The sequence below is a fragment of the Muntiacus reevesi genome, chromosome 21, assembly GCF_963930625.1.
Source record: "Muntiacus reevesi chromosome 21, mMunRee1.1, whole genome shotgun sequence".
Taxonomy (NCBI): domain Eukaryota; kingdom Metazoa; phylum Chordata; class Mammalia; order Artiodactyla; family Cervidae; genus Muntiacus; species Muntiacus reevesi.
The window spans coordinates 9,135,977-9,208,065 of NC_089269.1; the positions used below are offsets into that span (position 1 = coordinate 9,135,977).

General features: G+C 38.4%; 1 protein-coding gene across 1 annotated transcript; it reads right to left on the reverse strand.

Moving 5' to 3' along the window:
- Positions 1–11,858: 11,858 nt before the first annotated feature.
- ZPLD1 (zona pellucida like domain containing 1) lies at positions 11,859–56,738 on the reverse strand. The gene is made up of 10 exons (XM_065913806.1): positions 56,633–56,738; positions 39,489–39,709; positions 34,306–34,487; positions 32,023–32,095; positions 27,422–27,519; positions 25,167–25,247; positions 21,255–21,426; positions 19,241–19,349; positions 12,677–12,706; positions 11,859–12,034 (listed from the first exon to the last, which is right to left on the reverse strand). The coding sequence occupies exons 1-10, from the start codon at positions 56,736–56,738 to the stop codon at positions 11,859–11,861; spliced, it is 1,248 nt and encodes a 415-aa protein (XP_065769878.1).
- Between the last annotated feature and the right edge of the window lie 15,351 nt (positions 56,739–72,089).

The following is a 72,089-nucleotide window of genomic DNA, read 5'->3' on the forward strand; positions in this document are numbered from 1 at the left end:
TTCTTAACAGAGGTGTCAAGAGCCCCACACGCTAGGTAGTGTGGCTCCTTCCTTCTGTTTGGGGGTACACAGATGATGCCGTATATCCACCGTCATCTCTTTTCAGCTTTCTGGGATTGCCTTCAAGCTTATTTCCAAGCAGTGGTTCTCAAACTTTAGAAAGCAACAAAACCAACTGGCAGCTTGATAAATAGAAAATAAGGGGCTCCACCTCCGGAGTTTCTGACTGAATAGATCTGAACTGGATTCTGAGAAATTCCATTTCTGACAAGTGAGGGTCAGGGGATCATACATCCAGGACTAGCATTCTAGGGTTATTGTAAGTTTCCAGTTTATTTCTCCTTATTCCAGACCAATGTTGGCCATGATGTGATATCAGCTCTCAGGAATGAGCAACCTGTTTTACAAGCAAGGTGCTCAATCTCTTGACTTCAAGTAAGGCCCCCAGGAAGCTCTAAGTACTGATTTGCAGAGCTTCTGCATTTCATAGTCAATTCTACATTTTCCCTGAGAATAGAAAGCACAGATAAAGATGATATCTAAGGTAAAAGTTAAAAACAATAAAGCCTGTGTCTTTGCAATTTATGCATAGGTCCTCAAAACTCAATTTTGCCCTACATGGTTTAGATTCCTTGAGCTAGCCCTGCATAATCAATATAATCTAGAAAGCTTCACCTAATCAATATTGTAGAACTTGCTCATTTTTCTGCCAATATCAGATAGAAATAAGGTTTTGCTCATGTTTTGCAAATGAGTTTTTTTTAAAAATTATTTTCATAGCTTCACTGTAAGCCTTAGACTTTTATGGATGTCAGAGCTCAGCTAGGAAAGCTATAACTGACTGTTTCATTTGACAGTTCCTTTGGAACAATTATTTAATGTGAGCATTATTTAAATGTGAGAGGGGAATGAATATATCTTGGTGTGGTTTTAAAATTTAGCCTCAACATCTTAGCTTCCATCTACATTTAAAGCAGCACGTTATTCTTTGCTTCTCGCCTTCCATTTAGAGTTAGCACAGAGTTCAGATATTGGGGCAAGTCATTTAAACTGAAGAGCAAAAGATACACATTTTTCTTTCTTCTGATGGGGTTAAGAGAATAATCCTTTTTTTTTTTTTTTTTTTGACACCCACATTTCTTTTATGCACACGGTGGGGTGGGGGGTGGGATTGGCTCGGAGCGTGGGTGTTGGTAGGTGGAAGGAGTGGTGAGGGAAGGGTCTCCCACTGCACAGTTTGTTCCTTGGCGCTGCTTCCTGAGTGATCACTTCCGCAACTCAGGCGAGCTGGAGAAGGGCTGCATGCACAGGGCCTCAAATGCTCCATCTGCCCGGAAGGCTGGTCCCACAGAGGCCGGCCTGAGAGCCACACTCACAGGCGTCCAGAAGCTGGCGCAGCTCGTCTGGCAGCGTCTTGAGGATGCCCTTCAAGATGCTGTGCGGCTTCTGTATGACGGCGAACTCCTTGCCGTCTGTAGAGATGGCAGTCTTGTAACGCCACACGACAAAGAACGTGTCCCTCGAGCCGGCTGCCTGCCCCCCTCGATGCACGGCGCAGCTGCGCTCTCCCCTCTTGCCAGCAGCTCTCCTGCCCGTCCCCCGCAGGCCCGGGGCCCAGCAGCTTGGCCCCGCCCCGCCCCGCGCCCCTGCGTCTCCAAAATTCTCTGAATCCCATTCCAAGAAAAGAAAAAAATGATAATTTTTAGCTGAGGCAAGATGTGATCCCATTGAACTCCGCATTTACCAATGTAGGAAAAACCATGTAGTATTCAAGGCATTAGTTCAAACCCTCTGGGTATATATGAAGATACTGTCACTGGTTGACATTTTAAGAAAAGAGCTCTCTTTTAAAAAATTTAGCTCAAAGAGTTAATGAGTTAATGCAGGAAAGCTGCTACAGCCTTTTCCCTAAAAGGTGCAGGAATTCAGACCTTACTGCTATTTTTTTTTTAGTCTTTTTTTTTTTTTTTTTCATTTATCTTTATTAGTTGGAGGCTAATTACTTTACAATATTGTAGTGGTTTCTGTCATACATTGACATGAATCAGCCATGGATTAACATGAATTCCCCATCCCGATCCCCCCTCCCACCTCCCTCTCTACCTGATCCCTCTGGGTCCTCCCAGTGCACCAGGCCCAAGCACTCGTCTCTTGCATCCAACCGGGGCTGGTGATCTGTTTCACACTCCTGGCCACTCTATCCAAACGATACTGACTAGGGCATGGAGGGAATATAAACAAAGATGGGCACAATATAGGACAGAAAGGGTAACTAACAGAAGGACCTAACGGTAGAAGAAGAGGTTAAGAAGAGGTGGCAAGAATACACAGAGGAACTATACAAAAAAGATCTTAACAACCTGGATAGCCAGGATGGTGTAGTCACTCCCCTAGAGCCAGACCTCCCGTAGTATGAAGTCAAGTGAGCGATTGGGAAGAATTACTGGGAACAAAGCTACTGAAAGGTGAAGAAATTCCAGCTGAGCTATTTCTAACCTAAAAGATGATGCTGTTAAAGTGCTGCATCCATTATGCCAGCAAATTTGGAAAATCAGCAGTGTCCACAGATCTGGAAAATGTCAGTTTTCATTCAAATCCCAAAGAAAGGCAACACCAAAGAATCTTCAAACTACTGTACAATTGCACTTCACATACTAGCAATGTAATGCTCAAAACCCTTCAAGCTAGGCTTCAGCAGCCTGTGAACCAAGAACGTCCAGATGTGCAAGCTAGATATAGAAAAGGCAGAGGAACCAGAGATCAAATTGCCAACATCCCTTGGATCATACATAGAAAAGGCAAGAGAATTAAAAAAAAAAAAAAAAAACTACTTCTACTTCATTGACTACACTAAATCCTTTGACTGTGTGGGTCAAAACAAACTGGAAAATTCTTCAAGAGATGAGGATACCAGACCACCTTACCTGTCTCCTGAGAAATCTGTATGCAGGTCAAGAGGCAACAGTTAGACTCGGACATGGAACAATGGACTGATTCAAAACTGGGAAAGGAGTACATCAAGGCTGTATATTATCACCCTGCTTATTTGTGCAGAGTACAGCATGTTAAATGCTGGCTAGATGAAGCTCAAGCTGGAATCAAGATTGCCAGGAGAAACATCCACAACTGCAGATATGCTGATGAGACCACTCTCCTCTCAAAAAGTGAAGAGGAACTAAAGGGCATCTTGATGAGGGTGAGAGGGGAGAGTGAAAAAGCTGGCTTAAAACTCAACTTTCAAAAAACTAAGATCATGGCATCCAGTCCCATCATTTTATGTCAATAGATGGGGAAAAAGTGGAAACAGTAACAGATTTTATTTTCTTGAGCTCCAAAATCACTGCAAATGGTGACTGCAGCCATGAAATTAAAAGATGCTTGCTCCTTGGAAGGAAAGCTATGACAAACCTAGACAGTGTGTTAAAAATCAGGGACATTACTTTGCCAACAAGGGCCTGTGTAGTCAAAGTTCTGGTTTTTCCAGTAGTCATGTATGGATGTGAGAGTTGGACCATAAAGAAGGCTGAGCACCAAAGAATTGATGCTTTCAAACTGTTGTGCTGGGAAGACTCTTGACAGTGCCTTGAACTGCAAGGAGATCAAACCAGTCAATCTTAAAGGAAATCAACTCTGAATATTCACTGGAAGGATTGATGCGGAAGCTGAAGTTCCAGTGCTTTGGCCACTTGATGGGAAGAGCTGACTCATTGGAAAAGACTCTGATGCTGGGAAAGACTGAATTCAAAAGGAGAAGATGGCGACAGAGGATGAGATGGTTGGATAGTATCACTGACTCAATGGACATGAATTTGAGCAAACTCTGAGAGATAGTGAAGGACAGGGAAGCCTAACATGTTGCAGTCCAGGAGGTCCCAAAGAGAGGCACACGGCTTAGTGACTGAACAACAGCAAAGCAATTTTCAGGGTTCTGATGAGGTGACAGTTTAAGGCAAAAACGCACAGAAAATGGTTATTTGTTCATTACACTATATGAGTAGTGTTCAGCTAAAGGGGATAGTGTTTCATAAGCTGTTTCTCTCAAAAATAGACAGGATGTGGCATTATACTTATTCTGGAAATTGCCTTTATGTACAAATATTACATGCAGCTTTTCTCAGTTCTAAAGGGCAAAGGGGAAACAGATTATTAGTAAAAATAATAATAATAATAATAATGTCGGTAGGTATATTTTTCCCCCAGAGTGAAAGGGAAAATGCCTGCATGTTGTTTTCAGACATTTCAGCCACCAGCTCCAGAGAACATGGACAAACATAATTTTCACTGTTGACATAATGAAGATGGTGCTTTCCAGCATTTCCCAGAGCATAAATGCAGTTTCATTGTGAGCCTGGCTGTGTGACCATAATGAATACTAGTGATATGGGAAAAACAAATGCACAAATGAAAAACAAGTCAGACAGCTCATTTATTGTTGTCAATGGAATCCCGAGTTCCCCAAATTTCCTTAGTGTCTTCCACTGTATAATCTTAAGTACTTTGCAGACCATTTGCATGTTGAGTAAAATGTTAGAATTGCTTTAGAATAAATAGAGTAGTTGCATTTCCATTGTCTCTCAGAAAGGCTTGTTTTCTTCCTATATGTTCATTAGATTACAAATACAAAGAATTTTTTTTTAGTAGATGAAATAAAGTCAATTATCTCAATAATATAGACAAAACATTTTCTTCAGCTTCCAAATTACCAGACCACTGAAACTACCTTCTGGTAGTTTAAATTATCTGGATATTTTCTAAAAAAAAAAAAAAGAAAAGAAAAAAGAAAAAAAGAAAGCATGCTAGATAGTAGTAGTATAGGAAGGCTAATATCAAAACCAACTGCTTTCCTGGACTGACCATAGTTAGCCTCTCTATCAGTTTCCTTCCTGTCTTTTTTCCGTGTGAGCTCATATTATATATGTTGCTATGGTTCAGTCACTAAATTGTGTCCCAATGACTACAGCACATAAGGCTTCCCTGTCCTTCACTGTCTCCCAGAGTTTGCTCAGATTCATGTCCACTGAGTTGGAAATGTTTTCTTACCATCTCATCATCTGCTGCCCTCTTCTCCTTTTGCCTTCCATCTTTCCCAGCATCAGAGTCTTTTCCAATGAGTCGGGTCTTTGCATCAGGTGGATGAAGTATTGGAGTTCCAGCTTCAACATCAATCCTTCCAGTGAATATTCGGGACTGATTTCCTTTAAGACTGACTGGTTTGATCTCCTTGCTGTCCATGGGACTCTCAAGAGTCTTCTCCAGCACCACAATTTGAAAGCATTATTTCTTTGGTGCTCAGCCTTCTTTATGGTCCAACTCTCACATCCACACATGACTACTGGAAAAACCAGAACTTTGACTACACAGGCCCTTGTTGGCAAAGCAATGTCCCTGATTTTTAATACACTGTCTAGGTTTGTCATAGCTTTCCTTCCAAAGAGCAAGCATCTTTTAATTTCATGGCTGCAGTCGCCATCAGCGGTGATTTTGGAGCCCAAGAAAATAAAGTCTGTTACTTCTTCCACTTCTTCCCCTTCTACTCGATTCTGCTACTTTTCATGTTATATCATATATGCATTTACTATTCGGGTAAAGATTTTTTCCTGGAAAGGAAATGGCAGCCCCCTCCAGTATTTTTCCCTGGAAGTCCCATGGACAGAGGAGCCTAGTGGGCTGCACACTCCATGGTGTCACAAAAAGTCAGACACAACTGGGTGACTGAGCACACAAAGGATTTTTATAACTGATTTTAGTGCTTACATATCATTAAATCACAGCAAAGTGCCATAACACATCTAAGAATTCTGTATTTAGAAATGTCTGTGGCATCTAATATTTTTATTAAAAATGATGGTAATAAAAGTCTTTGTACATACATCAATATATTTAATGTTTTAAAGCTGTGAGTAAATAATGACACTATTTTAGTAACGTAGGTTTAAGTCAGATCCTCGCTTGACAGCTGGGCCCATGAGCACCCGCAGTACATTTCCGGGACACCCGTGTTGGTAGTGTGACCATGTGACTGAGTTCCAACCAGTGAAGCAATGAAATTGTCCTGTGACAGCTTTCATGAAATTTCCTTAAAGTATTTACGATGTGTGTATGCCTTTTATCTCTATTTTTGGACCTTTTTTCCATTTTGGATCATAGGATAAAGCTACAGACCAGGGGTTATGGAGTGTGAAATAAGAGGAATTCTCATTATGGATCTGTTGACAAACTGGAAAAAAACGCAGTATCAAAACTAAAATATTGAAAAATCTTTTAATGAGAGATAATGAATAAACTATGTTCCATATTGCATTTTGAGAGTGAGAGTGATGCAAAAACAAACTGTGACTTACCTTTAGAGACTTTAAGAGATAAAACTTGTTCAGTTCTCTCTCAGTGGGCACTCTGCCTTATTCTCTGCCATCTCAGTTTATGAACAACAAAATATATATTAGCAAATCAATAGCTTAATAAAGTTAGAAAACTAAGTACTAAGGGAAAAATAGCTTCTGGACCTTTATAAGAGTTGCATAAAACTGTCAAACCCAAACTCTCCCAGCGTTAATTGATTAGTCAAACCAGCAGGATTATTTAGTAATGGATTCCACTTTGGGCGTTGCTAAATAAGTTATCAGTTCAGTCACTCAGTCCTGTCTGACTCTTTGTGGCCCCATGGACTGTAGCCGAAAGCTCTTCTGTCCATGGAATTCTCTGGACAAGAATACTGGAGTGGGTAGCCGTTCTTTTCTCCGGGGGATCTTCCCAACCCAGGGATCAAACCTGGGTCTCTTGCATTGCAGGTGGATTCTTTACCATCTGAGCCATCAGGAAAGCCCAAAACAGCTAAGCTCCTGATGAAAACTAACCTCAACATTTGGGCCCAGTTGCCTTTGACTAAACTTCCATATAATGATGTCACTTCTCTTTTCAACATGGAAAATGGAAGAGAAAATTGAGGTAATTATGTTGGCAATTTAAGTAAAACAAAAAATAGCCAGATACTCAGGTCAAAAGGGAACTGGAGGTTTGAACTGTGCAGAAAACAATCTGAGTTCTCAATTTCACTTCTCCAAGAATACAAAACACTTTTTAAGTGAAGTGTATTGAACAGAGATTTCCAAATATTATGTCTAGAACCCAAAACAAATTCTCTCTTTTCTATCTAAGGAAAAAGTGGTATTAATCAAGGCTATCTTAGTTCTCCTGTGTTATCCAAATTTGTAGAGACTAGTGCTTTTTATAAGCTATCAGGCAAGATATTCTCAGAAACATGAAAGTATAATTTCTACAAGTTTCTACTTCCTTTGAGCCTCTGGAGGAGACAAGTCACTATCATGAGGAACATGGGTAACAATTCCCGGAGATTTGGTTTTTGTCTTCTACCAGCAAACTCATGGGCTTCCCTAGTGGCTCAGATGGTAAAGAATCTGCCTGCAATGCAGGAGATCCAGGTTCAGTCCCTGGGTCAGGAAGATCCCCTGGAGAAGGGAATGGCCACCCACTCCAGTATTCTTGCCTGGAGAAGTCCATGGACAGAGGAGCCTGGTGGGCTACAGTTTATGGGTCCCAAAAAGTGGACACGACTGAGCAACTAACATTTTCACTTTGAGTGAACTCATACCCTCTGAGAAGCTCCTCTCTTCCCAGGTTTCACCGATTTCCTTGTTTCACTTGCTCCTATTATCTCTGCTTTGCTGTTTTATATTGTATAGTGCTTCTGGCCTGTTGTCACTGATGAATTCACTCAATCAACTCCTTGGCTACCAGCACCCTCAATACCAAGCCTGCAGGGTATAGATCCAATCAGTACTTTGATGCCAAGTCTTCTTCTGCTGTTTCACCTGATAAGGGTGGGGGGAGATAATTCAGCATAATTTTCAAGCACTGCCCACCAACTCATGGCCCTGTTTTTTCTCTATTTGATCCATATTTTTAGCTAAGGTGAAAGAGGACCCCCTGCTCACAAGCCCCTACCTCAAGACATTAAATATTTCAAAATAACTGTGGAGATTATCAAATTGTGTGATATTTGTATTTATTCATTTCCTTAGTTCTCCCTGAAAAGAGAACATTAGGACGTGTTCTCTTTTAGTGGTGTGACACATATTGATGGTGTGTTTGCAACCTTACCAGCTGTGATGGTTCATTTTCTATCAATTTGACTGGGCTACAGCTTGCCCAGACATTTGGTCAAACATTACCCTGGGTGTGTCTGTAGGATGTTTCTGGATGAGACCTAATATTTGAATACACAAGTAAAGCAGACTGCCCTCCCTAATGTGAGTTGGACCCCATCTATTCAGTTGAAAATCACTACAGTGATTTTCTATTCAGCTGAAAACCAGTATAGAACAAAAAGTCTTATCTCTCCCATGACTAGGAGAAATTCCTCCCTGAAAGGCCCAGGAATGCCTGATGGCCTTTCTCACTGGGACATTGGTTTAGTCCTTCCTTTAGAACTGAAACAAGAGCTCCTCTGGGGGCTTAAGCCTGTTGCCCTTCAGACTGGAAACACATCAGTTCGCCTGGGTCTCCATCCCGCCCTTGGTAATCTTGGAACTTATCAGCCTCCATAATAATGGAAGCCAATTCCTTAAAAGAAATCTCTCTATATACATACATCCTATTAGTGCTTTTCCTCTAGAGAACCCTAAAACACCCACTAACCCTGGTATTTGTTTTGTTTATTACCCAAGTATATATTTTTTTAAATTACAGATTTGGATTGTTTTGTATTAAATGCCTCCCCACTCATAAATAATTGAGGAACTTCATTTTCTAAAGCAATTGATCTATGGTCAGCTAGCTATTTCCCTTATAAATATAAAATGAAAGCAAATGTGTGCTAGCCTAATAGCCCCATTGCCCTGACAGAAGGCTCTCCACCCTGTTACCGCCCTCTCCTGCCAAGTGCTCCGAGGATCCTTCAGATTACGCCTCCTGTGTGTCTGCAAACGAATGTCTCCCATATACTTCTCTCCTGCTCTTTTCCAGCTTCTAGAAATTCTCTGCCTCACATTCTCCAGAGGGAATAATGCTCCTTCATGGACCATGATGTCTGTGCTGCTCCCAAAGCGAACTGCCAATGCTTGAGGACCCAGAGAAACTCACTTCTGTAAGACTGGATTCTCCCTAAGTGAGGAAAAGGATTTCTCCTCCGCGCCATGTCATATTCCAAAACAAGGACTGACAGCCAGACCCTGACAGAGCTGTCACGAGAGACTATGCAACTCGGCTGAAGCTGAGTTCCTGTCTTTCCAGTTTTTACTTTCCCCTCAGAATCTCAAAAAAAATCATAGGCTCAGTTTTAATCAGAGCTCAAACTCAAGGTAAAGCACTTCTTTACCCTCGGCTGATCTCATGAATATGCTCCCAGCACAGGGCTGCTGAAACCGGGTGGAGAGGCAGGCTTCATCTCGCCTGGCGCTACTGCCCTTCCCTGCTGCATTAGGCAGCTTATTTCAAGTTCCATCTTTCTTAAAGTTTGTAAAAGTAGGACTAGAATGTTGAGAGTAGGACACAATATATTTCCATTATAACTTAAAAACAACGTAAGAAGTATATCTTAAAAAAAAAAAGAAAAGCAACAGAAGAGTCACTTTTTAAAAGATATCCATTTACAATTATTTTATTAAACAATCATCTTATAAATGTCATCACACCTTACCCCTGAAGTGCAAAAAACAGTTTGAGGTATTAAAACTGAAGGAATATTTGCACATATTTTGTAAGGTTTTCACACTATAATAACTGGAATATTCAGTATAACTAAATGCTACATATAACTGCAGGTTTATAAGAATAAAGCTATTTAAAGCAAACTGGTTTGTCTCATTATAGCTTTGGACCGCACATTCATAACATTAAAGGTGGAAAAAATAATATGTAATTTAAGTTGCTTGCAAATTGATATGCCCATTATTCTGTTTTAGGGAACAGTCTAGAATTTAAAAGGTTAACCACTGAAATGGTAGTGATCCCCAAAGCACAAAAACCAAACTGACAAACCAGTTTCAATGATATAATGTCCTACTCACGGGATTTAATACTTAGATCAACGGCAAGTCACTTACAGTATCTGAAACAGATTTACCAGAATATTCCAATGCTATCCATGTACATGGAGGGTCATATAAATAGCATGGCTCATGCTTTTTTGTAAGATTTTTCCCTTTATGTTAGTAAATAAATTGCTAATACAGACAAAGTTCAGAATGGTTACTTCAATCATTTTGAAGTTATTTTGAAGTAACATGAGGAAGAGGAGATTGGCTTTTTAAGTCTTAGACTTTGTTATATTGAAGAAATTACTCAGAGACTTTATAGATCCCACTTCCCTCTGATTGTGTCTATTCCTTGAGAGAGAAAGTTGAGGCAGTTATTACTCTACAGCTAATTAGGGTAATACAAATACTTTTTTCTGAACAGTTCAGGAAAATTGGAGAAAAAGTGTTGTTTTTTTTTAATTTGATAACTGATTTAACTAATAACTTCAGCACACAGGCACTTCATTTGAAACAGATCTAACCTTGCATAGTGTTTTGCATCACAAACTTGTTTGGTAAAATTGAGTCCTGAATAATGGCTCACGGATATTAAATAGCAACTAGTCTCTACAGCAGTTTTTACAGTTATAAACAGCACTTTTAGTAGCTGCAGATGCTAGGTTTTGCTGTTTATCATTGAGCTGTTTTATTTGCTCCGCTGCATGAATAAATTAGACAAAGGAAAGGTTGATTTTTTTTTTTCTGTAAGAATATAGGTTTAAAATTTGGTTTTTTAAAACTTTTCCAAAACTGATAAAAAGTAAAATGCTTCTTGTAGTTTACTATTAGAGGAAAACACTATTTCTGAAAAAGTAGGCCTCCTCCAGACTAGAAAAGAAACATTTTTTCCCCCATGAAGATCCCAACAAAGATCTGCAAAACACATTGAACCTGTTTCCTCTTTGTTCTAGGGAAAGAAAGGAACCTAGGTGGTTAAAAACCTGCCTAGGAACACTGTGCTTGTGTGTGGGCACAATGTCCTCTCCCACAATGACTGTTTGTTTTCCCACATGATGGTCCCTGAATTAAGAACAACCTGCAGTTGTTGCAGAGCTGCAGAAGCAGCTGAGGGGTTTACCTGGGAGCAGAGTGAGCACGTGCTGAGGTTCTCGCTTGAACCAGGAGAAAACTGATCGCACCTTCTTCCACCAGATGAATGATGATCAAGTGTCACTTAGTATCCTTTAGAGGCTAACAACCACTTTTACTGTTTGCTGCACAAATGGATGCTCCCTCCAGGTTAGGATATATTACCCAAGTTTTTATTTTTTGGTTTTTTCATGTATGTTTTCAGACATGGAAATCACCCAAAAACGTAGGTCATAGAATGAGAAATTAAATCTCAGGTGTCCAAATTGGCTAATCCAATTAAAACCTATCCCCAAGCTGCAGTTATCTGAATAAAACAAAAAACAACTTTCATTTCAGGACTATATATGCAAATCTAAGTGCCATCACAATGGTTTTTAATACTTAGGGGGTAAAATGCAACAATTTTTTTTTTCCTATGGACACCTTTTCCCTCCAAAACTGATAGTGAAAAGAAAATTGAAATGAACTGAAATAATGGCAGATCTTGTAAGATCTAAATCCTGAATGTTGATTGCTTATTGTCAGTATACCCAGAGGTGCCATACAAATAGGGTTGACCACAAACATAAGTGACAAAAGCAATATTACCAAAATTCTCTCACTATTGTTAATGCTAACAAGCTACACTGAAGCCTATCCAGCCTGCAAATACCAAGTGCTGGCTGCCATTCACTGCAGTCACACACTGTAGCGTCAGCGAAGCCCTCCCTCGAGAGCAGGGGCCTGGAAGAGTCAGTCAAAGACTGGGTTTCGTATGCCATTCAACACCAAGCTGGCAGGCGCCCTCCTATGTAACAGGGCCAGTGAGCACAGAAGCAGGGAAAAGCTCATGACTCCCAGAATGACCACTCCTGATATCAGGGCACTGGTGACAGCGTTCAGTTGAAAATGAGGTTCATTCGCAGAACCTGCAAGTAATAAACACACTCAGTGGGAAGATCCAACATCAGATTCATCTTAACTTATCCCAGTTTTTGCCTGCAAAGCATCTGTCAGCAGTATCTTGTAGAATAATAGCATCAGACTATGCTCCAATAATAGCATCAGATTATGCTATAATTCATTTGACTTCAATTCATTACCCAAAACTGTCAGTCATTCAGTCATGTCCTACTCTTTGCGACTCCATGGCCTGTAGGCCGGCCAGGCTTCTCTGTCCATGGAATGCTCCAGGTAAGAATAATGGATTGGGTAGCCATTCCCTTCTCCAGGGGATCTTCCTGACCTAGGAATTGAACCTGGTCTCCTGCACTGCAGGCAGATTCTTTACAATCTGAGCTACCAGGGAAGCCCAAAGCATTGTACAATTTAAGAGGCCTGGTATCCCCTGAGTAGCCAAAAATTTCATTTATAATATGCTATAAAAATTGACCAACAGATTGCATATGAGTTCAGAAATTCTCAGTGAACTGTTATTTAAAATGCAATAAACTTGTAAAACCAGAGCTCATTATATTTAGTTGATGTCAGTTTTGCAACTAATTACCAAAAAATACTTAACATTTTTTAAAAATCATACTTTCACTTTCAACATATGTTAATTATCTTACCAAGCTGTGAATTGTTGGTTGGCGTCTCATCTGAGGGGAAGAAAAGAGAAACAAAAGTAATATTGTGTCTCCAAATATTTGCCGATGTCTAATTCTGTAATTGCTTTTGACCTATATGTCCCCTCGCCTTCATCCACAAGCTCCTTGGGAAAGGCAATAATGAAAGTCTCCTAGACTGTCTGCTTTCTCACTTCCTGTCCCACATGTCCAAGATTTCTTCATCTATCCATTCCTCCATATCTACACTCTGACACTGCTCTGGGTGTACAAATAAAATCGTAAAGCATACTACACTATATTCTTTCCTGCTGACTTCACTTTATCATTATATCTCCAGTCAGGTTAGTGGGGGCAGTAGTTGTTAATAGCTACTATTAATACATTTTTTAGAGCTGTATAACCTGCTATTTATTATTCTTTTATAGAGAAATATTCACTATTTAGTGCCACTCTATTTTAAGTGATGCCAATTTTTCCATCATATTCTGCAAAAAGCATCAAGTTCCAAGAAGATAAATTCATACTTAATAACTAAATGGGAGGAAAACATGACTCTTGAGCTTGAGTTGTAATTATTTGCATTTGTTAAGTAAGAGACTGAAGCTGTTGGTTCTTTACTTTTCCCTGACAAACATAACAGATGCAGTGAACACATTCATTTGGTTTCCCAGTTTTGGCTACCCACTTTTTAATCATATAGCTATTAACCCTTGAACTTATACAACAAGTGGATTTTATATTTGTGTTTAAACACATGGGTGTATATGTGTGTCTGTACTATTTGAACCACAAAATGTGTGCAGTTGGCTATTGCTTCTGGAATATAAATATTATTGCAATTAATATGTGTGTAATGCCACACAGTATACAAAATGCCATCTCATATGTTATCACATTTAATTTTCATAATTGCCATATGGTTTAGATATTATTGCTACTCCCATTTTACAGATGAAGAAACTTCCATCTGTCACAGCCTTTATAATAAACTAAACATATGCTTAAATAAAAGCTCAGTTTCAGAGTCCTTTTCCTAAAATAATATAAACTAGCAAGTGTGAAAAATGTTTTTAGTAAAAAAAGAAGATAAATATCTCAAGCGACAAAACTCCAGGATTAACATTTGAAACAATTGATGGGAGAAGCTTATGAGATGTTTATAAAACAGATGATGGCATTTCTTTTCAAACATATGAGTGTTGGCAGAAATGATGGTTCTGCTGTTTGATCCTGAAGTACAATGTCCAAAATAAATAGAGCATTCATTCATACTATTCTTTAGAATGGTGTAGTGCATTGCTATGGGACAAAAAGAAAAAAATTACCAGTTTTCATTATGAGACATGTTTAGCAAAATCCTAACCTCCAACTAACACTGTCCTACAAAGACAACTGCTTCTCATGGAAACAGATAGGATGTGCACACTGTGATTAATTGATCCAAAAGATCTGTGTGCCCCTTTCCCAAAACAAGATGCCTCACCAGGATATGGAAGAGAATATCTAATGCTCTAAAATTCCTTTCTAAAAGTTATTCTTTGTTTAGGAATTACATTTATTTACTCTTTAAAAAAAGGTTTCTATTAAAGAGTAAAAAGCTTCCTCCTATATATCTCAAATTAAGCGCAAGCTCCATGAATGTAATGACCTATTTTCTGCACTTTCAGATTAACAGAAGAAATCAGAATATCCCCTCCTCTTTTACGTTACTACCAGCACTTTTGTAAGAACAACATTCCAGCTGTCACCCACAAGGACTTGGATGTGGACAAAATCTCCATGTGGGGACAAAAGTGCCAAATGAGCTACATCAGCTGCAGGTTCCAGGACTCTGAAAATCTGAAAGCATCCTACCTTTGGCAGATGGCTAAAATCAGAATGTGTAATATTTGGATATTGTTTGCAATCGTACTTGGTAACTAAATAAGGTTAGAGAGAATAAGGTTATCTGTTATCTGCTGTTTCCTGGCGTCCTGCAATGTTAGGATCATTGCAATTAAAAGAAAAATCAAAGCTCTGTCTAGAAAGAGGTGGTAGTGATTTTCCAGGAACTTTCTATCACCACACACTTCAGTTTTTTTCTCACACCAACTTGGTCTTGCACACATCTACACTAAAAGTCATCTTATGAAATTTGACCAGATTGGAAGTCTAAACCTGGTGAGATCTTCAAAAAGCATATAGCTAGCTGAGGACTCATAGCAGGAAAGTGGTAGCGGCAATACCACAGCTGCTTAAAAGCCAGATGTGGCAGATAAATTGTCATTCTCTGCTTCTCTCTCAGATAAGTAGCTGAAATAAACGGAAAACGTGAACGTCCGCACAAAGATATAACAGAATGAATATTCTCCTTTCTTAGCATAAGCAAACTATTTTTTTTAAAGTCTTCGATTACCTATGTGATAAAATGAACCACATATTTCAAGTTGAGAACCTTGGAAGTTTTTACTCTCCACTGTGTCATGGAGTAGCCATTTCACCTCTACCTTTGAATTCTAAGATCCCCGAGGGCAAAGACTGGGACCTCTTCTCTGCTTTATTTCCAGTTCCTAGAAGAGTTGCTGTCCATTCAGGGACTAAATAAATAGGCTAGAGTGAATTATTCCCTATCAGTGAAATTCAACGACACTAGTTTAACAAGAGTTTGGCTTGGACTTCTCCACAGGAATCTATATTTTTAAGAAAATTAGGTACTATTGCTTTTCAGTAATTGTACCTTTAAATTTCCAGAATTGTACCCCATGATAAGCGTTTCCCTACCAAATAATTATAGCCTTCCAGAACCTAAAATAAGAATATTTCATGAGCTTTGAGGATTCTGAATTCTGAGGATGTATATATTTTTCTAAATCAGCTAACAAAAGATAAACAATATTGGGTAAAAAATAACCAGAATGGACTTGATTTCATTAAAATAAAAACAAGATGGAAGTACTGAGGTTTAACAACTTTTTAAACTTGACCCAAGCCAGATGTCTATGGGAAGGAGTGGTTCAGTGAGTAAACAGAGCAAAAATTCCAAGTATCAGAGAACTCTGAAGAGAGGAAATCATGCCTGAAATTAGACTTGCTTTTGAAAATCAGCCACAGGATCTGCAGAGAGAAATTCTAGCTGAACTAAGGTAAAAATAAAGTGAAACTAAGGGAATAAGGTAGCCCTGGTCATTAAACTGGACATTTAATTTATATAGAATTTGCCTGTGAATGGATATGGCTTGATTTCTGAGTCGTGTTTGTTGTTTAGTTGCTAAGTCATGTCTGACTCTTTTGCAACCTCATGTGCCGTAGCCCACCAGGCTCCTCTATCCATAGGATTTTCCAGGCAAGAATACTAGAGTAGGTTGCCATTTCCTTTCCAGAGTTGTGTTTACATGGAGTTTTTTACATGTGTTTACATGTGTTTTTTAATTGTAAGGATACTATAGTATTATAGCGAAAACATTATCACACATGGTCCTCTAGGTAGTGAGGCCACCGTGATATCCAAATAAAGACCACCCTACTGTTATTTATCAAAATCATGAGAAATAAATCCACAGAGAGTGAGAGAGAAATGAAGTTTAGACATGATCCTGTGGGGCTGTACCAGTGGAGAGACCAAGGTGACTAAGAGACAACCTTAGTGCTTTGGGAAATAAATGTCATCTTTGAGGTGGAAACAAGTCTCAACTGGAAAGGAAGAAATTCAGGCATGACATCAGAGGTACTGTTATCAAAAGCATTAGTTCTTTGAGGTTTTAACATAGATATTTTGGATGACTAGACGTGATATGGATAAAACTTATAAGCCTGGATAGCTGGTTAGCTACAGCAGGAATAGAAACTGCTACTGGGATTTGGATATCTTAATAATTTTGGTCTGTTTTTAAAATCATATTATACTGAAAGTGAAAGTGTTAGTCACTTAGTCATGTCCAACTCTTTGAGACCCTATGGACTATAGTCTGCCAGGCTTCTCTGTCCATGGGATTCTCCAGTCAAGAATACTGAAATGGGTTGACATTTCTTCCTCCAACCCAGGGACTGAAACTGGGTCTCCTGCATTGCAGGAGGATTTTTTACCAGTGAGCCACCAGAGAAGCCCTATATTATAATTGCAAATTATTTAAAATTTGTTATAGGTAGTTTGATTTGATCCATGTACGAAAGAAACAAGGAGGTTAATAGGGAAAGTCATCCACTTTCCTACATCTCAACATGCACAGAGAGATGTGACTTTCAAGGTTCTTTTCTTACAAGAAACTGAAATGCTCTATGGAAGTAAGAATATTTTTCATTGTGCCTACTCAAAAGCATTCATAATTATTGGCAATAAGAACTGAGTTTCCATGCAGTATAATTCTATGAGCTATTTCTGACAGCTAGAGATAAGAATTGGGCCTCTGACAAACTACAAACCAGTCATTTTCAAAGCATTCAAAATATTCCAAATTATCAAGGAGGATGAACTAAGTTTGAAATTTTATATCTAATAAATTTATGCATTTTAAATGGCCTATTAGTTTTTTTTTTGATTACTAATATGTCTACAAAAACACAAAGAAGTAAATAATGAAAGCAATTATCTGGATTTTTCAGAACCAAATGACTTTTTGCCTAATTATCTCTTTCAGATGAAACTTTCTTTTCACTGTGGGATAGGAGGTATGGGAGAAAAGGTAAAGATAATATAATTGAAACATAATAATAGCCTATGCCTAATATAAAATAGGGAAAAGTGATTACCATATAATCCAAATCAGAACTCCATTTTTGTTTTTAGACAAATTTAGAACAATAGTGTTAGACAGAATCTGAAAATCTACTTTTTCAAACCTTTTACATTAAAAATAAAGAAATAAAGAAACATTTGCCCAGAGAAGTGAAGTAAAATGCCAAGTCCCACATCTTATTAGGACATAAGTTGAACTAGAACCAGTCGTTCAGAAGTCAGCATGTGTTGTTTATAATGCATGTCTGTTTTAGCCAACTTAGCAGTCCCCAGACTTTTGGCACCAAGGACCAGTTTCGTTGAAGACAGTTTTTCCATGGACCATGGTTGGGGTAGGAGCATGGTTTCTGCATGAGTCAAGAGAAATACATTTATTGTGTACTTAATTTTTATTATTATTCTATCAGCTTTACCTCAGATCTACATCAGGCATTAGATCCCAGAGGTTGGGGACTCCTGATCCAACTAATTCTGGATGTCTCTGGGTTCACACTGATAAAAGCAGTATCCCTTTGGAGAGTGTGTGTAAGTGGATGTGTATGTGTATGGACACGCATGACAGATATTTGTGTATATGAGAATGTGTTGTATGAACAACTGTGGCCATTAGAGAAAGGAGCACAGATGTGTGTACTGGTACCGGTATTGACAAACTATTACTATTCAGGATCCTGGAAGGAAGCAATTAGTATCCAAACTGGTAATTTAAGGAGATTTAATAGGACGGTTTATAAAGATGGGGGCTTCCCTGATCGCTCAGTTGGTAAAGAATCCACCCGCAATGCGGCAGACTCTGGTTTGACTCCTGGGTTGGGAAGACCCCCTGGAGAAGGGATAGGCTACCCACTCCAGTGTTCTTGGGCTTCCCTCAAGGCTCAGCTGGTAAAAAATCCGCCTGCAATGTGGGAGACCTGGGTTTGATCCCTAGGTTGGGAAGATCCCCTGGAGAAGGGAAAGACTACCCACTCCAGTGTTCTTGGGCTTCCCCCAAGGCTCAGCTGGTAAAAAATCTGCCTGCAATGTGGGAGACCTGCGTTCGATCCCTAGGTTGGGAAGATCCCCTGGAGAAGGGAAAGACTACCCACTCCAGTGTTCTTGGGCTTCCCTCAAGGCTCAGCTGGTAAAAAATCTGCCTGCAATGTGGGAGACCTGTGTTCGATCCCTAGGTTGGGAAGATCCCCTGGAGAAGGGAAAGGCTACCCACTCCAGTCTTCTGACCCAGAAAATTCCATGGACAGTCAAGGGGTCGCGAAGAGTAGGACACGACTGAGCGAATTTCACTTCACTCACTTTACAAAGGTGGAGGGAATTCACCAGAGAAAGTCAAGTTACCAGGACTGTGGGTTAAAGGGAGGGATTCCAGAATTCTGAGAGGGTGGTTGAATGGAGACTGTTGTCTGATGGGAGCCATGTGAACCTCACACCCATCCTCTGACAGCGCCACCTATCGGTCTAGTCCAACCAGAAACTACACCTGGCAAGGCATCCATCCAGTGGATGCAGCTCACAGAGGGGTTTTAGGTCAGAGCAGATCCGGATGGGCAAATGAAACATGTCCAGCAGCCTACTGTGTGTGTGTGTGTGTGTGTGTGTGTGTGTGTGTGTGTGTGTGTGTGCACGCGCGCGCGCATGTGTGTGTCTGCGTGAAGGGAAATGTGGTAAAAAAAAAATACTGTCCTTTGTAAGTTGAATAAAGAGGAAACTACCATGAAATTAAAGTTTGTCTAGAAATGTGTCTTGTCTCACAGTTAATTAATGCCGTTTAGGAACTATTTTGAGTCATGCTTATAAGCCAAAGAAGAAGCCGTTTCGGAACCATCTATTACTACACACAAAAGAAGGCGCACTCTTACCACTCCGAGTAATGATGGGACCCGCAGAGAGAACGGCGTTTCCAGAAGTACTCTGGGGACTCAGAGTGGTCCTCCTCCCCACATCTCGCCTTTCTCTGTGGCCACAAGCCTAAGGAGTGAATGAAAATAAGTGAAACTCCACACTGGCACAAAAGCGTTTCTTTATGGCCATTTGGAAAGCAGATTGTTTCAGAAGAGATAGCACACGCTTAATTTTATTCATTTACTTCTGCCCATTTAATTACTTTGCATATAACCGCTACAGTGTTTCTTATCCTGACTTGGGCCACATTTCTTATTTCCTTCTGATGTAACTGTGCATCACCTCATTAATTTACATAGCTCAACAGCTCTCCTGAAAAAGAGATGTGTTTATCAAACTTTTCTACTTTTATTTCTCTCAAGCCTTTAATAAACTTTTCCCTGAAAAATTGGTCAGCACAGAGCCAAGGAAATGCAGACTCTTCCTTTAACCCCACCTGATACAGAATGAATATAATCAATGATTGTAAAGAAATATGTGAATTTGAGCGCACATATCGGAGAAGGAAATGGCAACCCTCTGCAGTACTCTTGCCTGGAAAATCCCATGGACGGAGGAGCCTGGTGGGCTGCAGTCCATGGGGTTGCCAAGAGTCCGACGCGACTGAGCAACTTCACTTTCACTTTTCACCTTCATGCATTGGAGAAGGAAATGACAACCCACTCCAGTGTTCTTGCCTGGAGAATCCCAGGGACGGGGGAGCCTGGTGGGCTACCGTCTATGGGGTCGCACAGAGTCGGACACGACTGAAGCGACTTAGCAGCAGCAGCAGGAGAGCACACATATAAACACACTAAAGCTTTTTGTTGCTCAGTCACTCAGTCATGTCCAACTCTTTGTGACCCCATGGACTGCAGCACACAAGGCTTCCCTTGTCTCTCACCATCTCCCAGAGCTTGCTCAAACTCTTGCCCATTAAGTTAGTGATGCCATCCAACCATCTTGTCCTCTGTCATCCTCTTCTGCCTTCAATCTTTCCCAGCATCAGTCTTTTCTAATGAGTCAGCTCTTTGGATCAGGTGGCCAAAGTATTAGAGCTTCAGCTTCAGCATCAGTCCCTCCAATGAATAGCCAGGATTGATTTCCTTTAGGACTGACTGGTTTGATCTCCTTGCAGTCCAAGGGACTCACAAGAGTCTTCTCCAACACCGCAGTTCATCAACTCTTCAGCGCTCAGTTCTCACATTCATACATGACTACTGAAAAAACCATAGCTTTGACTATACAGACATTAAAGCTATTTTAAATAAAAAAACATGACTGCATGGCTACTCACTCCAGGATTTTTGCCTGGAGAACTCTATGGACAGAGGAGCCTAGTGGGCTATAGTCCATGGGATTGCAGAGGTAACATGACTGAGTGATTAACTCATATGTACTACAGATCCACGTCTTTTATAGTTTCTAACTTTTAATACCAGGGATTCCCTGGCCAATCAAGCTTTCTAGTGCCAGCCCTGCCCCCACCACAGGTTTTCCCATCATCCTCTGATCCGCTCCATAGCCCTACTGAGACTGGAAGTTCACAGATTACTCTTTTCTTGGGTCTCTGCTTTGGCCATCCTTTGGTGTAGAGTGTCTCTGTCTCCAAAATCACATCTCTTCCATCAAGTCTCTCATCTTCTGTTTCATCTCTCTCACAATGATGAATAGTGCCTTTTGCTACAGCACATTATATATGTCTGCCTTTGCATCATAACAGTTTGTCATATTTTATTCTTTGACTATCTCATGCTCCTAACAGATAAGCTAATTAAATTCAGAATTCAGGCACACATCTCTGTATTCCCAGTATAATGCTTGACACAAAGTAGGTACTCAATACATCTTTACTGGATGAATGAAAAATTGTACTTCAAACTATCTGACCTGATGCATATTCACTTTCTATGTAGCAATAAGTTCCTAACACTTGATAACCTTCAGCTTAGATTAATACGACAGTTCAGAATAGAGTTATCAAAAACCTACTGGCATGAGGAAGGGACAGTCATCAGCTCTGCAGAGCTTGGTGACGCAGTGCAGGAAGACAGTAGACATCTTCTGATTCTTGTGCTTCACAAATCGGAACACCTCGAAAGAAAAGCGGCCCCGCTGGCTTCTACCGTTTTCAATGACGGTAGTTTGAGGATCTTTGTCACAGCTGCATGATAGAGAAAGTGAAAACAATTAATACTGGAAAGTACCAACCCACCATGACTGGTACATTAATTTCTGCACTATTAAGAGGGTTTCCCCAGCGCCCATTACATTAAGCGCTAACAAAATTGTGCCGTGTTACAGATTTGTAATAGGAAAATAAGCTAACTCAACAGGTATGTAGGAGTGACATAGATCATAAAATTGAAACAAATCAGTTTATGATTACGATATTTCTGCCAAATTTTAGAGGAATCATACTCTTAGAGGTTGAAAAATCCAAACAGCATAAAATGCACAAAGTAAAACATCTCTCTCTGCATCTTTGCCCTGGTCCATGCCCTTCCACGCCACACACAAGCCTGCCTGAGGTGATCTCACATGTTACTGCAGCCTCACAGGACACATGCAAATAGAAGCAGGAGCACATATTCTCAATGTTCCCCTCTTCTTAAACAAATCATAGCAAACTCTCTACATTGTTTTGTATCTTGCCTTTTTGAAGTTTAACAATGTAACTTAGAGATCTCTCTGTATCAATAGAAATAGAGTCTCCTTCATCTTTTCTCACAGTTGTATACCATTTGATCATGCACATGTGCCTGAGTTGACTCAACCTGTGTCCCATGTATATACCCTTGCTTGTTTTGAATCTTTTGAATTTTACAAAATAATAATGAACAGCCTCACAATACATCATTTGGAAAATATGCTGGGTTATCTACACAATATGTCTGTAAGGACCATTCAACAGATTTTGGCATATTGCCCTCTATATAAGTATTGCCACATTTGATACTGCCCCAGTAATGTATAAAAATACTTAATTTCCCTCAGAGCTACATCAACAAAGTACATGTATAAAATTCTGGATTATTCCCTATTTGACAGGGACAGTAAACCATCATCATGTAATATTATCTCACCTTTTTGTTAGTGTGAATGGATATCTGCATTTTTCATTATATTAGAGCCACTTGCATTTCTTTATCTGAAATTACTTTATGTTCTTTGCCCAAATTTTAATTGTGTTATTGGCCTTTCCTTTCTGATTCCTTTAAATCCTTGGTTTTTAAGAAATGTGATTCCTTGTTTGTTACATAAATTGCAGATTGTTTTACTTTGCTGTTTGGCTTTGGACAGTCCTCACTGTGTGTGTGCCTATGTGTACATGTTTGAGAAATTTTATTTTTATATAATTTAACTTTAAATATTTTATTTTATGGCTTCTTGTACGTGGGCTAAAGATGATTTTCCATACTCCAAAGTGCTAATGATACTTTGCATCTTCTCTCCCACCATTTTTAAAGCTGCAGTTTTTACATTTAAATTAATAATCCATTTAAAGTTCATCATGGTATAATGAGCAAAGTACAAATCTCATATTTTATTTTTCTTATGATTATCTACTGCCCTGCACTGTTTTTAAAAATCTCTGTCAATCCCACTGATTTGCATGTCATCACACTCTACCACCTAATAAATTACCATGCTTTGGATCTATTGTCAACTGAATATTGTAAATTTTTATCTACGTGTCTAGCCTCACATAATATCATACTTCTTAATAACTCTAGAGTGTCTATTAACTGCAACATCTGGTAGTATCATAACCTTCTCATTTCCTTGTAGATTTCCTCCTTTCTCTTGTATTTTATGAATTTTTTGTTCACCCGTTTTTTCTCGCTTCAGTTAGCTTATGATTCTCTGTTCTTGTAGGTGTGCATTTCTCCAGGCTGTTTCTAGGTTCTGTGGCACTGGGACCCTCAGCATTCACTTTTCTTCCCCAATTCTCCTGCCACCTCGTCCCACACCACTTCCTCCCAGCCTTTTCCTATACTGTATGTCTTGATCTTATTAACTAATTTTATCAACACTAACAAATATTTTGTAATTTCTAGGTTTTCTTTTCCTCCTAATCTCACTGAAAATGTCATTTGGGGACCCATTTCAGACTCTATAGTTTCCAAGAAGAAAACTGAAAGAAGAACTAAACTGAAACCATAGTCATACTAGAAGTCTATCGATCATATTCCAGATTATAATATGCAATGATTATAGAAATTGTGAAATTTGTATATATTATAGATAAACAAAAACGTCAAAGCAAAATGATCCACAATCTCACTGTGCATCCATAACCATGGTGAATCTTTTGATGTATTAATATTTCCTTACATTCTTTTCTATAATATATCAGTCAGTCAGTTCAGTTGCTCAGTCATGTCTGACTCTTTGCAACCCCATGAATCGCAGCACGCCAGGCCTCCCTGTCCATCACCAACTCCCAGAGTTGACTCAAACTCATGCCCATCGAGTCGGTGATGCCATCCAGCCATCTCATCCTCTGTCGTCCCCTCCTCCTCCTGCCCCCAACCCCTCCCAGCACAAGGGTCTTTTCCAATGAGTCAACTCTTCGCATCAGGTGCCACAGTATTGGAGTTTCAGCTTCAGCATCAGTCCTTCCAATGAACACCCAGGACTCATCTCCTTTAGGATGGACTGGTTGGATCTCCTTGCAGTCCCATAAATAAGGTCAATTGTACAACTGTGTATGCTGATTCTTTCATTTCATATTTTAATACATTTAGATGGTAAAGAACCACATATTTATAAAGACAGGAATATCAAGAAGACAGAAGGGGAAGAGAAAAAATAGACCATTCTTTTTTTCTATTTTATAAATATCTTTGTATGACTATAATACCTATGTGAGCTCTCAACTTGCTGGTTCTCCATAATTCACCTACCCATTTCTTGCTGCTGAACATGCAGTTGGTTCCTATTTTTACTATTCTAAATAGCACTGATAGATAAGAAGATGATAAATACTTTTAGAATATGCTTCCTAATTCACAAATGTAGAATCAAAAGATATGAAATCTTTTAAGGAATTTTTTTAAGGATATTGTTTCCCAAAAATGTTAACCAAATGAACACTTCCTGCAATAGGATGAGTGTCAGTTTGATCATACCCTCTGAGTAGCACCTTAACCTTGATTAACCAATAAAATTTATTCTTTTGATTTCCCATCATACTATTCCCATCATGTGTCAATAAGCAGCAGTGATCAGAGCCAACTGCATTTTATAAGCATGATGAGAAGCCATTGCTTGACTCTCAAGTCTGTTCTCCTGTCAGATAAAAACGCTGAAAAGGAACTAGGATGACTGAATGTTTTTATGATCAATGTCCCTTTTTCCCAAATGTAGATTACATTCACTCTATCACTGTCTATTGGGGAATGAAGTCAAAGTTATTGGATCTGATTAAAAAAAAAACGGTGGTAGGTTTTCATTTTAAATGCTGATAAATGAAGAAAAGCATTATGGGGTCTAAATTATCTACACTATTACTTTAATTTTACTCTCCTTTTGACATACCATGAGACAGTCTAGTTTCATAAAAATAGTCACTGCCTTTCTCTTATTGCCAATAATCTCCTAACCATGCTTTTCCTAAGACAATGAAATATTCCCATATGACCTAAACATGAATAAAACATCTTTGATGTGCCAAACTTACTTGTAACTTTCATCCAACAATAGCCTTTTCAGTATTTCATGTTGAAAACTGTTCTCCACTCTTACACTTCCAACTATATTTTAATTTTTGTTCAGAATGTAAAACTTTAAATTTATAAGCTATAAAAGTACCTTATAATTCATCTATCTGTCTTCAGTTTTCTATTGGAATGACCTACAATTGAATTATTGCTATCAATACAAGACTTAGCCACCTACCTAAGGAAGAGATCATATCGAGTATCATCATTTGGGTTCCCTGATGGGGTCGTGTAGCAATAATCCATTAAGACATTCCATCTGCAGGGAAAAGGAAGAATAATCGAGAGTCAGAGTCTCCTTTGGATGTTAGTTAGTAACCCAAAGGAAGTAGATATTCACAAACATCTTACTGGAGTAATATAGTTTTATATTAATATAGTATATATTTATATTAATGTAGTAATATAGGAATATGGTTCTTTAATTATTTCCTGAGCCTTCTTGTTTAATAAAATTTTTCCTAAACTCAGAGTGTTTAAAAGTCTGCAACAGACTGCCATCGCACATCAAGTATCACACAAAACCAAGAATAGAAACGCCAAGAAGACAAAAAGGGAGAAGGCAAAGTGGAAACAAATTTCTCAAGAACACCAATCTCTTCAGGATGCAAAGTTTAAATAATAATATATGAGAAATCCAAAATAAATCACATACATGTTACAATTTTTTATTAAGGCAGAAATGTATCTTTACTTTTGAATTTCCTTTCAATTTTGATCACTCTGGATTTTCTAAGAATCAGACAAAATGACTAATTTGGTTATTTTGCAGAGATGTTTCTGGGGATTGTTATATATAGTTGTTGGCCAGAGTTCTTTTGTTTTTCTAAATAAACATTTATTGAATATTAACACACACATAGGAGGGCTTCCCCTGTGGCTCAGCAATAAAGAATCCACCTGTAAAGCAGAAAATGCAGGAGACGCAGGTGTGATTCCTGGGTCAGGAAGATCCCTTGGAGGAGGGCATGGCAATCCATTCCAGTATTCTTTCCTGGAGAATCCCATGAACAGAGGAGCCTGGTGGGCTCCATGGGGTCACAAAGAGTCAGACAAGACTAGAGCAATTGAGCATGCAGGGACACACACACATAGAAAATATACAAGCCACATGTTCACAAAATTACTGTATCTGACTAATCATCTTTCAGATGAAAAAGCAGAATATTCTGGTATCCCCAGAGCTCTCCCCATGCCCTCTTCCAGTCACTACCTCTCCTTCTTTAAGGGAAGAAATGTTATTTTCCAGTTAATGACTTAAAGTGTCACCCTTTCATCTTTGCAGTTTGTATTTTCTATTTATTCAATTCAGTTCAGTCACTCAGTCATGTCTGACTCTTTGCAACCCATGAATCGCAGCACCCCAGGCCTCCCAGTCTATCACCAACTCCCAGAGCCCACCCAAACCCATGTCGACTGAGTCGGTGATGCCATCCAACCATCTCATCCTCTGTTGTCCCCTTCTCCTCCTGCCGTCAATCTTTTCCAGCATCAGGGTCTTTTCAAATGAGTCAGCTCTTTGCATCAGGTGGCCAAAGTATTGGAGTTTCAACTTCAGCATCAGTCCATTCAATGAACACCCAGGACTGATGTCCTTTAGGATGGACTGGTTGGATCTCCTTGCAGTCCAAGGGACTCTCAAGAGTCTTCTCCAACACCACAGTTCAAAAGCATCAATTCTTTGGTGCTGAGCTTTCTTCACAGTCCAACTCTCACATCCATACATGACCACTGGAAAAACCATAGCCTTGACCAGACAAACCTTTGTTGACAAAGTGATGTCTTTGCTTTTTAATATGCTGTCTAGGTTGGTCATAACTTTCTTTCCAAGGAGTAAGCATCTTTTAATTTCATAGCTGCAATCACCATCTGCAGTGATTTTGGAGCCCAGAAAAATAAAGTCAGCACTGTTTCCACTGTTTCCCCATCTATTTACCATGAGGTGATGGGACCGGATGCCATGATCTTAGTTTTCTGAATGTTGAGCTTTAAGCCAACTTCTTCACTCTCTTCTTTCACTTTCATCAAGAGGCTTTTTAGTTCCTCTTCACTTTCTGCCATAAAGGTGGTGTCATCTGCATATCTGAGATTATTGATATTTCTCCCGGCAATCTTGATTCCAGCTTGTGCTTTTTCCAGCCCAGCGTTTCTCATGATGTACTCTGCATATAAGTTAAACAAGCAGGGTGACAATACACAGCCTTGACGTACTCCTTTTCCTATTTGGAACCTGTCTGTTGTTCCATGTCCAGTTCTAACTGTTGCTTCCTGATCTGCATACAGGTTTCTCAAGAGGCAGGTCTATTTATTAGGCATTCCTAAATGGTGTGGCAATGACAATATTTTTTTAAGTGAATGAGCTAACTTTAAGACTCATCAGGCTTTAGGCAGCCAACATGTTTTAACCAACAAAAGACAGGAGCTCGAAAATACCTGCCATCCAGATTAGTGGCTTGCACAGCTGCAAATACTTTGGTTTTCAAAGGTAGTCCTATACTCGGGATAATTAACTGCTGATTGTAGGTCGAGTCCTAACAATAAAAAACATAAGCAATTAATCCATCATTGCCTTCCCAACAACAGCACGTTTACTTAAGACAATAATGTCCTATTAAAAAAAAGAGAGAGCAAATCAACATAAATTTACTGAACCAACTCCGAAAAGGACCTAGTTAATCCTCTAGTTTTTGGCAGAACTGTTCTTAAGTCATATCCAAGTAACAAACTCACTTCCATGCATAAATCTTTTCATGTCCATCGTTTATCATTTATGATGATGAATGTTCAGTGTATTTAAATTATATGCAATGGTTACTAGTAAGAGGTTAGTATTTAATTTGGCTAATATTCAACTATTAATATTGTTTATTTAAATTCATATTTCATTTATTTAAATTATATTAGTAGCTAATATTCAGTTTATTTAAATTATATCTGCTTCAGTTTAAGCCCTTTGCTACTGGAGTTGTAAGTCTTTATACTTTTAATAATCTCTTATTAACCCAAAGTCCCTTATCTCACAATTTAAAATTACCAGAATTTAATTGAAAACAAAAACAAAAAAGGGGCCAGTATGTTCTCCAAGTTGTCAAAAATGCTTGCCATGCAATTCCTGTACTAGATAACGTGGTGAGGACTTATAGAAGGATGTCTTAGGACTTACTTCATTTCTACCTTTTACCCTTAGGTTAGACCAATTCTGCATAGCTAATTTATATAATTCCCCAATCTACAGTAGATTATGGCAGCAAGTTAGAAATTGGTAGTAAAGAAAAGCAGAAAAAAAAATGAAGAATAAAGAAAAAACTTCTCAAAATCTAAGTTATCAAATCATTTGGCATGGAGGCAAATTGTTTCCCCCAAATTTAGTAACTCTGAAGATAAAGCTATTTTGCAGCAAAGGGAAATATTTAATGAAATCTCAACATAATCAAGCAAAGGCAGAATACAGAGCTCCCTCTGTTTCAGAAGGCTGGGAAGAAACAACAGATACTGAATTTTGAAACTTAAAACAATAATAACTTGGATGCTTCACTTCTGAAAGAGTTGCATTAATTTGGAACATTTCATTCCCAAATAAAGCCTGATAAGTGAGGGATTATATGCTGTACTTATTTTCTATATTTCTGTGATAAATGATAACAGCTCCTCTACCATTTCTCATAGGTAGTATTTTTAATTAATTCTCTTCCTGGCTCCCTTTTCCAACTTATTCAAGTTATACACACTTCATCGACTATTATGGCTCATTCATCTTGTACTTGCATCGATATTGTCCCAAACGATCTTACTTCATTATTTTACAAATATTATACTACAAAGTCATTTGCAAATGATATGACTCAGTTATGGCTTAATCTTAATTATCACCTTTTTCTCCTAAAACTCTTCTAAACAGTAATGTTTAGATTTTATTTTGTATAGTTGCCTTACTCCTGTTAGTAAATATTGTCCCTAAAATCAATTATATTCATTTTAGATTTCTTCTTCAACTTTAAAAATAATTCATAATTACCATATCCCAGTTTTAGATTTACTCTGTTTATCTGCTCAGAAGACACTATTACCTAGGTGCAATTCAAATTCAAAATCATCCTCACATAATTGCCACAGAGAAGAAAACTAATCTATTTATACTACGCAAGAATAAGGGCCAAGGTCAACTCAAGGTAAACTGCACATATTGAAATCACAAAATCAATAAATGTCATTATTTTTTCAAAGTAAAATTTTCCCAAGTACATTCACTGAATCCCATAACACACAGAAATAATTGTACTGAATTCATATTCAGTACAACTTTTCCTTTTCAAATAGCTAACCACAGAATAAGAGTAGTAGGTATGTAATATTACTTTTCATAATTCCCAAGGGTTAGAAATCAAAACCTTTGCATATAAAATAGGAAAATATGGCCCCAAATGTTTGTAACATAATACTTAGTTTGAAATGCTGCAATAAAATCACATTTGGGTACCTAAGTGCTAGAGTTTCAAACAAATAATAAATATGGTTTTGGATAAATTCATTAAAATATACCAAAGGTCTATTTAGTTAAAACTATCGTTTTTTCAGAAGTCATGTACAGATGTGAAAGTTGGATCAGAAAGAAGGCTGAGCACCAAAGAACTGATGCTTTCAAATGGTGGTGCTGGAGGAGAGTCTTGAGAGTCCCTCAGAAAGCAAGATCAAACCAGTCGATCCTACAGGAAATCAAGTCAAAATATTCACTGGAAGGACTGCTGCTAAGCTGAAGCTACAATACTTTGGCCACCTGATTTGAAGAGCCAACTCATTGAAAAAGACCCTGATCCTGGGAAAGATTGAGGGCAGGAAGAGAAGAAGGCGACAGAGGATGATGATTGGATGGCATCACTAACTCAATGGACATGAGTTTGAGCAAACTCCGGAATATAGTGAAGGAGAGGGAACCCTGGCATGCTGCTGTCCGTGGGGTTTCAAAGAGTCAGACATGACTTAGTGACTGAACAATAACAAAAACTTTTTTCCAGTATAAATTGCTAGTTTTTTTAATGTCCTGAAAGATGGCAAAATGCTACAATGGTGCCAAGTTACAAAATTAGTTTGAGGCAGTGCAACTCTTCTGTATGATACAATAATAATGGACATATGCCATGCTCAGTTTTCAAAACCCATAGGATATGTAACATGAAGCATTAACCTAGATGTAAACTATGAAAATCACTTAACATATCAATATTGGTTCATAAATTATAAGCAATATGCCACATGCCCCATAATGCAAGGTGTAAGTATTAAAGGAAACTGTATGTAAGCCCTGGAGGTCTATAGGAATTCTCTGTACTTTTAGATCAATTTTTCTATAAACCTAAAACTGCTCTAAAAAAACAGTTTGCTGATTAAAAAAAGAAAAGACAAAACAAAAACGAGTTTGTAGGGAAGTGGTTGAGTTTTATCAGATAACTGTTTGGTACGCAAATTTTAAATTTCAATGTGTTAATTCAACCATTAGTAATATCATTGCAAACTGGTTAAAAATGAGAATGATTTTGATACTATGTATTTTGTTTATAGTCATATCAAATAATTACCATTTAACTATCAAATAAAAATCTTAGGTTATCATCAAATTATAGGCTTTTATTTGGCACTAAGATTCTAGGAACTGTTTGAAGGATTAGGTCTAGTTTAGCAATAGGACTGCTATACTATTTCTAATGATAAAGGAAAGAGCTTAATAGCAAAGCTCTCCTCAAGTCCACATTTCTAAATTTTTATTTTCTGCTTTTCTACAGAAAGAATAGCTTAATTTCACAGAAAATAGTGATATCCTTAAATGTCATGTGAGTATATTTTTCACTCTTTTAAGAACAGGAATTCTCATCTTTGCTTCAGTCAATTGTAACAAATAATATTGAATCCAGGGCAATCATCACAATTGTACCTCAGGGAGATTACACATATAAATTAACAGATAGAAACTTTCCAATTTAAAAATATTGCTTACAACAGTAATAAATATCTGGTCATATTAGGAATGAATATTGGCACACATTTGCTGAGTATTGTAAAACCAAGGATCGTGGCAGCTTCTCCTTGCAGAAGAAAGTTTAGACATGACAGAAAGGCAATCATCATTCCAACACATTTTAATTTGTTGTTTAGAACTCTGTGGTGTCAGACTACAAACTTATAAACATGATTTTTTAAATGCCTTTGGAAAGTGTCCTACTACAATATTTATAGCTCATTATATGCAAAGTATAAAGCACTGACTTTTAAATCAGTTGCATGAATTATAACTCAGTGCCATGATGACATGAATAATAATGTAAAAATCAGATTCATAATTTACAAAAATGTTGGTTGATATATTGAAAAATTGATATTTAAATCAGGCATTTAAAATGTATGAATAAAATTTTTAATCAACATGAAAATATCATTTGGGGGATTAATGTTAGAGTTATAAATAGAAATTCATATATTTTTCACATTTTGCTGCCACTGTCAATATTTATATGACAAAAGTTTAGACAATACTATGTAGTCAAACCCAAACTGTTTCAGATATGACAGAATTGACAACAGTCAAAATCCACACTGGAAATGTTAACACATTGAACACCAAGTATCTTGCCTTCAAATAAAGTACCTTTTGGGCTTTTCCTATCTTTTTATCACAAATATATTATTTCCAAAATCTTGACCCTGACTAGGTTTACACACACACACAGACACACACAAATAAATATATACATATTAATGTAGATAGACACTTGGAGTAACTATGCAGAATCACATATATGAAGTAAAATTTAAATAATTAAAATATAATTAAATATAAATATGAAGTAAAATTAAAATAATGGAGTTGTTAGCATACCTTTATCACTAAGATATTTGGAAATGGTGGTGAAGATGAATAAACACTACCAAAGTATAAAAGTGTTAATGTAACTTTTGGTGGATTTTTACAGGAAAGCCACTCACATAAATGGCTCCTCAGATCAGCGAGAGAGAAAAATAACATCCTTCGACCATCAACTCACGTTATAAAGGAGCAGGTTCAGAGTGCTGACAAAGGTACCGTTGTTCTCTCTCACAGAAATGGCAGCTGAGGACCTAAAACAGATTGAGGAAAAGAAAGGCCCTGATGAGATTTTTAAAGTCACAGCTTCAAAAATAAGTAAACAAATAAATAAAGTAACAGCTTCAGTCACACCTCAATGTTAGATTCAAGGCACCAAAACTCTTGAGCAATCCTGACATAATTAGGTCTGGAATGGGCATATTGTTTAAATCACTGAATAGATAAATAATCCAAAAGCAAGAGGGACTAAATAAAGGCAAACCTCTTTCTGATCTTTTCATTTATAAAGGAAACTTGAAAAAAAATAAATAAATAAAGGAATCTTTTTTTTACATTTTTATTACATATATGAGACTTGCAGGGAAAAAAATTATTCCAATAAAGTCTGAATTTAATGCGAATACATTTTCATCAATTCCATTTCTGTATAAGCTTCATGAGACCAGGACTTTTTTTTACTTTTTTCACTGTTAGAACTTTGCATGGTACATATTAGGTGTATAATAAATATTTGTTGAATAAAGAAAAAATGAAAGTGAAGTCACTCAGTCCTGTCCAACTCTTTGAAACCCCATGGACTGTAGCCCACCAGCCTCCCCCATCCATGGGATTTTCCAGGCAAGAATACTGGAGTGGGTTGCCATTTCCTTCTCCAAAAGTGAAAGCTGCTCAGTCCTGTCTGACTCTTTGCGACCCCATGGACTAGTTCTCCAGGCCAGAATACTGGAATGGGTAGCTTTTTTCCTTCTCCTGGGGATCTTCCCAATCCAGGAATTGACCTGGGGTCTCCTGCATTGCAGGAGGGAATTCTTTGCCAACTGAATCATCAGTTGCAGCAACAAAAGCAGCAACGAAAATGAAGCAGCAACGAAAATGAAAGTTGTTCAGTCCTGTCCGACTCTTTGCTACCCCATGGACTAGTTCTCCAGGCCGGAATGCTGGAGTGGGTAGCTTTTCCCCTTCTCCAGCAGATCTTCCCTCCCAGGGTCTCCTGCATCGCAGGCAGATTCTTCACCAACTGAGCTATCAGGGAAGTCCCATTTAAATGAATGCATATCCATGTGCAGTGCAGTTCAGAAATGAATTCAGTGAGGAAGTTGAGGGGAGCAGAGTGAAAGATTATGACCTGTTTCTCTCTGCACCTGCTTCTTTTTGAGTCATGGCCTTTCTTTTCTTGTTTTCCACATCGAAATCTTGCTTTTGACCAAGTTGTTTATCATAACTGTACCATTAAATTATCTATGAATATTTTTTAAACCGAAGCAAAATGTGTCCTCCATGTTCCCTTGTGACCGAGATTAAATAACAACTTTACTTTCGTGAGAGAAAACCCTACAACTGACGGGGGAAAGTTTTGATTCAATCACCCCATTTTGACAAAAATGTTTCACAAATCCATACGACTATATTGCAATATGGATGTAAACACGTCTTGGAGTGTGTGCCTTGGGAGTAATGAATGAATGTGGTAGTGGTGTAGTCGCAAGTCTGACACGACTCTTTGAGATCTCATGGACTGTAGCCTGCCAGGTTCCTCTGAACATGGGATTTCCCGTGGCAACAGGAGAGGATTACCATTTCCTCCTCCAGGGGATCTTCCTGACCCAGGGATTTTAAGCCTGCATTTCCTGCTTGGCAGGAGGATTCTTTACCACTGAGCCACCTGGGAAGCCTCAATGAATGCATACCTGACTATAAACAAAAGGCAATGAATCCATGTCTGAAGCTCTTTGGCTATGAGTGACACCACCTTTGCTGGGAATCATCAGCATCTGTGCGGGGGACACCTCAGCGGGAGGCAGGGAGACCTCAGATTCGGGGGCAGCAGCCCAGCCGTGAGCACATACGCAGAGACTGAACCCAAGCAGGACCCAAGAATATAGTGACCAAATGATCTACGCGCTGGAAATAGGACAGGTCCTCTGGGCTGCATGAGCCCCCAGGCTCTTGGGTTCCTGGGCGGCTCTGAAGGGAGCCAGGAGAACCAAAGGCAGATATTTGACTAACGTGAGCTTGTTTTAATTCAGGGAAAAGATTAAAACTGAACTGTTGCTGTTCTTCAAAACAATAATAGTTATAGATGGATAAGTAGGTAGATGCATAAGATCATATACAGTTTCCATTAGACTCAGTCTAACTTTCTCAACAAATCCTGCTATTAATATCTTTGTAAGTTCCTCAAGGATAACAATGACCCAAATAAAAAGACCACATGAGAAAGTAAGAATAAAATGCCACTTACGAAGCAAGTTGGGTATTATTAACCAGGTATTCCAATGGATAACTACAGCTAAATTTGTAAAGAAGCCCAGGTAGATAGCTGATGATTGTTGGTGGGTCTGGAGTATCAATATATCCTGAAATATTTCCTATTTGTACTGATGTTGCATTTCCGTAAGCACTGACTCCAGGAACTGTGGAAACCTGTTAGAATTGTAGGTCAAGCTCAGTGATTAAATAGTTACATATAAATCTAGGCATTTCATATGCAAAATAAAACATTAGGTCAGATCATTTCTAGGGTCTGTTGCAACTATAACATGACATAATTTTGATATTATACACACATAATTCTAGTTATAAGTGATCATATGTCTTTTTTCCTCTCATTAAGAGGGTGATTTAATTTTTTAAATGAATTTTTATTGAAGTATAGTTGATTTACAATGTTAGTATACAGTGTGTTAGTTTCTGTGATACAGCAAATTGAATCAATTATACATATATTGACTCTTTTTTAGATATTATTCCCATGTAGATCATTTCAGAGTATTGAGTAGAGTCCCCCGTGCTATACAGTAGATTCTTATTAGTTATCTATCTTATATATAGTAGCAGGCATATGTCAATCCCAGTCTCCCAATTTTTCCCTCCCTTGCCACTTTCCCCCTTGGTAGCTATAAGTTTATTTTCTACATCTGTAACTCTATTTCTGTTTTGCACGTAAAGTTCATTTGTAACATTTTTTTTAGATTCAACATATAAGCAGTATCATATTGGTCTTTCTCTATCTGACTCATATGTTACTTTTAAATAAATAAAGCTTCATATTACCAGAGATGGTTTACTCATATTTCATAAATAAGAAAAGGAGAGAAACTATATGTTACTTGTTGTGCAAGAGCAAGTAATTTGAAAATACTCATGGGGAAAGCCAAATTCCATGGCCTGGACTAAAAGCCCCCTGTTAATATGATCTTGTTTTCAATGTTAGCTTCGTATCTCCAGGCTCCCATTCTTGGTTAGTAAAGCCCCAGCACCAAGGCCCTTGTTGCTCTGGCGTTTGTGCATACCCCTGCCTCCTCTCTGGCCCACTTCACCACAACATATCCTACTTCTCCCCTGGATCTCATCTTCCTCGGGAACTTCTCCCGACTCCCCCATACTTTGTGTCTCACAGAAGCAGTTACAGGGCATGAGTGGTCTGACTCAGCATACTTCCATCCATAATCAGAGCTCTTTGCAGGCAGGGGACCCTCTAGGTCTTATTTGCCTTTGTCCCTTCAGCATAGCTCAGTGACACCAGCATCCTGAGGCCCTTGAGATAAATTTTAAACAAATGAATGACAGCCACAAATTTTCTGATAGTCAGTCTCCTTAGGGTCTTCCTCTGTGGTACATGGAGATTCTCACCTCCTTTCAGGGCAACAGTTCACAGGAATGTTGCAGAGGGATCATGAACTCCTAGAATTTATATAAAAATATTGTCCATGTGTGTATTCTCCTGGGACTGATTAGTTTTCATTGGATTCTCCAATTCCACTAAAATTTAATAACCACCATTTCAGGAATTGTCAATTTTTTTTTTTTTACACTTAACACAAATGATTTTATTGTTGTTGTTCAGTCACTAAGTCATGTCCAGCTCTTTGCTACCCCATGGACTGCAGCACACCAGGCTTCCATGTCCTTCACTGTCTCCTGGAGTTTGCTCAGATTCATGTCCATTGAGTTGTTGATACTATCTAAGCATCTCATCCTCTGCCACTGATTTTATTATATGTTAATATCTTAATTAAAAAGTTAATATAAAATGCAAACATTTAAGTTGCAATTCCGAATCTGAAATATCTAGAATAAGTCAAAGAAGTAAGGCTTTCAAAAATTGAGGCCTTAAAATGTTACCATAGTTATAGATGTTTTTCAAGTCTATAACTAGATGAAGGTTTTTCTGAAGAAATATTGTTTGGGTGAAGTTGACATCATACATGATATTGGGAAGCACTAGGCTCACAGTTGGGCTTCCTTATAGCTCAGATGGTAGAGAATCCACCTGCAATGCAGGAGACCCTGGTTCGATTCCTGGGTCAGAAAGATCCTCTGGAGAAGGGATAGGCTACCCACTCCAGTATTCTTGGGTTTCCCTGGTGGCTCAGATGGTAAAGAATCTGCCTGCAATGTGGGAGACCTGGGTTGGATCTCTGGGTTGGGAGGATGCCCTGGAAGAGAGCATGGCAACCCATTCCAGTATTCTTGCCTAGAGAATCACCATGGACAGAGGAGCCTGGCAAGCTACAGTCCTTGGGGTTGCGAAGAGTCAGACGTGACTGATAGACTAAGCATAGCCCAGCACAGGCTCATGGTTACATATGTTAACCTGGAGGCCAAGGATTTTGGATGAATCCTGTCTCTGACAATGGTGTCAATGTCTTGGAGCACTCAGATGGTACGGACACACAGGAATGGCCGCTTATTAGACTTCCTAGATGGCACTGGTAGTAAAGAATCTACCTACCAATGCAGGGACATAAGAGACATGGGCTTGATCCCTGGGTTGGGCAGATCCCTGGAGAAGGAAATGACAATTCACTCCAGTGTTCTTGCCTGGACAATTCCATGGGCACAGGAGCCTGGCAGGCTACAGTCCGAGGGGCTGCAAAGAGTCGGACATGACTGAGCGACTCAGCACTAAGGTTATTGTTGCCCAAGCTCTGTGTTCTCATTGTGGATTACCAGGTAGAGGGTCATCACCTGAATACTTCTTTTATCAACAGTGATTACTAGCAGTATGCTTGTCAAAACTCAGGCTCTCCAGTGAGACAAACTTTATATGGACCTATGATAACTAAACTCTGAGGATTTTTAAATCATGGCAACGTATTGTTTGGGTCAGCACAGGCTATGTAATATTGCAGTAACAATCCAACCCCTATATCTCAATGTATTAACACAACAAAAGTTCATCTTTTGTTTATGCGACATGTCCAGGGCAGTTTGGTAAAGGGGGTTCCGTTCCAAGTGTTCACACAGTGTTTTTGCCTAAGGCTGGCTCTATTTCCTTATAGCACTGCCATCTCAGCATGTGGCTGATAGTACTGCTAAGACAGAAAACACCAGAGCTAGAAGGTCATGCAGAGGCTTTCTGCTATGCACATGTCAAGTCCAGTGAGAGTCTACAGGACTGAACCACTTACAAAGCCCTTGCTAGCTGCAAAGGGCCTGGGAAGGGTAACTTTCCCTGGGCTCGTGGAGAATTAACAATTTTGACATCAATAACGTTCTTTGCCATCATAATACCGCTGAACTTCTCCCTCCATGTCAAATACAATATGATGATCAATTAATATTTTAGCAGCTATTATGGAGACCTGTAACATGTAATTCTCAACAAAAGAATACACTTTATACATGGACCTAGGAGCACGTGGGCAAAGCTGAAGCAATTATCCAGCTGATTCACGAAGAGAACCAGAATCCTTATGAAAAAACATTTTGATTCTAATCCATATGATTTAGTAGTCTACTTAATTTTTCCCATATAGAACTGTCCTTGGAGCAGATACCAAGACTGGTGATATCTAAGACAAAAATATAAACTAAGTAAATCTTCCTCTCTATATATTGCCTGCCTGACTGACTAGCTAAACATGCAAATTAAATCTGTGAAAAAAAATATATGTGTGTACACACATGCATGTACATTACAGTTTTTATACCAGACTTATTCAGTTTAAAAAAAAAAAAACAAAGAAATGATACATACATACACACACACACACACACACACGTGGGTGCTTTGCCTGGCATTTCTCTGGAACTATTCTCTTTTTTTGGCAGCAGGGAGCACGATAAGACAGAACTGGAGAATAGGAAGCTCCCTGAAGCAGAGTCCTTGTGGGGAGGGGCTGTGCGGCTCCTCTCCACTTGGGCTCCCTCCCTTCTTCCCTACGTCCCTCTCTCCCTTCCTTTCCCCCTCCCTCCCTTCCTCCACAAGGAAGCTAGGATGTGTAATAATCAACCTGCATCACTTCCCCTCACTCTCCCTTAGGCCCACTTCATAACCTCTCTGCACACAACCGAGAGAGATGAATAAACGTTTTTAATAAAAAGAGTCAACAATACTCAAGCTGTATATTTGGAAACGGTCATGGGCACAATATTCTAACTGCCCTCTGAGAAAAGATAAAGGAAATTCAAAGAAATCTCTTTTTCCTGTCTCCTATCTCCCATCAAGTCTTAAAAGCCCTGCCCTCAGAATAATCAAGAGGAACAGTCAATTTCTCCTTCTTTACTGGCCTAAGTGGACGTCTTCAATAAATCTTCTTTTTGTCTTTGCTAAGATTAACCAATAAGACTATATTTAAACAAGCAAAAGGAAAAACTGTTTTAAATAAATTTTAGCCTAACACCCCCACCAAATCACAATTATCTTTTCCTTCAATTAATTTTTAATTCCCAGGACAGTGAATGCCTGTTACAATTCTATTTTTGGTATTCAATACACGAATAAATAAATGAATAGTGTAGATAAGTGGTTCTCACTCAAGGTGGAAATACCTGAAGTGGTGTTTTAATTTTCACAGTGACTGGATGGAGCATGTTGCAGGGATTTCTTGGGTAAGATTGGGTATGTAAACATTTTTTAATTCAAAGGATAGATCCACAGTATGAAGAAACTCATGCTGGAAATGCTAACAGCCCTCTTTTACAAAACAGTGGTGTGGCTCATTCAATGGTAAACAGGATACCTAGAAGATTCTAAGTTTCTCATTCGATATTCCATCTTTCTTCCTGAACGAGGTCACTAAGAAATAACAGGCCAAGTGATTCATTGCCAAACTCACTGGGATATAAAAGATACTTCCATAAAAAGCAGGAGGAACACAGCTAATGAAAAACTGTAGAGAAATACTCCTCAATGTCACTCATACAAAATAATGCTGGTTAGAGTAGCACAGTTAATCTCAGGCCCCTCAACCACCAGCTACAATAAACAGAACCACCAGTGGAAAGTGAAATCAGATGTTTGGGAGCAGAAGCCTCAAACAGGCAAAGGAAAGTGGTTTGTTCAGTTTTATTGGGGTTTTGTTCTTAAAAGATAGATTGGGTTTCTGATTGTTTCATGACATGGGGACTTTTGTGTGTGTGTGTGTTTCTTTTAGTTATGATCCCCAAACCTAGCACATAGTTTCACTCTAATCTTACCACTAAATTGTTTCCACAGCCCTCCAAGGTGCTGAGATTGATGATGAAAATGACCACAGCAGGAAAGGTGTTGTTATTGATGAAGCCCCTGCAGTGGGAATCTCCATGCCTTCCGTTCAGGGCCAGATCTGCTTCAGAATACCCCGAGAAAAGAACCGTGCAAAAATTAATCTTCATTGTAATGGCCTGGACCCCACAGTAGACATTGATGTCTCTTTCAGCTGAAATAGAAAATATAAAAAACAAAACAAGTCACAAAAGCGAAGCACAGGGTCCAAGAATAGCTTAAACATCCTCTGAGGTATTTTCATCCCCTCTGTCTGTCTAACAGGCTCGTGTACTCGAACACACCATAATCCAATGTGAAAGTGTTAAGAAAAATACCCAGAAAAGCAGTGGTTGGCTTAGTTATTTCCGGAGAGATCTTCGAGCGTCGATTTTCTATTTCATCTCTGTCTCCTTGTGCTTGGTATACAGTGGATGCGCATTAAATGTCGGTCAAGTGGTGTAAAATGATTGTTGGAGAATTGAGTGGAAAAAATTAGGTCGCTGAGGAAATTCAGAAGAAAGTAATTATTTAGAACACATGTCTAGAGTAGCGAGATTCACTACAGATGACGCATCTTCCCAAGTGTAAGGAGAAATCTATCCTAAGCCGAAGCGTTGAGCGCCTTGGTGTTTTGTAACCCATCTTATCCAGGATATAGAAACAGAAGCCATCCATCCAGATTGTTTTATTTTACTAAGCTATGCTACAGTGGAAGAAAATGAAAACTAATCTGTTGATATTTCATTCAGGAATGCATAGTCAACCCTAAAAAAAATTTTCCAGTGACTATGACTGAATTAAAGCAATGAACTCAGCATTAAAATGTAAGACAAATTTGCAGTTTTCCATGATCCCACAAATTATCAGTGATGGGATCCACTACAGGTCTACAGACGTGAGCAGGCATGTCTACATGCACACACACACACACACACACATGCACACACACATGCACAACATTTTCATATATTTAGTTATTTTTCTACATGTAATGAAGAAAATATATGTAAAAAATGGCGAATTCAACTGCTGCTAGGTAATTTCGCAGTGGCAGAAGCTCTTATTTTACTGGTTTTGGTAACAGCTACAGGTTGAATTGCTTCCCTCCCTTCAGGAAAAAAAAGAAAAAGATACATTGAATCTTAAGCCCCAGTACCTAAAACTGTGGCCTTATGTGGAAACAGGGTTATTAAAATTGTGATTAGTTAGGATGCGTTCATACTGGATAGGATGGGTTTCTAACTCAATATGATTGATGTTATCATCTGAAGAGACAGAGGCACAGGAGGAAAGCCACGTGAAGACAAAGAATTGCAGTGATGCACCTAAAAGTCCAAGGAACTGCAAAGGCCGCCAGTGAACCACCAGGAAGAGGTCAGGAAGAATTCTGTTCAGAGTCTCAGAGGGGGCCGACCCTACTAATACCTTGATTTTGAACTTTTGGCCTCTGGAATTGCAAAATGATAAATTTCTGTTGTTTCAAGTCACTCTCTTGTGGCACTTTGTTACAGCAGAGTTAGGAAATTAATACAGTGACCTTATCACTCTTTACCACTCTTGCTATTACCACTGGGATAAAGAATCTGAAACATACAACTGGTTTTCAAAATGTGAAAAAAAAAAATGGATTAGGTTATTTGGAGAAATCACCTTAATTGTTCCAAAAAGGTAAAACAAGCAAAATAAAATATTTTTGGCCAATGATCTAAGTAATATGTAAATCCCACTCATGATTTTTTAGCATAAAGTAAATTTTCTTAAATATATCGGTTCTAACCTCAAGGTAAAAATGTTCAGTGGCATATTTCTTTGGAGTGTTTATTCTCCATACTGGTTTTTGTTGGTAAAGTGAGTCACATTTTGAGGACATGAATAAATCAAAATGGAAATTTCTATGCTTGATTATGATTTTAAACTCAATACAAAAATTTTTTTAATTTTTCATAGTGAAAGAAAGATGGAAAATCTTTTTTATGGCCCAAAAGCAAATATTAGACTAGTTCTTATGGAAAATTCCAAGCAATATTCCCTTTGTAGGTGGAAAATAAAATGAATTCATTGTGAAGTTATACTGTGCCAAGATAGAATATAATAAATACCATTTAAAATTCAGAGAATATATCTATTAGCTTTCAAAGACAGTAGCTATTCAAACACAACTATAATTTTTAAATGATGCTCTTATTAAAATAATGAGTCCTTTTTAACAAATGTTTAAGTGTTTCAAACATTTAAACTTCAAATTACCTCTTAAATCTGTTGATTTTACTCCATGCTGTTCCTTTGCACATATAACCATTATCTTTTCTTTTAGAATATTACATTAACTTCCTAACTGGTTCCTTTATTTCTGCTCTTCATGACCTCTGAATAGTATAACTGTTAAATGTGAATCTAACCGTTTTATTTCTCTGGGCAGGTTTTCAACAGCTATTCATTTCATTCCAGCCAAAAGTTCAAATCCTGAACCAGTTCCTCAAGATTCTCTGTGGCCCACCACCCACCTACCTCTGCATGCTCATCTCCTCTCTATTATCCCCTGTCTATACAACCATTCCATTGAACTTTTTTCAGTTCTTTAAATGTATCTAAGTGACAGAAGCTAGAATAGTGGTTACCTCTGGGGGGAAAATGTCCAGAATAGGGGAAATAAGAAAATTTGGAGGGTGATAAAATTGTTCTCTATCTTAACCTGAGTGGTGATAATGAGTGTAAACATATGGTGAAATTTCAAGCCACACCCTTAAAAATTGGTATATCTTATTTTAATAAAATAAATTTCAGTATTTCAATAAAATACTGTGAGCACTTTAAAAAGCCTAATAAAACTTACATAAGACATTTAAATGGCCTTCTTCACCCACATAGATGCTTCTCTCATCCCCAGTCCTTGTCTGAGAAACGCCTACTCACCCCTCAGGTCTCCAGTTTCATTGTCTCTTTCCCAAACGCTTTCATGATCCCAAATCTAAACTATGCTACTCTGGTCCTACACTATCATATTAACTTTGAATCACATACACATTTGCATAATTGTTTTCTCAATAAATTGAAAGTCCCAGAGAGCAGGAAACTAAGATATTCAATGATGTACTCCAGTGAGTAAATTTCCAATATCCATTGGATCATCAAAAAAGCAAGAGAGGTCCAGTAAACATCTATTTCTGCTTTATTGACTATGCCAAAACCTTTGACTGTGTGGATCACAACAAATTGTGGAAAATTCTTAAAGAGATGGGAATACCAGACTACCTGATCTGCCTCCTGAGAAATCTGTCTGCAGGTCAGGAAGCAACAGTTAGAACTGGACATGGAACAACAGACTGATTCCAAATTGGGAAAGGAGAACATCAAAGTTCTATATTGTCACCTTGTTTATTTATTTAACTTATATGCAGAGTACATCATGAGAAATGCTGGGCTGGTTGAAGCACAAGCTGGAATCAAGATTGCTGGGAGAAATATCATTAAACTCAGATATGCAGATGACACCACCCTTATGGCAGAAAGTGAAAAAGAACTAAAGAACCTCTTGATGAAAGTGAATGACGAGAGTGAAAAAGTTGGCTTAAAATTCAACATTCAGAAAACTAAGATAATGGCATCTGGTCCCATCACTTCACTGCAAATAATTGAGGAAGCAATAGAAACAGTGACAGACCTTATTTTGGGGGGCTCCAAAATCACTGCAGATGATGATTGCAGCCATGAAATTAAAAGACACTGGCTCCTTGGAAGAAGAGTTATGACCAACCTAGACAGGTTATTAAAAAGCAGAGACATTACTTTGCTATAAAGGTCTGTCTAGTCAAAGTTATGGTTTTTCCAGTAGTCAAGTACGGATATGAGAGTTGGACTACGAAGAAAGCTGAGCACTGAAAAATTGATGCTTTTGAACTGTGGTGTTGGAGAAGACTCTTGAGAGTCCCTTGGACAGCAAAGAGATCCAACCAGTCCATCCTAAAGGAAATCAGCCCTGAATATTCACTGGAAAGACTGATGTTGAAGCTGAAACTTCAGTACTTTGGCCACCTGATGTGAAGAACTGACTCGTTGGAAAAGACCCTGATGCTGGGAAAGATTGAAAGAGAAGGGGGTGACAGAGGATGAGATGGTTGGATGGCATCACCGACTCAATAGTCATGAGTTTGAATAAACTCTGGTAGTTGATGATGGACAGGGAGGCCTGGCATGCTGCAGTCCATGGGGTTGCAAAGAGTCAGACACAACTGAGCGAGTGAACTGACCTGAAATGAACTGATTGTTCAAAGGATTGTTGCAATTCTGGCCAGGGACTGGACAATAAGAAGGCTAAAAAAATTTGTTGTTGAGAGCAACTGTTAACAACTGAAAAAAATGTCTCTACTTTTGGCAGAAGTGCCCTTGGCAACATGAAGTAGCATTTTTTTTTTCTTCCCTCAAATCCTCACAAATGGAAAAGGTGTACTAAATAGATGTCCTTACTATATACAACCAGGGAAGAATGTGTTTCTCTGGAGAGTGACAAGTCTTTAGAAAGCTAGATTAGGATGGATTTGAACAGATCCCTTTCTTAAAATGTAAAGTCTTTAGTTTGTTATCATTTCTCCAAATGGGATCAGCTTGTAGCAAATTCAGTTCCATTGCATGGGTTAGTCTCCGATTATAAAACAGACAAGAAAAGAGAGCACGAAGTATGGACAAAGCAATCATCGCCATTGTTAAGCTAGCATAGGCATCGATGAATTCCTCTCGAATAAAGGTGAAGAAGATAAAATCTTCAATTGGTTTAAGTTAAGGGAATGACATCTCTCTTGTAACATATTTAATGATATCTATTCACTTCCATACAACTATGGTATGCCACGTAAGGCAGTGATACTCACTCTATTTCCCTAGGCATAGATAGAGTTCTCGGTGTTGCTCTAGTAGTTGACAATTTGATTTCATCTTTAAGTAGGTATTTTGCTACCTTACAGAGATTATTTTGCATGGAAAGGTTTCCTGTGATTTTGCCTGTGTAGCCTGCTGCTTGATCTCATTCCCCACCATTTACTTCTTTGCTTTTTAAAGTCAAAGGAAATTGGAATCATCCAGATGCTAACCGGCCTGAGCATGTTTACTTCACATTCATGCTGTTCCCTTTGTGCTACGTTTTACACTCCTTTATGTTGTTAACTCCTATAGATACTTCACAGTTCAACTCAGCGCCATCTTCTCCAGGAAACTGTTACTTATCAGCTGGTATGGGCGAGGGTCTCTTTCTATCCCACTCCACTATCTGCCCAATCGTTGTGTAAATCTCCCATTATGGACTGTGATCTCTTTGAGAAAAAGGACCACTACTTTGTAATCCTTAGAGGAGTCCATTGTTTTGTAAGTTATGTGAATTCAGTTCAGTTCAATTCAATCACTCAGTTGTGTCCGAGTCTTTGCAACCCTATGGACTGCAGCACACAAGGCCTCCCTCTAATATTTAGAGGATAGTAAAGAGTAATAATTATAGATTTGATAATCATCAATACTCAGTATATTAATTAATAATAGATGAAATATTCATTGAGAGCACTCAGGTAAGAGAAGTGGGCTGAGAACAGAAAAGTAATTTCTAAATTGTCCTTTTATAAGACTTCATCTTTTCAGTGATATGTAATCATTTTCTTCTGCCCTATTCCACATTACCCTGTGGGTCTACAAGGTTACATACATTATTCCTGAGAGTGGATATTTGCTTCTCCACTAGATTATGAAATCATTAAATGCTGTGGGTTTTGTCGGAGTGCCCAACAAATACTTAGGAAGTGTCTATTAAAATATGTTTAATTAAACTCTTTGACAAACTGCATTCACAGTGTCTAACTTTTTAATATCAACTTTCAAGATTCACAGAGAAAATATGTACACAATGATATAGGCTCATCTTGACTGTTCATCCAGAACTCATATATTCTATCCTTTCTGTGCCAATTGCCTGAGATTCAGTTTTAAATGAACATCAAAATTCTCTACACCAGATATTTTCTAATTCAGTATGGTAAATAATATGAAATTAGTGAGTTTTTGCTATTTGTTTTGTTATTTAGCCTTTCTAAATGTATTAGTCTAGCAATTAATTATCTTGGTTTATTATTTTTTTATTTATTTTTTTTATCTTGCTTTGTTATTAATAATACATCTTAAAAATTGCTTCCCCTTAATAGCAATAGATTTGCTAATCCCTCTCGTCATTAACAGTGAGCAAGTATGTGGCACCCAGTTGGGGTTAGCATAAATACTGTGGTTACGAAACAACACAAATCTGGCAAGACATCTTAAGAACCATGCTCCAATCAGCACTTCTTATGAATATGCATTAGAGAGAATCTTATTAAAATGCAGATTCTGATTCCGTAGATCTGGGATGAGGCCTGATTTTTGCATTTCTCACAAGTTCCCATGTGATGCCAGTGTTGTAAGTGAAGGGGAAAAGAATTTGCCACCTCAAAATATGCCTCCTGGGCAGAAGGACTATTTTAAGTTGATTAGTTTTAAGAAACATCATACATAAGAGAATCCCAGAATAAAAGAGGAAGTTACCTTCTCAAAGAGACATTTACATTTATAAGGGAACTCTCCATTTGTGTGTCTCCCTCTCCTTACCAGGAAGGAAGAGTAGAACAACTAGATCTTCAGAAACGCTTAAAAATGGAAGCTACTGATCTAAATCTGCATAACAACAATACTCTTGTTTGCTACACTTTGCTTGATAACCTCCCACAGCCAGCTTCCCCAACATCTCTTTTATCTTTAACTGGAGATAGAATTTAAAGTGGTGACTTGGGCCATTTACTCAGTTTTTCTAAGTATCACCCATGAGTACAGGAGGTTTTGTTGTTCAGTTGCCCAGTTGTATCCAACTCTTTGAGACCCCATGGACTGCAGCACACCAGGCCTCCCTGACCCTCACCATCTCCTGGAGTTTGCCCAAGTTCACGTTCATTGCATTGGTGATGCCATCCAGCCATCTTGTTCTCTGATACCCTCTTCTCCTGCCCTCAATTTTTTCCAGCATCAGGGACTTTTCCAATGAGTTGGCTGTTCGCATCAGATGACCAAAATACTGGAGCTTCAGTATCAGTCCTTCTAGGGAATACTCAGGGTTGATCTCTCTTAAGATTGACTGGTTTGATCTTCTTGTTGTCCAGGGGACTTTCAGGAGTCTTCTCCAACACCACAGTTCAGAGGCATCAATTTTTTGGCGTTCTGCCTTCTTTATGGTCCAACTCTCCCAACCATACGTGACCACTGGGAAGACCATAGCCTTGTCTACACAGATCTTTGTCAGCAGAGTAATGTCTCTGCTTTTCAATACAGTGTCTAGGTTTGTCATCCCTTTTTTGATAAGAAGCAATCATCTTCTGATTTCATGGATGCAATCACCATCCATGGAGCCCAAGACGGTTAACATATTAAGAAACTTTTGTTTGTTTCTCTCCTGTTAATCTCTCTTTTATTATAGGGGCATTCAACTAAGGACCTAGAAGGGAAAAGGGAAAATGATTTTTTTCTCCCCTACACAATACAGTTTGATTAGGCAGAAGCAAATCCTTAAATGGGTTCCATCTGGTGGGATTAAGCACTCCCACCAAATTGTAAGATTTATATGTTTATAAGTGGGAGAGATTTAAATGGAAAAGGAACAGGAAAGAGAGAGACATGAACGATGAAGGGGACGGGTGTGTGTCTCATTCACTTTCTTTCTGAGGAACTGACTGGTTTGAATTGCAGTGAAAGAGCACTTGTGAAAGGCTTTGTGAGATTGAGCCCAAATAGGTCCACTTTAGTGCTCAGGTGGCCATGTGTGAAATAAAATTGGAAGTAGAACCTTTTTCTCCTACATCACTCTACCCCATTCCATAATCCATGGCAGTTTAGTAACCAGAAGAGCAGGACATTCACTTCAAATGGCAACTATGCCCTGAACACTGTTTGAAACAATTAAAGGAGACATGGGTGAGGCTGGGTGAACCTACTGTGAGCAGACAAGGGCTCTGTGCAGTTCTGATGCAGGTATTCCTATGAATGTGATTGTCCCTGCATCAGTGGGTTTTAAGGAAGCATTGTTTTAAACCTGATCCTATGAACCAACACCTATTCAATACAATAGGAAGAGCCTTCTCTGTACGCTGAAGGGTGCACTTTCTGACTTCATGCTCAGTCACGAAGTCCTGTCTGACTCTTTGCAATCCCCCGGACTATACCCCGCCAGGCTCCTCTGTCCATGCGATTTCCCAGGCAAGAAGACCAGAATGCGTTGCTATTTCCTCCTCCAGGCAATCTTCCCAACCCAGGGATCGAATTCAGGTCTCCTGCACTGGCAGGCAGATGCATTACCGTCCGTTACCACCTGGAAGCCCTTGTTGCCTTGAAGTGCCACAGAAATCTCACCTGGAAAAATACAGGACAGTCATCCCTCAATACCCACGTGGGGCTGACTCTAGAGCCATCCTTGGATACCAAAAATTTTAAAAAAATCCACAGATGCTCAAATCCCTTAATTAAAATGGCATGCATAGTATTTTATATAGCCTACATGCACACCCACCTGTATACTTTAAATCATTTTTAGATTACTTATAATACAATGTAAATTTTATGTAAATGCTATGTAAATTCTTTGTAAATATTTATTGGCATGAAGCAAATTCAAGTTTTACTTTTGGAACTTCCTGGAATTTTTTTTTTTTCCCTCAATATTTTCAGCCCAACTTTGGTTGAATCCACAGATGTGAGCCTGTGGATACAGAGGGTCAACTCTATTTTCTGTACTCCAATAGATATTCCAAAATGATATAATCTTAGCAGATTATAAAAGTAATTTATATATTATTTCCATTTCTATCTCTATAAAATGAGAGTAGTGATATTTGACACTACATAAACTTTAAAAAAATTGCTTAGAAAACAGATGCTATTTGCGTTGTTTTAACTCATTTTTGAAAACTGCTTCTCCTCCTGAGTTTTTATACAATACTGAGGCTTTGGTGCTAAAAAAACAAGAAGTTTAAAAGGGTAATGATACTTTATCTACCCCTAATATCAGCAATTGATGAAGAATTTAAAGTGGATTAGGAATTCAGGTTTCCTCTCAGTATTGAACAGGTACCTGACCACCTCATTTTCCACATCTTTTTTCATTAGTGAATGAAAGCTGTGGTTTGCAGGGTTGTAAGAAATGAATATACAGTCTCAGACAAACTGCAGACGTCTATTTGCACTTGCTGCTTCACATTCTTTGGAATTAGAAGAGTTCAGTCTTTTTCAAGCAGAAGAAGGAATATAGGTTTTACTTATACAAGTAGAAGAAATATAAAAAAAAATCCATGCAGTAAAGAACTTCATTATTAAAATAAAGGGAGGGACTCTGAATCATTCAGTCATTGCGCTTGCTGACGAATTCCTCTTCTCTCCACTGCACTTTATCACTGAAGATTAATCAGGATGTGATCAGCAATCGCTGGCTGGATCAGTTCTTCTGCCTCATCTGGTGCAGTAATTGCAGTCACAGATGCAAAGTAAAAGCAGGCATCCTCTTCACAGCTTGGAGGCCAAAATACTACCACTGTGTAGGAATGAAGGGGTGGTGGCCTTTCTTGTCTACACAGAGGGTGAGAGCATATTCCCTGGAATAACTACCCCATTTTCCACCCTGGCTTTGGGCACGGAACAGTGCAATGGTCAGGCAAAGTCTAACACACAATTGGACGGCTCATTTTTATTGACTCACCAAAGAAGTCTAGCAATGAAATAAGGTGATTATCTATTGTATTTCCTATGAAATACTGGTACTCATTGAAATATTAATCAATATTACCAGGAAAATAAAAGATTCCTTAGTAAAGATGCTCCTGAAAAAAGCTAAATAAATTTTTCTATCATAGGATTTTTCAAATTCTTTAATGTGGCAATTTCTATTGTGATTCTCCATTTACATGCCGTTTTAACATTTCAGTTCAGTTCAGTTCAGTCACTCAGTCATATCTGACTCTTTGCAACCCCATGGACTACAGCACACAGGGCTCCCTGTGCATCACAAACTCCCGGAGTTTACTCAAACTCATGTTCATTGAGTCAGTGATGCCATCCAACCATCTCATCCTCTGTCCTCCCCTTCTCCTCCGGCCTTCAATCTTTCCCATCACCAGGGTCTTTTCAAATGAGTCAGCTCTTTGTATCAGGTGGTCAAAGTATTGGAGTTTCAGCTTCAGCATCAGTCCTCCCAATGAACACCCAGGACTGATCTCCTTCAGGATGGACTGGTTAGATCGCCTGGCAGTCCAAGGGACTCTCAAGAGTCTTCTCCAACACCACAGTTCAAAAGCATCAATTTTTTGGTGCTCAGCTTTCTTCACAGTCCAACTCTCACATCCATACATGACCACTGGAAAAACCACAGCTTTTACTAGATGGACCTTTGCTGGCAAAGTAATGTCTCTGCTTTTTAATATGCTGTCTAGGTTGGTCATAACTTTCCTTCCAAGGAGTAAGCGTCTTTTAATTTCATGGCTGCAATCACCATCTGCAGTGATTTTGGAATCCAAAAAAATAAAGTCTGACACTGCTTCCACTGTTTCCCCATCTATTTCCCATGAAGTGATGGGACCAGATGCCATGATCTTAGTTTCCTGAATGGTGAATTAAGCAAACTTTTTCACTCTCCTCTTCACTTTCATTAAGAGGCTCCTTAGTTCTACTTTGCTTTTGCCAGAAGGGTGGTGTCATCTGCATATCTGAGGTTATTGAGCAAATTTCACTTTTATTGAGATACAATTGAGAGATTCAATTCCTAGGCAGGCTGATAAGAAGTCCAGGATCCCAGAGGAGGAGAGAGGGATCTGGAATTCTCAAGGGGGAGAAAAGGACAAACATTTATTTTCTCTAAATTCCTTAGTCTTAGTCACATAAAATGCTTTTTCTTTAAGCCCAGAGCAGATGATTACACAACAAAACAACTCGGCTTAAACTCTGTACTAAGGATCATATAACAACCATGTATCCTGCCTGAGGACAGTTTCTCCTTCTTGAAAACCTTCTGACTAATCCTGTTATCCTAAAATGTATACTATGGGAGTTGGTCTGGTAAAATCTTTCTACCGTTATTAGTTCTAATCCTGTCATCTTAAAATGTAAATTGTGAGAGTGGTTCTAGTAAGATCTATACAGCCTTGAGACATTCTTTTGATTTATTGTAATAACCAATCAACTCTGCTTATTTAACTTAAATGCAGAGTACATCATGAGAAACGCTGGGCTGGAGGAAGCACAAGCTGGAATCAAGATTGCCGGGAGAAATATCAATAACCTCAGATATGCAGATGACACCACCCTTATGTCAGAAAGTGAAGAAGAACTAAAGAGCCTCTTGATGAAAGTGAAAGAGGAGAGTGAAAAAGTTGGCTTAAAGCTCAACATTCAGAAAACTAAGATCATGGCATCCAGTCCCATCACTTCATGGGAAATAGACGGGGAGACAGTGGAAACAGTGGCTGACTTTATTTTTTGGGGCTCCAAAATCACTGCAGATGGTGACTGCAGCCATGAAATTAAAAGACGCCTACTCCTGGGAAGGAAAGTTATGACCAACCTAGACAGCATATTAAAAAGCAGAGACATTACATTGCCAACAAAGGTCCGTCTGGTCAAGGCTATGGTTTTTCCAGTAGTCATGTATGGATGTGAGAGTTGGCTGTGAAGAAAGCTAAGCACCGAAGAATTGATGCTTTTGAACTGTGGTGTTGGAGAAGACTCTTGAGAGTCCCTTGGACTGCAAGGAGATCCAACCAGTCCATCCTAAAAGAGAACAGTCCTGGGTGTTCATTGGAGGGACTGATGCTGAAGCTGAAACTCCAATACTTTGGCCACCTCATGTGAAGAGCTGACTCATTGAAAAAGACCCTGATGCTGGGAGGGATTGGGAGCAGGAGGAGAAGGGGATGACAGAGGTTGAGATGGCTGGATGGCATCACTGACTCGATGGACGTGAGTTTGGGTAAACTCTGGGAGTTGGTGATGGACAGGGAGGCCTGGCGTGCTGCGATTCATGGGGTCGCAAAGAGTCGGACACGACTGAGTGACTGAACTGAACTGAACAGAGTGCTATTTCAAATAGAATACAAAATGACAAGTTATATAACACTAACAATTCAGTTTCCTGTGACTCATTAGTTCATCATAAAACAATGTCAGGTCACAAAGTTTCTGGTGTCCTAATCTTTTCCTCGATTGTGCCTTTATCATTAAAGACTTCTTTAGGGACTCGGAAGCTCAAGAAGACTCCTATATATACCAACTTCTAAAAGAGAGACTAGTGTACGTTAGTTGCAGAGGCCAAAAAGACTTACCTGTATGTTTCACTTTGGCATCCAAACCATTCCTTGGTACTCAAAAAGTCCACTACGGTTTGTGTTTTATTCTTGGAAGAGCGTCATTATAATGTCAGTGGGGCAAGAGTCTATTCCCTGATACTAGTTTGGATAGCCAAGAGTTAACTACCTTTAAAATTAAATGGTGTCCCTTTAAACTTAAAATATATTAAACCATGATAGTTCCCTTGACTCAAGGATAAATGCCATGGAAATTAAAGAAAATAGTTCTAATATCATGAAACAGCAAAGGTCAGATAGGGTGAGATGATTACTCTCATCATTATTAACATTACTTTGCATTTAGATAGCTCCTTCCTTTGCCAGACTCATTCTCATTCTAGGTCTTTGCTTAGTATCTGAGCAGCTTGTGGAGCTTTTGATGACATCAAGGGTGATCTTGATGTGGAAGAGAAGCCACAAGTCAAGAGGGAAGTGAGCAATTAACCTTCAGGCTTTATTTATTCACTCTGATCTTCTTTTGCAAGCAATCTGCAAAAATGGGCTTCAAAACTGGGCTGCAAAAATTCTTGAAAAGAATATCCATATAACTAAAGCCTCTCCTGTGCTTTCTAGTTTATCTGAATTTTAGATACTTTTTAATATAAATTTTAAATTGCAACAATATGGCTGATTCATGTCAATGTATGGCAAAAACCACTACAATATTGTAAAGTAATTAGCCTCCAACTAATAAAAATAAATGAAAAATAATAATAATAACAAACTGCAACAATATGTGTGTGTGTGTATGCACAGGTTTGGGATGTGTGGATACTTGTTGTCTAAGCCCAACAGAAATAAAAGTGCTAAAATGTGTAAGAACAAATACAAATTTTAATTTTCCCTGTTGAAAATAAAGAGATCATTTATATCAGAAAACACGTAACTACTTTATGTTCGTGACATGTATATAAATTCTTTTGAAAATTAGCTTTACTACTGAGGGACATCTTTCTCAAGGACGTGGGACCTATCTCTTAGAAATATAAACATCAAGGAAAGTAGTACCGTTGTATCACAGTCTGGGAAGGCTGGGAGCCTAACTTCAGTTGGAACCTCGCTTCAAATTGCAAAAGTACCTCCTTTCATAAAGATGTGAGAAATTTATTTTTTCTCTGGATAAAGCTAATACACTAGTATGAATGGTCACCCCAATAACCAGGTAAATTTAGGATGAACTATACATGACAAATGGTGCTGCCAAGCCCTCTTACTTGAGGACAGTTATTACTTATTTTGAAAATATGCATATAATTTGCTGTCTCTGCTTGATTATGTAAAAGAGTGAGATTCCTTTCTGCCTTTGCAAACTTTCAGTGAGTTGCCTGTATCGAACATCATATTCTGGTTTAATGCTAATTCAATAAGTGTTTTCACGTCTGCTATGTTAGTGGAAAGGATTTCTGGGTTGGGAGGAGATTTTGTTTTTAGGTATATTTCCTTCATAGGAAGGATTATGCTTTTGACTGGAATAATGGACTCAACAATAGAACACACTGTTAATTGTTCTCAATCATAATGCATATGAGACTTATCTGCAAGATTTTAAAAAAAATTCCCAGTACCACATTCAGAGATTCTGATACTCCAAATCGGGGGTAAGGGCTTCCCTGGTTGCTCAGTTGGTAGAGAATCTGCCTGCAGTGCAGGGGAGCTGGGTTCGATCCCTGGGTTGGGAAGATCCCATCCAAGCCACTCCAGCACTCTCGCTTGGAGAATCCCCATGGACAAAGGAGCCTGGTGGGCTGCAGTCCGTGGAGTCGCAGACAGTCAGACACGACTGACTGAGTAAGTACAGCATATCTGGGGTGAAGTGATGACGTCCAAACATAACAACTGTCTCAGCTGACTTGGATGTTGGTGATCAGAAGGTGCTCTTGTAGATGGAAGCTTCCACACCATTTTTACAATTTACCACATGAAAAATACTTCCTTTTGCTGTTCTAGTCACTCCTTGGCTCATTTACATGTTCAATTTATCTTTACAAGTGTAATATCTACCACGTCAGCTATATTCTCTCTACCGAGCAATCTTCCTGCATTTTGGCTTTCTTTTCCATCCATAACAGAGTAGGACTTGACTCCCCTTGCCAGGCCTCAGCCAGGCCTATGGCCCCTCCCTCTCTGAGGCCTTCTGCCTCCCACTTCCCTGAGGAGATGAACACAACTAGAACCTCTCAACTTCTCCGCCAGGATCTTTTATTTCTCTTCTTTCCTAAATCAAATACATAGCTACCACGTCTCCAAAGTGAACTCCTCCACCTGTACCTTTGAGCTCTTCCATATTTTCTGTCCTCATTACCTGAGGTGTTTCTTTGCTAGTATTCCAGTCTCTGCATACTTTCCCTTTGCTCATGTCTATACTTTGCTAGTATGTTTTGTTGTTGTTGTTAGTATTCCCAGGCTCTGAATCCTGCCCCTTTGCTGATTCATACTCTTACGTAATAGATTAGGTGTCTCTAGTCCCCGAATCCCCAAACCCTTTTTCTCACTCATGAACATGAGCTCAGCTCCTTCCCCCTCCTCCTTCACCCCCAAAGTTATTTACAGGGCAGTGTATTTCCACACCTCTCCTCCTCCCTTCTCCTGTCTCCCCTTCACTGCTCACTCACTGCACTGGAATCCAACTCTCACACCGCTTCTTTCAGTCTCCAGCCTCTCTCCTCAGACCAGGTCTGTATTTCCTACTTTTGGGTAGAGGCTACCTCTCTACATTCTAAAAGTACTTCAAAGTCATTCTTTTCAAATCCAAACTTTCTTTCTAAAACATGCAAATGCCCTATGCTCTCAGGGTCAGTTGACAGTATCAACACTGAATTATTCAATTTCAAAATACCCTCTGGTCTTCTCCTTGGCTCACCTCCCAAATCAGATCAGTTTTCAAGTTCTGATGTATCCACCACAAAACACTGTATCTCTGAATACCTGCCTCCTTCTACTGCTTTAGTTGCCACTGCCTTCGTGACATTTCTCTCTGCTACTAGTCTCTTCTCACTAGATTCTGTCTTTCACACTTTTCCCCAATATCTACTTTCTCAAATAAGATGTGACCCCATAAAATCCTTAAAAAGGTGGGTTTTAAAAGCTGCAATGGCTCTTCATTGTCTACAAAATAAGGTTGAAACACTTTCATTACACAAATAATACACAAATTACTTTTGCCAAAACAACTGAACCTGAATTTATTTATTCAAACCTCTAGCTCTAATCAGTTAGCAGGTTATACAGGAAAAGAGGAGCATGTTAAATGACACAAAGGAGTTACACTCAACCAGATCCAGAGTGTTGGAATTCTAAGAAACAAATGACCAAGGTACTTACAGAGATAAATGGCATTTTAGAAAAGCTAAGGCATGCTATACATTAAAACAGACTCAAGAAATGCATCAACAAATGTACCATATTGATTTAGAGGCAACTTGGCTGAATATTGAATGATATTAAGGAATTATTATTAAGTTTATTAAACAAATAAGTGTAATGATTTCTAAAGTTCTTTTTACTTATATACATGAAACATGAAAAACGAATTTATTTTAAAATATTTTAGAGATGGGAGTAGTAGGAAACACACATGAAACAAAACTTATAAATGCTGACAACTGATGAAGCTGGATGATTACTATGGGTTCTCTTTTTTTTTTTTAAACTAATCTCTACTTTTGAATATATTTTAAATTTTCCATAGTAAAAAGGTTAAAAAAAAGTCCTATCATTTGTGTATTCAAAATCATTAAGAACCCTGCCTGAACTTACCTTTGTAGACTTGCTTTTAGACATTCCCATCCTGAACTCATTTTACTTAACCTACCAAATAGTCTCATACTAGATCTGGCATCATGAAGCTATTTCTACATATTCTTTCTTTATTCTGGAGCAAGCCGGATTACCTGTGCTCAATAAATTAGAAACGTCACATCAACTAAATAACTACCTGCTGATTGCTCTGTGTAGGTGCTGTTGCTCTGCCATGCTCCAAACACAGGAGCACGTAAAACATGGCAGAACGTATTTCGGTTTGCAACGCATATGTAGAAAAAGAGTTTCAGATTACCTAATTCTTTTTTGTAAATATTGAACTATGGCTCTATAACTTCAGCTGATATAAAAAGATGAATGTTTAAGTGAAACCTCAAATTGCCTCTAAAAAACGCAGATTTTAACAACCTGTGGGACACACCCATCAAGATGGTCAAAGTCTCATGTTTGTCAAAATACTAATGGATTGCTCTGAAACGCATTCTGAAGCTGGCCTGTGTACTTTTGCTGACCAACACTTCATTGAAATAGTATTTTGTTTGAGTACTGTATAAAATTTCACAATCATTTTCTAAGTATTCTTCCTAAATAAATCTATTAGAATATAATGGAAAATTTTAAAGTCTGAATTAATTTATGAGAAAAAGTCCATCAAGTAGACAAATTTTGAATGACATTAGCCTCTCCCAATTTTATGAATCATTAGCTAATATTTTTCACATCTGTGAGCAGCCATTATAATAATATAAACTAATACAATGAACACTTTATATGTTAATGTGGTTATAAATTACAACTTCAGAAAAATGTCTTTTGTCATTTTCCATTTGTTAATATCCACTTAGTAAAGACAGATATCCCCCTCATTTTACATATGCATTTAAATCATTTTCTATTTAAACATAATCACTCTCTCCAGACACAATTAGAGAAAAGAATGGGTTCAGACTCACCAGGAAATCTACTGTGGAGGTTGGCATCACAATTGTAGCCATTGAACTGAGCAGAGCCCGGAAGCACTCTAGTTGTTAGTAGCAACAGCAACCATATCTGTTCCATTGCAAAACCTAGAAAAGAGTTATTTTTCATGTGGACATCACCAGCCTTCACTCTTACTTGCTGGGAAGACTGAGGCTGCTCTCAACTCACTGTTGGATAAGCAGGCTGTCTACATCCATGCAGGCAAAGCTCATTAGAGGCCTAAGGACTATCAGAAATAATTATCAACAATAAGGCAGAGATTTTGGCTACAACATTTCAAAACTATTTTCATTCTTTGACTCCAGTTTGTTAAGTATAACAAAGCTGTACTTTTGTAGTAGAAGAACTAAGATATAAATCAAAACATTAGTAAATGAAAGATTTTTATTATAAATAGGAAGAACTCAAACCAAGTATTTGGTAGATTAAAACAGCATAGAAAAGCAAACTGATGATGTGGAGACAATGATACCCTTTAAAGTAGAATATCCATAGTCTGAGGGACTTAACCCCCAAGAGCTGATTTTCAGAGGATCCTCAACACTATTAATGAACAAATAATGTCAAGAAATCTTTCCTCTCAGCAAAGGAATTCCAGGATACTGATATTTCTCAAAATCAATGGTTTATATATCATTTTCTCAGGAAACAAAGGAATAAAGCAGAGGAAGTACAGAAAAATGCTATGTGTGGAATAATATTATGGTTCCTCCAATGACTGCTCACTAGTGGATGATATCTGATACAGAATTATGAAAACCTTGAATTCTTAGAAGAGTGCAATAGAAATTCTCAATATGTGTTGAACAAATACTTACAAATTGATTTTAATACTTAAATGCCAGTCAGTCTGATGTTTAGTTTTTGCTTTTTTTTCCCCTATATGGCCTTTTACTGGCTTTATAGAGCTAAAATATCTTCTAGAAGTGCCCAGCTTGTTATCAGGGCACAGTCTCTGCATTGGGAAAAAAAATCTTTTGGGTTGGTGGTTTTGGTCTGTGAATAAAAAACAAAAAGAAAATAAAATTGTAAATAGCTTACTCAAATAATTTATTGCATGTTTAAAGCTTTTGGGTTTTGGGGAATAATAATGCCTAAGCTGTTCTTAATGATCTTCCCTTAGATGACCAAGTGTAGTCTTTAGCTAAAGGAAGGAAATACATCTTGCCTTTGAATCATGTTTTTAGTATAACATGTTCAATATTAACAAAGTCACTTTGGTGAGGATGTGGGAAAGGAAAGTACGAGTTTTTCCCAAAAATAAACAGAAAAAACAAAAATAATTCAACAGGAGCTTCCTTCTATGTCACTGTCGCATACCACTCATACACAAACCTAACAACTTTTGGAAGAACAACCATATGCCTGATCTGGTAGGACACTCTATAACAAAAGGCTCACACAAATGGCTGACCCAGACCCTGGGATCTCTTGAACACACCTATGCCTTCAATGTCTAGCTCCTCAGGACATTTCAGATAGACTATGACAGCCTTGTTCTTTTGGAGTCTATGGAAGATTTTTAGGAAAGACAGCAGCTTATGTCTGAAAGGTACATCCCACCACACACACAGTGATGCTACTCTCTATAATTTCCTGCTCATGATGAATTCCATTAATTCCTAGAAGGCACTGCAGACACACACTGTTGTCTCTCTATGTAGAGAGGTCTCCCAGCCTGAGGGACTCAGGAATTTTCATTGGTGAGTTATTTTTATTATTCAGAAATGCTTTCTAGCTTTTATATTTCTCTCACAGGAGAAAAATAATACTTATTGAGTGGATGCTGTATGCAAAGAAGGCAGTGTGTTGTCAGATAATTTTCCTATATTCCCTCATTCATACCCTTATAAACACTGGATGATATTGAATTTACTACTCTGTGTACTGAAAAAGAAAAATAAGTCTCAGGATACTAAAGTAACATGGAAAACAAGTGGAGGGACTAGAATTCAACTCCAGATCTTTCTGATGAGAGTTTGCTGCACAAGCTACCTAAACATCATCTGTTAGTAAATACATTTAGTGTTATTTTGGTTGCCATTTATCATTTTTTTTTTTTTTTAGCTTTTAAAATTGTGTACCTTTAATAGATCTTTTCATATAAAAACAAATTCTTATGTAGTGAATGCAATTTGTATAATAGATGTATTTTACAATATGGGCATTGTGAGGGAGAAAATTATTTTTTAAAATCAGAGAGGAGGTTCTCATTGTGGAAGAACCGAGAATTATTATTACCAGGTAAACTGGACACATCTATGTTTACCAAAAGTGGTTAAGAAACACATGTTACTTGAAACAGCCCACTAACAGCAGTTTAGTAAAGTCTTTGCTTTACAACTTTAGATCAGATCTGAGGTTGTCTAAAAGATGTAGCCCTACACTTTGAACAAGACTTACAGCCTGTCATAGAGATTAAAACTTTTAATATTTTTTTTGAAAAGTAGAAGGTAGAGGTAGAAGGCAGCTTGCTTTAACAGAAAATCCATTGATTTTCATTTTAGCAGATACAGATTCAAGTCCTCCCTCAGGCATCCTCTAGATTTAACATTTGAAAATCAAGATGAAGATCATAAGACTGTATAAACTCAAACACAAAAGGGACAAATGAGAGAGTTAATTCTTAGGTAGGTTGATAAGGGCCCCCAAGAAGGAAGAGGCCCAGGGCTCTGGAGCTGGAGAAAAGGACAAACTTTTTTCTACCTGTTTTGTCTTAGTCACATAAGACATAAATTTATTTCCTTTAAGCTCAGAGATAATGATTACACAACATAACAATTCATATTGCTCAAGGGTGTGTTTTCCCTTAAGCTCTGTGCTAATTATGTGTCTCGCTTAAGGATGTTTCTGCTTCTTAGCAGGAACCTTCTGACTAATTCTGTTACTTTATGTGGGAGTAGGTGGTCTGGTGTTGGAGAAGACTCTTGAGGGTCCCTTGGACTGCAAGGAGATCCAACCAGTCCATCCTAAAGGAGATGAGTCCTAGGTGTTCACTGGAAGGACTGATGCTGGAGCTGAAACTCCAATACTTTGGCCACCTCATGCGAAGACTTGACTCATTGGAAAAGACCCTGATGCTGGGAGGGATTGGGGGCAGGAGGAGAAGGGGATGACAGAGGATGAGATGGTTGGATGGCATCACTGATTCGATGGGCATGAGTTTGAGTAAACTCCGGGAGTAGGTGATGGACAGGGAGGCCTGACGTGCTGCGATTCATGGGGTGGCAAAGAGTTGGACACGACTGAGTGACTGAACTGAACTGAACTGAGGTGGTCTGGTAAGACCTTTCTATTGTTAGTTCTGGAGAAGGAAATGGCACCCCACTCCAGTACTCTTGCCTGGAAAATCCCATGGATGGAGGAGACTGATAGGCTATAGTCCATGGGGTCACAAAGAGTCAGTCACGACTGAGCAACTACACATTCACATTGTTAGTTCTAATCTTGTTAATTTAAGATGTATGTTGAGAGAGAGGGTCTGGTAAAAGTATGTAAGGTGTTGACAAGACTAGCAAGTGGGGCACTCTCCATTGCTCTTCTGATGTTTGTCTTTTTTCACTGTAATAAAACTTCAGCCACACAAAAGCTCTGAGTATTCAAGCCTGGCCCCTGGTCCCAAAACTAAATCTTCCTAAATCACGAATCTGACACCATTCACCATAAGCTATCAATAGCGTAGTATGGACATATGGAAGGTTTTCTCATTCCAATGGAGAGGGGTAGTGCCAGGGCCTGTGTTCCTCGGGCTAAGCCTCCTTCTTCTGTGCTAGGATGCATGACACAAAGGTGGCCGCAGCCTAGGAACAGCCCTGATTAGTTGAATCACATTGTTATATACCTAACGTTATTTGTACTGGTCTATGTTTTAATATTAAAGTACATTAAGCAGGGGAACTTTGAAGGACACCCACATCTTTCATGCAGGCAGTATCCACATTCTGATCCCTGTAACATTAGCAGTGCTCATGGCATTTTCAAGACTTTGAAAGGCTCTTTATATTCCTTCCACAAGTTAAAAAAGAAGAAAAAGATGAACTATTTTCTTGTACATTCCCCATCCTCAACCCTGTCACCATCACTTCCTTTATACAGAGGAAACTTCTGAGTATCAGCTCACAATAGGAGCAAGCTTGGAGATGTTACTTGTCACAGCTTCTAAAGTCCTTTTCTGAAATGGGGTTGCTTGGGATTTGAAGACAATGCTGAGACTCTACACTCATTAGCGCACAGTGTCCTGTTTGCTCAGGCTCCTCAGCTCCTGGACAATTACAGACATACGTACTCGACTCCATCTGGCTCACAGAACATCATCAAGTTTTATACCACAAGGTAGAACCCAGGGTCTGTGGTCTACCGTGGGATGACCTGAAAGGCTTGTTTTCCCACTGTGGCTCCAGCAATCTCTGTAGAGAACCTGAGCAGAAACATTTCCCATCTTCTCTACCATAACTAAGTGTAGCATCCAATGGCCCTACTTTGGCGCTAAAAATGTTGTACAAGGCTGCCTAACATGGCCCATATAACAAAACATTTGTAACACATTCTTAGATAACAATGACCTTGAAGACATGTATCATAAGGTTTTTGAACATCTTTTTAACTCAGTGCCTCCATAAGTTTAAATTGATTGGGATAGGGAAGGGAGAGGATTGTATATATAATGTTGGCTTTTCAGGAATTTAGAAGTGTTGATTTTAAAAGGACACCTGCATCCTTAAACCGGTACTAAGAGGCTCTGTGTTTTATACTTAGCAATACAAAGGAAGTCATATGCTAAGTGATTTGCACCAAATGTTAGTATTTCCTATATTAAGTTCTCTTTTGAAAATGATAATTTCTTCCAAAATATGAATTTCTGATTTATTTGCTTAAACTTGGGGTCAGAAAAATATAATTTCACTTTTAATTCTCACTTAATTTTATGTAAATTGAGATAGCTTTGTCACAGACATTTTTCACTAGATTTTATACATTTAACAATATTTTTTGAACTTCCTTTTATCAAGAATTGTTATGTGTCAGGTACTGTGCTATGTTTAATATTAAAGTACTGACATAGATTTAATTTTCACCCGTGTTACACATGTGGAAACTGAAGCCTAAGGTTTTTAATTGACTTGCCCAGGGTCACAGACTTAGTAAATGGCAGAGCACAATTCAAAACCAAGCTTAATCTTTGGAATTATTATAATACTCTGTTTGATTTAATTGGAGTTTGTCAAATAAATTTAATTATGTCTTGGTACTTTTCAGAAAGTAAATTATATTAATAATGTATCCTTAAAATATGCTTTGAACTAAAGGATTCAGACGATTGAGGCAAATATGCTTAATATCTACTTAATTTTCATGACTCTATTTCACTTAGGCAATGAGTACATCAAAAAATAGTATTCTTTTCACTAATTTATTTAATGATAGTACCAGTGAGTGTTAAGGGCTGACTATGTATCAGAATGTTTTTAAAAGCACTTTTCTAACCACGTTTTCTTACTATATTTTCTAATCATGAGAAAGGTAAATTATGCTTTCAATGGTACATCAAATGGAAATCTGGCAATTACTTGGTAAATTTGATCAATACTGATTTATTCCTACATTCATTTATTGAATGTTTACATGTGCCTAGTACTGTCCAGGGAAGCTGAGGTAATGCAATCAGAAAAAAAAAGTTATTTGCATAGAACTTACATTCTAGTGAAGGAAGTCAGAAGAAAACAAAATCTATATGTGAAACACAGTATAATAAGTACATGGGAAAAAATTAAATAAAAGGAAAGATAGGAAATCCTGGGGTGAAAGAGAGGGAATTCTAAAATTTTACGTGGTCAGGGATATAAATCAATCCACATAAATGGAGCTCAGGAGGAAAAAATAACTTCAGTTATGAACTACTATAACTACTTGTGTTTAATTGGTATTGAACATTTTTTTTTCTCTTTAGGAATTTCCTAAACAAAACAGAGTTTCAGTGCATAAATTATTCTCTGCGAACAACTTGGACACTTTGAACAGCTGCATTAACCTTTTCAGATGAATAAAGGTGGCTCGTGGCACCCAAGAAAAGTAATTTATTAAATAGCACTCCTGTGACCTGAGAAAAAGTGAACCTGTTCAAAAGCACTTTATCTACTCTTGAGAAATAACTTTTGCAGAAACAATTCATCAAAGTTTCATACTTCTTTAATTTTATTGCCTTTATACTAGAAATATAGTATATTTCTAGTTAGGAAAAAATAGAAAATCTAAACCAAAAATCATTTCTTCTAATATTTAATCATCAATCTAAGATATGAATTTTTTTTAGTAAACCAGAGCAAACTGTTTAATCATACAGATTCACACAAATTTGAAATTGGCTCTTAGACATTGGTGATCACCCTAATCCACTCCTTCTCAGCCCTCCTCTGCACTTATTGACCTGCAGACTTGCTGTTCCCTACAGGGGGCTTCACCTCTTTTCTGGTGCATCTGTGATACATACCCAAGCCCGTTCCTCAGAAAGATCAGAAAAAGTTGATTAAGCTTTAATTGACTACAAATAGATGGAAGAGTGTGCAGAGAAAGGGAGAAGAAATGTGTTATTTTGTAGAGACCTGGGTCCCACGGGCTCCTTTGAAGTTTAACATAGGACTCTATTCTTTTGATTTCAATAGAGATCAAAAAGTTTAAATCAAAAGAGTAGAGTCGCATGCTAGCCTTCAAAGGAGCCAGTGGGACCCAGGTAAGACCCGAGGCAAAGAGGCACTGCAGTTGGACAGGTAGGCAGCTGTCTTTCTCAGTCAGGATTTACAGTGTTACGTGGTCTTGCCTCTAGAAGAAAGACATATTAGCTCACCCTCCAAAATCACCAGTTTTACCACGCTGGAGACAATACTAATTGAAGAATACTTTAATGAAGTAATGTGTTTTCTGATCAGGTGTCTAGACTGAAGCTCTAAGTTCTTTATTTCTGTGTTGCACTGAGACGTTAGAGGCAGCATACATAATAAAAGGGAAATTAAAATATAAAACTTTCATCAGAAATGTATTTCTACAAGTATGTTATTTTGTATATACATTCCTTAACATAGAACATTCTTGTCTTGCTAAGCGAAAAATAAAATCCACTGTGAGCTTCCTGAATAATGCCTCAAACAAAAAACGAAACAGGTTTAGTCATCAAGAAGACATTTAGAAATTTTATGACTAGAGATCTTAATGTATACCATGAGGAAATATGAATGCTGAAGGCTGTTCCTTAGAGTAAAACCTACTCCAATCTTCTCTGACACAAAGTGAGTGCTCATTTATTTCCCTTTGCTCGCATTTCTCATTTGTCTTTTTGTTGAGGGTTTTCTCAAGAAGTCTGTAGCATTTAAATGATCTACAGTGTTTAGTTTAGAACACTTATCCTGTACCTTAGTTCTGGGGGTACTGACAGATTGAACTAAGTCACTCTAAAAACTCTTTTTTAAATAATTTACTATGTTAATTTTTAAGATATGCATATATTTTATTATTCTGAAGCAGCTCTGAAGATATATATTAGTATATTGATTTTCTTTATCCTTTCATGAAATATAACAAATCAATAATAAAGTGATAATTTAGCTATTTATCTTAAATGCACATTTCCCTCAATTAATTAAACAATTGACTATTAGTGTGATCATTTCAGAATGACAATATTTATCAATAGAGGCGACATACAAAATACATACGAGAAGGCATAGCACAGCAATCAGCCAAAGAGAAGGGACGCCATGCTGATACATTCTGGCTGAATATCAACCTACCTCCAAAAAATCAACAGTGTTTATATGGGTACCAATAGCAATAAAGATTACTTAATACTTTGGTGAACTTTTGCATAAGAATAGAAGAGCCCCTTTCTATCTGTACTCCACTATTTGGTATTCCTTGGCTAATTCTTTCATTTATTTATCCATTACAAAAATTTTTATAAGCAGTTTCTATGTTAGACTCAAGGTACTGGGAATTAATCCAGCAGTGAACAAAACAAACATGGTCTTTACCCTCACAGAGCTTAAAAACTACAGAGGGGAAAGTCAATAATGGCATACATTAAAATGTACTTGGTAAGTGCTATGGAAAAAAGTCAAGGAGTGACTCAAGAAAGTATATAGTATGTATTTACAGGAGAATATTTCTTACACATTCAGAGGGATAGCACTCTATTGATCAGTTATGATCTTCAGCTCAAATATATGAGTCATCCCTCATATAGTCAAAATTATCCTTGAAATTCCTCAAGTCTCCCATCTTCATGCAGGATTCCTGAGTAATATGACAATATTTTGAATGAGTTTCCTGCCAATCCTCTCTGTTGCCCCACAGCTCTCGATCCTTTTAGGAAGATGAGAATAGAACCTATATTACAAGAAAAATATTGCCTAACTCTGACTTCCAAAGATGCCGGGGTCCAGCCTCGGCAGGATCCAGGGGTACCCTCAGGATGAACGGTGTCAACGAGAGAAAGAGAGAGAGAGAGACAGAGACAGAGAGAAAGAGAGAGAGAGAGAGGCCAGAGGAGGGGTGCAGCAGAGTCTGGCCAATCTTTATTTTTTACTGCAGCTTTGATATTCTAAGTTAGTACATTTTTAAGGGGAAGACAGTTTAATATTACATCAGCTTATCCTTCACGAAACCAAGGTGTTTTCTGCATACTTCTTTGTGAAAGTCTTGTACGTTATCTTCTGGCCATGGGGCCTGCTGACATTTTATGACCTAGGTGAATGCAAAGCTGTTTTCCGTAATCTATTCTTTAATAACACAAAGGTCAGTCCTTTGGCAGAAGTTATCAGTTAAATTTATCTAAAAGGTTTACCACACATAGACTCTGCAGCTCTGGTGAGGCAGCCCCTGTTTAGCATTCCTGGTTAAAATTAACAATTCTGAACCCTTATTTTTCTAAATCTTTAACTATAACCACTTTTAGAATAATATTTTTGTGTTCTCTAATAGGGCTTCCTCACCTCCTGAAGGGCTCTGTGCCTATTAGGGCCTATTGTGTGATCAGGTTCTTTATGCTGTGTATGATTAAGGTGTTGTGAGCAGTCATGTGCATTAGTACGCATTTGCCAAGCAGGCTAGAATGCCAGCAAAGGGGTCTAAATTGAAACACTCCTTTCATCCTGGATAATCTTATAGGATACCACCTCTGCCTAACCTCTCAATATAATATTTGTTCCTTTGTGGTGCTGCGATGCCCCCCTCACCTTATGGTGCCCGTCGCAGTGAGTACCTATTGGCCAAAGTAATCTTGAGAAAGAAGAATGGAACTGGAGGAATCAACCTGCCTGACTTCAGACTCTACTACAAAGCCACAGTCATCAAGACAGTATGGTACTGGCACAAAGACAGAAATATAGATCAATGGAACAGAATAGAAAGCCCAGAGATAAATCCACGAACCTATGGACAGCTTATCTTTGACAAAGGAGGCAAGGATATACAATGGAAAAAAGACAATCTCTTTAACAAGTGGTGCTGGGAAAACTGGTTAACCACTTGTAAAAGAATGAAACTAGAACACTTCCTAACACCATACACAAAAATAAACTCAAAATGGATTAAAGATCTAAATGTAAGACCAGAAACTATAAAACTCCTAGAGGAGAACATAGGCAAAACACTCTCCGACATAAATCACAGCAAGATCTTCTATGACCCACCTCCCAGAATATTGGAAATAAAAGCAAAGATAATTACGGTCTAGCCGTTCTGCAACAACTGCAAGATTTAATGCGACCCCGATGGCTTGTAGGACTACTTATCTTAGGGATTTCAGCTTTAATAATCACAATTACCTCTGTCACTGTGGCAGCGATATCACTGACTCAACATGTACATACTGCTCAGTATGTCAATGATATGTCAAATAATGTTTCAGAATCAACTTAGAACTTTAATGCATTGTTCACAGCAGACTATATTTGGTCCCCCTGAATAGTTCATCTGTATATGAAACTTTTTAGAGTTATTAGTGAACAAAAAAATGTAAGGGGAGGGTAAACAAGCCAGCACAGAGTAGGTGGAATCGTTCTCTGGCTGAGATAGAGTAACAAGGGAGGTGTCAGCAAGGGCTCTCCAAATTTCTGGTTGCCAGAAGGTTTTGCCCTTAGTTGTATAGGACAACATGGGGGGAACAAATTGATTCTGATGCCATCTGCTGGCGGCCAACGGCCAAGGGACGGAATCATCTTTCCAATTGCTAAACCTATTGACATAGTCAGGAACAGATCCTGGATCCTGACTTGGGTTTGGATTGCTCCAGTCTTGTACCGAATAGTTTCCGCCTCCCGGTATTCTATAATCTATTTTTGAATTATAAGTACAAGATTTCCATTCCAGGTCTCCAAGGCGGTTGTCTATAGTTTTCCATAGACGTCTGAAGGAGCAACAACAACACAATTTGGATATTTTGGTGGAGCGTTGAGGAATAAGGATTTACAGGGGTCAAGGACCCCGGGCATAGGAGCCTGTAATATCCAAACCAGCCAATCTCCTGTTTTATCTGAAACTTTTGATGCTGGAGAATCTGTCAAAATTGCTTTCTTGGAGGCTCCAACACACCCCTCCATAGAGGAGGTGATAAGATTTCTTGGGAAGTTAAAGCAAAGGGGAAGGTCATCTGTTAATCCCCTAAAAGTACAGTTAAAATTAATGGGATAGTGATCTTTATCATAGGAAGTATAGGATCCTCTCAAAAGATGAGGCTGGTTTGTGTTGACCCATATAGGGTCATTGTTCCAAGCAACTACTTGGAAGGTGGGGGGTCAGGGAAATATGCCCAGTATTTTTCTGATGTAGAAGAGGTAGCATTTACCTGGCAAGAAAGTGAAGCAAGCATAGCTATAAAAACCTTTTAGGGGAGGCTGAAGATCCCTGTGGAGAAGCTATTCTCTGTGCGTGATGGCAAAGCGACTTAATTTGTTCCCATGTGGGTATGGAGGCTCGTTGAGTTGCCCGCACAGGATGTCTTGGTTGCAGGTCATGAGGCATCTGATCTTCATCCAAAGATAGATTACTGAGATAAGCTTTAGAAACAAACTTAGAGTGTCTTTTTTAATAACTTAATTAAATCTTTTAGCAATATAACATAACAAGAAACTATCTCAGAAGTGAGTCTTAGTAAACACTAAACCTTAATTAACAAAACTATAAACTTAGTTTAACAATTTACAAAGCTTAGTGTTTAGTGATTTTTAAATTATGGATACATTAACCCTGTAGCCAGGGAAGGCTTTAACCCATCAAATAAAAACAAGGTTTGTCAGGGAGCTGGGAAAAGCCAAGCAGCCGTCTTGGGTTTTCCATAGCCCTGACTCTTTGATTTTCAGCTATCGTTTACCCGTTTTTAATTTTCCAATTTAGTAGTAGAATGTTGCCATGTTTTAAGGACATTAGGATAGCACAAGTCTAACAGTGAGAGGTTATTTTTTATAGAAGCAAAATGAGTTTTTACATGTACCATAATCTTAAATAGCACTTATTTACTTTACTAAAGTAACAAAAGATTTTAAAAACAAATATAAATCACTTAAAGGCAAAGAAATTAATAATCTGTTATTGAAAGATTTCATTCTAAAAAACTTTGTTCCCTTAACATGGAGAGTAGACTAAATTTCAGTCTGTTACCAGCTTACTAGATAGCAAACAAACAAAATTTATCAGTTAATCTTAGAAAAGTCTCTTTTACAAATCTTGAAGAAGTAGCAGTATTTTTCTAAAGGCATGAGAGTGAAACCATAAAAGGCATGTTTAAAATCTAATTAAATTGTAATTGACAAAGTAGCCTAGTCATTGCTGTGACTTGTAACACTTTAACATGATAACTAAAATTATAACTGACAACATTTTACCAGGACATATCAGATTTTTATGAATTTCACATAATTTTTAGGATATCTATATAAGTAGCATCAACCATACAATGTAACCTGAGAAGATTTATCACTCCTCCAACAATATTTCCCATGCAATTTAACATGTCAAATGAACTCAGGTAGTTTAATAGCTCTTTGGGATGTCTCAGGGGCCCTGTGAACCATCCCAAAGTCAGCTAGAAGGCAAGCTATTTAGGCAGTTTTGTCAATAAATATCAAAAGGGTTTATAGTACTCTGTCAGGTAGAATCATATAGATCACTGTGAAATAATGTATTTACTTAGCCAAAGTAAAAAAGAATATTTTAAAGGTAAACATAGAACAGATCACTTCAGAGGTAAAGAAACTTAAAATCCATTATCAAAGGCAGTTCAACATCTCAAGAAAACTTTTATTCATACACAAAACTCTTTCCCTGGGGTCTAGTTTCTAGAAAACCTTTTTATCACTTTCTGTACCCATTTGTTCTCCCATTCTGGAACAGCCAACTATAAGTCAGACTTACTTCCTTTTTCCTTCATAAAATGTAACTTCACTCCTCATACCTTCTTTACTGAACACACACATCTTACTTTCCTTAAGCAACCAAGAATTGACTTTTATATTATCATTCTACAGATTGGTGAACATAAATACCAGTGAAAATTTCTACAAAAATTTTAGCGAACATCTCAGGATGGCATCAAACATTATTCGTTAATAGTCCAAAATCTACAGTTTCTCTGTAAGAGGAAATTAGTGTTCAGTAATGAATGTTTCAGAATCTTTTTTTTTTTTTTAATGACCTAGCTATTCAACAAATCAGTCACTTAATTTAGCACAACCCTAGAAATTCAGGTTACCAAAATCTAAAGGGACTGTTTTAGTGAGACATTTCTAAAGTATGATGATTTTTAATAGTTTATCTAAAAGCTCCTATCTCATTTCCTTTTTTTCTTTCTTGAAGTTTCTTTACTTGAGGTACTATCCTTGCTGACAAACTTGTAACAGATATTACAATATAACAATATTTAACTTATAATAGACCTAGGCATAATGAAGATATTTTACTTGATGTTAATTACTCTATGACATGTCTATATTAGATAGGTCAACTAACAAACATTAATATCAGGTATTTAATACTGAATATTTCCCAGTTCACCTGAACCTGGAATTTATTGTTTAGTTTAGAATTATTTGATTTGTAAGTGCTTACCTTTTTAAGCCAATTAAATAGAGCTCATTTACAAATTAACCTAAAAAATATTACCCAGAGACAAAGACATACCAAGACATATTTAGACAGACACAGTGCAAGATCTAGCCTCATTTTTAAAGTTTGGTCATGAATTAGATATTACAATATAACATTTACTAGTTTATAAAAAAGTTGAAATAAATAAACATTTTTAAAGGCTTTTTCCCTTTTCCCTCAGTCTCAGGAGTTAGAGATGGTCTAGATAAGCATTCCTGAGAGCCCTGGTCTCACGGCACAGGGAAAGAAAATCAAGTTCTAGCAAAATGGCGGCAGGTCTAAACCAAATGGTGGCCAGACAAAGCAAAATGGCCATCACAAATCACAGCACAGAACAGAGTTAAAACACACACACATAAACCTGGCAGTCCTCATCAGACACTCCCTTAAATACAAGAATACAGTCTCTCAGAAAACCTTCTATAGAGACACAGAACTTCAGACGTCTTCAAAGATTTCAAAAGGAGGAAAGGAAGCCAAGTTGGAAGAAGGAGGTGGAGGAGGCGGGAGAGGGGGGCAAAAGGGGTGGCCTTACAGACGTCTCCTGCCACCTGCAGACACCCAGGCGTTACGGGACTTTTCCCTGGGCTTCCAGAGAAGGGAGGACTGGAACTCGGCCCTACCAGAAACCAGACTTTGAGCTCTCTGCCAAGAGGAGGTGATCAGTCTCCAATCCTCAGCGCAAGTTGAGGCCCTTCGACCAGATTCCTGCGTCCAGGTCCAGGGGACTAGAAAAACGGGAAGGATAGGAAGGGCTAAGGAGAGGACAGAGAGAGGGAAGGGGAGGGAGGTCAATAAAGTCTCTTGTTCCTTACTAGTCGGGGCACTCTGGCCAGTTGTCTGCGTCAGGAGGAGACCAGGGACAAAAGGGTCCCAGTTGCGGCCGCTGGGTCTGGTCCATTGGCAGGCAAGCTGGCCTCTGAGTACCCCGAGTGGTCAGCATGTCAGTCTCAGCAAAGAAGAGTCCCCACCAGTTGCAGGAAGGGGGACCCCTTCCAGGGCCCGAAACTGGGCTCCTATAAATGAACTGTCCGAGGAGACACATGTGCTGACAAAGCAAGAGTCTCATTGGAAAGGCACCCGGGTGGAGAGCAGGAGGGTAAGGGAACCCAGGAGAACTGCTCTCTTCTGGAAAATAAGGACATTGCTCCTGTACAAATGTGAAAAAAGATTGAACACTAGCCTTTTTTACTTTAGTACTTCTTTTATTTAATAGCTGCAATATAACCCCAATAAAAAGCTGTCTTTCCTTTAACTCACTGTTACCCATTTTTGTTACTAATTAGAAGAAGAAAAAGGAGAGGATCTTAATCTTAGAAAAGAAGGAACCTTAAACATACCCACCTTCCTTACCCTACCTTTCTTATGCAGGGGGACCTGTAGCGAGCTAGTGGGGTCCTAAAGAATAAACCTGAAGCCTACCCACTTTCCTCACCATACCTATCTTATGCAGGGGGGCCCGCGGTGCCCTAGTGGAGTCCTAGCCATCCCGAAGGCTGAACAATGGGGGGGATAACCTTCAGGTTCCCTGTTCGTAGTGCCACTTGCCGGGGTCCAGCCTTGGCAGAATCCAGGGGTACCCTCAGGATGAACGGCGTAGGCGAGAGAAAGAGAGAGAGAAAGACAGAGAGAGTGACCAGACTGGGGGGTGCAGCAGAGTCTGGCCAATCTTTATTTTTTACTGCAGCTTTGATATTCTAAGTTAGTACATTTTTAAGGGAAAGACAGTTTAATATTACATCAGCTTATCCTTCATGAAAACAGGGTGTTTTCTGCATACTTCTTTGTGAAAGTCTTGTACGTTATCTTCTGGCCATGGGGCCTATTGACATTTTATGACCTAGGTGAATGCAAAGCTGTTTTCCATAATCTATTCTTTAATGAACACAAAGGTCAGTCCTTTGGCAGAAGTTATCAGTTAAATTTATCTAAAAGGTTTACCACACAAAGACTCTGCAGCTCTGGTGAGGCAGCCCCTGTTTAGCATTCCTAGTTAAAATTAACAATTCTGAACTCTTATTTTTCTAAATCTTTAACTATAACCGCTTTCAGAATAATATTTTTGTGTTCTCTAATAGGGCTTCCTCACCCCCGAAGGACTCTGTGCCTATTAGGGCCTTTATGTGATCAGGTTCTTTATGCTGTGTATTATTAAGGTGTTGTGAGCAGTCATGTGCATTAGTACACATTTGCCAAGCAGGCTAGAATGTCAGCAAAGGGGTTTAAATTGAACCACTCCTTTCATCCTGGATAATCTTATAGGATACCACCATCCGGGGGACATATTGATTAAAGTTC

Excerpts from the sequence above, each read along its gene's own strand:
- ZPLD1 (XM_065913806.1), bottom strand. The coding sequence starts at position 56,738 with ATGGAACAGATATGGTTGCTGTTGCTACTAACAACTAGAGTGCTTCCG. Across the intron at positions 32,096-34,305 it reads AATAATACCCAACTTGCTTC|GTCCTCAGCTGCCATTTCTG; the intron begins GTAAGTGGCATT and ends AATCTGTTTTAG. Across the intron at positions 12,035-12,676 it reads AACCAACAATTCACAGCTTG|GTTCTGCGAATGAACCTCAT; the intron begins GTAAGATAATTA and ends TATTACTTGCAG.